A 72,089-nucleotide genomic window follows, 5' to 3' on the forward strand; every position below is an offset into this window, starting at 1 on the left:
TTTCAAGCATTTCTTTAAAAAAAAAAACATTGCAGAATAGAAAATTTGACTTTCAAATATAAGACTCAAGAAAAAAAGTCTAAAAAGGTAAAAATAAAAGAGAAATATAAAAGACTTGGTCACATTAAACTGTTTACTTTTCTATATTAGATGATACAGTACTTCTAAGAAGTTTACCACTATTAGAACAGCTAGAAGGATTCTACTTAAAAAAGAAGGCATAGGATAGAGTTGATTTTGTTGGAATGATGTAAGAAAATGAAAAATTAAGAAAGAGGACTGCCCTGGGAGAAGAGGGGAGGGAGAGCAAGAATGGGGAAAATTATCTCACATGAAAAGGGTAAAGAATAAAGAGTAAATTTGGCAGAGTCAGAGACCCACTTGAGCACTCCCAAATACATCTTAGTAAAGAAGTCACAAAAAAGGACACCTTCAAGAATCATAATAAGTAAAATGATGAAAAAAGTGCCCAAAAATCCACTGAAGAAAAGAACAACACAAAAATTAGAATTATCCAAATGGAACAGGAAGTACAAAACCTTAATGAAGTAAATATTTCTTTAAAAATAAGAATTGGGCAATTACAAACTAATGACTCACTCCATGACACATCAAGAAATAGTTAACTGATTAGAATAATGAAAAATCAAAGGAAATGAGAAATATTTCATTGGAAAAACAACTGACCTAGAAACCATATCAAAGAGGGATGATTAAAAATCACTTTACTACCTGAATGACATGATGAACAAAAGAACCTACATATCATATTTTTAAAAATCAAACAAAATTGCCCTGATATCCTAGAGCCATAGGATAAAATAGAAATGGAAAGAATCTGCTGACTATGTTCTGAAAGACTTCCCAAAATGAAAACTCTCAAGAATATCGTAGCAAATTGACAGAACTCCCAGATGGAGAAAATAATGCAAGCAACTAGAAAAAAACTTCATATATTGAAGTAAGGATGACACAGGATTTAGCTGATTCTACATTAAAGAATCAGAGTTCTTGGAATATGATATCATAGAGCTCAAAGGAATTAGAATTCTCACCAAGAATACCAAACAGTATAATTTTACAGAGGAAAAATAGATGGTTAATGAAATAGATAACTTTAACAAATTTGCAGGATATTGTAAAAACATAAATTATCTTTATTTCTATATATTGCCAAGACAGTCCAGTAGAAAGAGATAGAAAGATAAATTTCACTTAAAATAACTGGAGAAAACATAAAATACTTGCACGTCTACCCACTAAGACAAACCTAGGTATTATATGAACACAATTACAACACTTTTATTTTTTTTTAATTTTTATTTATGTTCTTTTAGTGAGGCAATTGGGGTTAAGTGACTTGCCCAGGGTCACACAGCTAGTAAGTGTTAAGTGTCTGAGGCCGGATTTGAACTCAGGTACTCCTGACTCCAGGGCCAGTCCTCTATCCACTGCGCCACCTAGCTGCCCCAACAGTTTTATTCTTAAATGATTTAGGGGCAGCTAAGTGGTGCAATGGATAAAGCACCACCCCCTCGTTTCAGTAGGACTTGAGTTCAAATCTGGCCTCAGACACTGGGTACTTATTAGCTGTGTGACCATTGGCAAGTCACTTAACCCCCATTGCCCTGCCAAAAAAAATTAATAATGATAATAAATGATATTTAAAGATTTAGAGCAATAGTTCTTTTCAGCTGTAAAATGCTACATGCCTATGATTCTAAATAATGTCCTCAATCTTAGTCACAAGATATTCTCTGTTAGCATTGATATGTATTACAAGGTATGACCATTCAACATTTATTGAATACTTACTATCATGGGCAATTCTGCTAGACATGGTCACAGTGTGTATGTGTGTGAGTCGATGAGTATGGGGCCATTTGAATATTAATTTCTTACTGCCTCTGGAAGGTTACAAACTAATTTGGTATACAGTCAAGATTTAATTATTTAATTCCCTTTTATTCATTCAAAATTTTTTGAGCCCTACTTTGTATAAAGTGCAATGTCCAAAACAATGTGATAAAGATCAAGTACAGAGAATAGAGAAATCATTTCTCCCTGTATGATCTGTGGAGGCTTCATAAGAGAGCTCATATTGAAAGATAAATAAATACACTTAGAAGACAATCTATTTGCCTGCATGGGTTGTAGGGAATTGAGGTGGTGGGTCATGTATGTACTATAGAGCTCTAGAGAAAAGATCCAAGAATTTGATAGATTTGTAGAAGGATATGGGCAAGAGTTCCCAAGGATGGACAGGTAGAGATGAATAATGATCTTCTTCTTTGGTCTGAAAATCATTATCAGTAAAACCACAAATTCATTTAAGCATGTAAGTTGGCTAAATAAAGATCTGGACTACAACATTAGTAGTCTGGCTCTGAGAAAATCTACCTTGAATTCAAGATTTGACTTCAGGTGCATTTGTTCTTTTTTAAAAGTTGATTGAGAACCATTGTAGTCTTGAGACATGGGTGGTAGTCTTTCCAATTTTTTGAAGACCCTTTTTATGATCTTTTAATTTTCCAGGTCTAGGAAAAAATCAAACTTCAATAATAATATAAGCATTTTATGATGCTGCTTAAAATGTTAAAGTATATGGGTAATTTATGTCCTATAAAAGTAAAATAGTTTCAATTGAGAATTACATTTGTTCATTGAGTTATGAAACTATATTCTTGCCATCTCTGCTCATCCCAGTTATGTCAGAGTTAGCACCAAAAATGTCAAATGTGGGAAACCTAGAACTTTTTTTTTCTTCAAAGAATTTGATCCTGCTTGTGCAGTCTTGAAAAGTATTCTGTAATTTTTTAGAACAAAGTATAGTTCCATCATTACTCCTACCATGGCAAAAAGGAAAATTGCATAATACTTAAAGAAAAAAATCATTTAAAATTTATTCCAGCAACACTTATCTTTTTTCAACATAGGGGGAATCCTTCTGCAGGCATTCCTCTACCCCCAGGAGGCAGTCCTTTGCCTTAGCTGAAATTATTGGGTCTCTTTACATTGTGTTTGAGCTATAGTTCTCATAAAGGAATAGTATCATTTTCTCATTCCAGGCAATTTTAAGGTAGGCTGTTTAACTGAGCTATGACAATTTTTTCCATCCTTCTTATTTTCTTGAGAATGGAAGAAAAAAAAACAATCATATTACCTCTTGATTTAATGATGTCATACCATCAAATAAAGTATTCTGGAGAAAATAGATCTTTATTAATCCCATTTATATCTAAACACATCTAGATCCATTCTCTTTGTGCTTTATGAACATCCACCATTACTATAGTCATCACAAAAGTTATCATATTTAAAAATATAACATTTATAAAATATAAGACACAGTATGTTATTTTTACAATGCTTATTGACCTGAGGAAATATTGCTTAGACAACAATTTGATTGGAGTTTGATCGACTGCAGAAAGGTGTATTAATTGAATGTTAGTAGAACTTTTTAATGAATCAATTCAAATAATGCATATTTAAGAGAACATATCTTCTCAGGCAGTGTAGTGTGTTGGAAAGAACTTTGATGTAGGAATTGGGAAATTTGGCTTCCTAGGTCCTAGATCATGACCAGTGTTCTTTGAAGCATTGACAAGTCACATTATTGCTTTCAGCCTCAGTTGTATGCATAAAATATTGTTGTTGAACTACATAGCTGGTAAAATTCCTAAAGAACAAAACTAAGTATGCCACATCCTAGCTCAAAAATATTCTGTGATCCCCTGTCACTCTAAGAAAACATATATACTCATGTTTTAGCATTTAAAACTCTTTACATTCTGGTGTTAGCCAGATTATTTGAGCCCTCTTCATGTATACCATTATCTTGTCAAACAATCCTACTTGTTATCCCCTGACTTCATTTCTCTCTTTTCCATTGGTATAGGATTTTCACCATGTCTAGAAGTTATTCATTCTCCACCCCCACTTTTTGCATCTTTAGATTCTTCAGTGTTAGGGTCATCTCCTACAAAAATAATTTACTGTTCTCCATAGTTATTATTGTTCTTTACATCCTCAGAATAAAATTCATTTATCTATTTTATATATACTTCTCTAGATTTGACATTTGTTCCAGAAGAAAAAGAACTATTACCTCCTCTGGCCCCTGCCTTTGGAATGTGAGCATATATTTTTTGCTCCTCTTACCACAAAATTCCTATTTATGAGTCAATACCCTTGAAAATTCCTACAGAGAGCTTTCTCTGTATATGCATGGGGGAAAGAAGGTAAAAAATGAAGCAAATGAACAAATATGACCTAACAATGCAGTCTTGACCCAGACAGCAAATATGACACTGACCCCTTTTGTCTAAAGACAAAATGTTATTTGGGAAATTTATTTTTAATGAATCTAAAACATGCAATTCCATTTAACATAGCCACTAGTTTGACCTGGTGTGCAGAACTTGGTCATTTTTGCAGCACTGCATAACAATGCAAAGTATTTTCTCTGTTGAAACAACACTCCTTCCTCCACTCCTTCACTGGCCTTTTCAAAAATAAGGTAACACACAGCTCAAAAATAATATTAATTTGTCTTTTATGTCAAATGGGACCACTTTATATTAATTTTAAAAGTGAATAAATGAAGTCAAAGAACAGAGAACTCTGGACTAATACATCTGTCCTCATGGATGAAAAGAGTATAGGGATAGGGAAAGCAGCACTTCATTAGCTGTCTGAATGCTTAGCTGGGGAAAAATTCACCAACACTGGACACTTCCAAGACCCTGATCATTCATAGTTGGTGAATACACCAGACACCCAAATGGTTTCCAGGATACATCCCCTCGGTACTTAGCACCTCTTTGTCCAAACTTCTCTGTCTCCTTCTGCACACATATATACCTTCAACATGCAATTTAGGAATCATTTTCCTCTTTCTGAGCACTATTACTACTGGAATATCCAAGTCTCTTCCATGGAAGTAAGAAGATGATATTTTGTCTGTAAAACAACATCTCCCATAAACCTATGCAATCAAACCATGCACAATTCAGTTAGATGCCAGATAGGAGTTGAAGACCTAGAATGGGGCTTGGATCTAAATACCTGGGAATCATCTTCATAGAGATGATAATTGATCTCATGGGATTTGATGAGATCCTTAAGTGAGGTATTATAATGGGAGAAGAAAATAGAACTCCAAAACATAGCCTTTGGGGTCATCATGGAAAGTGTTTCTGACCTGTATGAAAATCTATCAAAAGAGAATGAAAAAGAGGTCATAGAGGTAGAAGAACTAGGAAAGAGCAGTGCCATGCATCCTAGAGAGGAAAACATATTTAAGAGGATGAGCTGATTTGCATTAAGGGGTGTTGAGAGCTCAAAAAGAATAATGATAGAGAAAAGGTCAATATCTTGGGTAATTATGAAATCACTGACACATGTGCAATGGGAAGTTTCAAGTAAATGATGGTGTCTTTCTGAAGAACTTTATCTGAGAAAGGGAGGTAAAAGATTGGATAACAGCTAATAGGAATGTACAGATCAAGTAACTTTTTTTTAATATGGAAGAGATATTGTTATGCTTCTGGGCAGCAGGGAAGAAGCCAGTAGATAGGTAGAAACTAAAGATGAGAAATAAATGGGGGATGATGGAAAGGCAATTAGCTAGAGGACTTGACAGATTTGGAGGTTTAAAAGTTTGTGCAGAGAAATTTTTCTTAATAAAGAAGACTCCCTTTTTTCTGAGATTGGAACAAAGGAGGAGATCATGAAGTCATGTTTGAGTGATGTGAAATGAGGAGAAATGGGGAAGGGTGAATTCTAGGTAAATGATCACTTCTTTTTTTGGTGAAGTATGAGGTGAGATCCTTAGCTAAAAAGGTAAAGTGGTGAGGTGTGATGGGAGACTAGAAAAAGGAACATAAAGGTTTACAAAATGTAATGGTACTAGATTGGATAGCAATTTGATTAGGAAGGTCTAAATGTGCTCATTTGAGATTAGTAAATATACAATTTGGGTATTTTCTCCATTTTAAAGTTGTATATGAGTAGGATTATATATCCCTCCATCTTTTTTGGGGGGTGATGGTGGTGTTATTTTATACCAACTGTTCATAACATATGTTCTCAATAAAACCCTTTTATAAAATCTATTAGAAGTCTGGCTTTTTAAAGTTAATTAGAAGCAAATTGCTGGGGGATGATGAGTGATCAACAGTTCAGGCCTTTTTAAAAATAATAAATATTTTTTGAGTTGCAAATTTTATCCCTCTCCCTTCCCTGAGGCAGTAAGCTATCAGATACAGGTTATGCATGTGCAAATATGCAAAACATTACCATATTAACCATTTTGTATAAGAAAATGTGAATAAAAGAAAACATGAAAGGAATAAAAAAATCACATGGTTCAGTCTGTCTTCAATGTCAGTTCTTTGGAGGTGGACAGTATGCTTTATCATTATTCCTTTGGATTTATCTTGGACAATTGTATTGCTGAAAATAGTTAAGTCATTCACAATAATTCATCCAACAATATTGCTGTCACTGTACACAATTTTCTCCTGCTTCTGCTCAATTCACTATATATCTATTCATACATGGCTTTCTAGGCCTTTCTAAAATCATCCTGCTTGTCATTTCTTATAGGACAATAATATTCCATCACAATCATATACCACAGCTTATTTAGCCATTCCCCAATTGATGGACATTCCTTTGATTTCCAATTCTTAGCCACCATAAGAACAATTGCTATAATTTTTTTTGGACAAATAGGTCTTTTTTCTCTTTTTTGGGATGTCTTTGGGATATAAACCTAGTAGTGTTATTACTGGATCAAAGGGTATGCAGAGTTCTATAGCCCCTTGGGTATAGTTCCAAATTGTTCTCCAGAATGATTGGATCTGTTCACAACTCCACCAACAGTGGATTAACATTCCAGTTTTCCCACTTTCCCTCCAATATCCCACATTTTCATTTTTTGTTATATCTGCCATTCTGATACATGTAAAGTGAGTTATTTTAATTTTCATTTCTCTGATCAATACTGATCTAGAACATTTTTTTCATATGACTATAGATAGCTTTGATTTTGTTGTATAAAACAGACTGTTCAAATCATTTGACCATTTGTGAAATAGGGAATGACTTTTTATAAATTTGACTCAGTTCTCTATGTATTTGAGAAATGAGACCTTTATCATAGATAATTGTTTTAAAACATCTTTCCCAGTTTTCTGCTTCCCTTATAATCTTGGTTGCATTACTTTTGTTTGTAGCATCACCCTTCTGATAACAGAGGGAATAAACTTCCTAGGACTCTGAAAATAGCTTTATTCTGAAGAACTAGAATGATAGTGTGAATAATTTTTTGGGGAAAATAGCCTAAAAAGAATACTGCAACAGTATCATAGATTTGGAGTTGCAAGTAATATAAAGGGTATCTAGTTCTAAACACCTCCTGGTTTTTTGCTTTTTGTTTTTGTTTTGTTTTGTTTTGTTTTTAAACAAGGGATTCAGCTTTATTCACTGTCAATATTAGAGAAGTGGGGCCCAACATAGAAAAAAGTCCAGTGGGGGGAAAAATCGCACTTGAAAAAAGGACAAATGCAAGGAAGAAAGGGATGCCTCAGGCCCAAGAGGCAAAAGTTCCTCTGATTGGTCAAGATAGAGAGTCTCAGAGGAGTGCAGTAGGTTGTAGAGAAATTTGGCTCTACTGAGGAAGAGGACCCCGAAGTGGACCTCGAGGGGGTACTGGGGGACAGGGGGAGGGCCAAGGTTGGGAAGGGGTCCTCTTTGGTAGCCATAGGGTGGAGGTCGAGAGGGCCCGCTGTATGTGTATGGGGGGGCATTAACGGAAGAGGTCCTCGCATACCATGGGGAGGCATGGGGCCTGGGTGACCCATGGGAGATCAAAAAGGGGGTCCTCAGGGTGACATTCCGATAGGAGGGAGGCCAGGATGAGGCATTCCTGGTGGTGGTCTCGGAGGAGGCTGTTCCCCTGAACTTGGGGGCCCCGCATGGGGATGTCCCAAGTCACGGGGACCATGGTGGTCGAGCTGCATCTGAGACATACTGGGATGAGGCATTCCACCTGGTGGGAATGGATGGGGATGTGAGTGTCCGTGTCCTGGATGTCCAGCCCCAGGGGTTCCTGCTGATGGAGGGCCATGGGCTCCAGCCCCAGGAGGCATAGGTGTGGGAGGCATGGCTGGGGGTATTGCTGGAGGAAGGGCTCCAGGAGGTGGCACAGGAGGTGGGAATGAGCCTGGTGGGGCATACCTGGTGGAGAAAGCCCAGATCCCAAGGAAGACACAACAGGATTAGGGTCAGAGTGTGGGGGTGGTGCATCAGCAAACAGCTGATGGGGCCAATCTGCCTGACACAAGGGGTTCTGTGCTGGCAGAAGTCGCTCAGCTGCAGAGCCATGGCGTTCACCTGTCAAGTCCTTCTTGAAGGCATAAGATACTGTGATAGGTCGATTACACAGGTACTGCCCATTCATGACTTCAATTGCTGCATTGGAGGCATCAAATGAAGCAAAATTAATAAAGGAATAGCCCTTGGAGTTGCTTGTGTCAGGGTCCCACATGATCTTGGTAGTCTGCAAAATAAGCCCAAAGGCACCGAAGGTATCATACAGCAACTTCTCATCACCATCTCAGGATCTAGATTCCCTATGAAAATGTTGGCCCCCACATCTAGGTTCTTGTTGTGATCTGATGCTTTTTTCACTCCTATTGGCTTCCTTTACAGTTTGATCATGTTCATGATCTTAATGGCATAGTCAGCATACTCTTCACTCAGGAATTCCACAAATCCATAGCCTTGCTGCTGCCCCGTGACTCTGTCCTTGGGCATGTTTGTGTTGACCATGGGTCTGAGCTGAAGGAAGAGCTTCCATAGCAGCAGCTCGCTGACCTTCTTGTCCAGGGCCCCCACATACTCAGTGGCATCCTGATTCCGTTCGGAGATGGGCCCAGCCGCCATACTGAATTTGCTCCCACCGTCTCCAAGCAGTGGCTCCGCACCCAGAACAACACCTCCTTTTTAATGAGGAAAGTAAAAAGCAGAGAAAACAAACGATTTGAACAAAAGTTTATATACTTTTCCACAAAAGATAATAACTGTGGGAGGTTTAATTTGAGCCCAAGTCTATCAAAGGCAGTCTTATTTCTCATATGCATTCCTCTTCCTCAGTATTTCTCTCAAGAATAATACTGACATAGGCAGCTAGGTGGTGCAGTGAATAAAGCACTGGCCTTTTATTCAGGAGGACCTGAGTTCAAATCCAGTCTCAGACACTTGACACTTAACTAGCTGTGTAACCCTTGGCAAGTCATTTTACCCTCATTGCCCTGCAAACAAAACAAACAAACAAACAAAACTATCTATTCCCATATGAAAAAATGCTCTAAATCACTATTTTTTTTTTTTTGGTTTTTTAGTGAGGCAATTGGGGTTAAGTGACTTGCCCAGGGTCACACAGCTAGTAAGTGTTAAGCGTCTGAGGCCAGATTTGAACTCAGGTACTCCTGACTCCAGGGCCGGTGCTCTATCCACTGCGCCACCTAGCTGCCCCTCTAAATCACTATTGATTAGAGAGATGCAAATTAAAACAACTCTGAGGTACCACCTGACACCTATCAGATTGGCTAATATGACAAAAAAGGAAAATAATAAATGTTGGAGAAGCTGTGTAAAAATTGGAACACTACTGCATTGTTGGTGGAGCTGTGATCTGATCCAGCCATTCTGGAAAACAATCTGGAATTTATGCCCAAAGAGATTATAAATCTGTGCATACCCTTTGACCCAGCAATACCACTGTTGGGTCTTTTTCCCAAAGATCATGGAAAAGGGATGTGATGTTTAAAATCTTAATTGTGGTCACCAAAAATTAAAAGGTTTCAGTACCAGTCTTTGGACATTAAACATTTATTAGAGCATACAGATATTTACAAAGAGTTCAGAAGGTTATGAAAAAGAAGTCCTACCTAGCCTAGAGTTCCAGCCTGTTTGGGTTCTTCCTGAAGTCCTCCTCCACGAGTCTGCTTTAATCAGGAACACCCTTTTCTCAGCTGTTTTAATCAGCAATCCTCTTCAAGCTGTTTGTGGAAGCTTTTTTATACATCTGGAACAGAGGCGATCCTTACACCCTGCTTCAAGGTGATTGGTTGGCGTCATCCAAATCCATTGTCTTTGAAGGTGTTCTCAAGTTGAGTTCATAGTCTAGTTTCTGAGAATTATACCTTCTTAAGGGATAGCCAGGTGTGATCACAATCCAATTAACTTGATACAATCCAATTAACTTGAAGTAGGCTTAATCAGCAGTCAATCACTCTCACTTGATTCAATCAGTCTTGATTAATCTCCAGGTGGGTCTTTGAGTATCTGCTAAAATCCCATTATTTCATCACAGGGAAAAGGACCCACTTGTTCAAAAATATTTATAGTTGCTCTTTTTGTGGTGGTAAGGAATTGGAAATTGAAGGGTTGCCCATCAATTGGGGAAGGGCTGAACAAGTTGTGGTATATGAATGCAATGGAATTCTATTGTGCTGTAAGAAACGATGAGCAGGCAGATTTCAAAGAAACCTGGAAGTAATTGCAGGAACTGATGATGATTGAGATGAGCAGAATCAGGAGAACATTGTACACAGTATCATCAACATTATGTGTTGATCATCTGTGAAAGACTACATTCGTCTACAAGAAAGTTCCAAAGGACTCATGATGGTGTTAAGGGCTAAAATTCTAGCTAAACTGTCTAAACTATTTAATGAGTGGTCGCCAATAAATTATAAGCTTTAGCAAGAGTTAGGCTTTTAAGCATTTATTAAGGAGAATAAGAATTTGGTAAAGAAAAAGAAAGGCCTAGATTCCTATCTATTAAAGGGAGAGCACATTTCTAGCTCCGCTCTCCGCCAGAGTCCAAAAGCAAGAGAGCCTCCGTCTCCTCCTTCCTCCTCCCACTAGTCCACGTCACTTCCTGATACCAAAGACTCCTGGTCTTGCCCTCAAAGACCTTCGCTTCATGGGCAGAACTCTTCTACAGTTAGTATCCAGCAGGTGGCGTTATTCCAATCGTTACAATGGAAAAGGCTCTCCAAATCCAGAAAAAAAAGAACCATGGAATATGGATGCTGATTGAACCATACTATTTCTTTTCATTTTGGTGCTGTTGTTTTTATTTGAGGTTTTAGCTTTTTGCTCTGATTCTTCTCTTATAACATGACTAATGCTGAAATATGTTTAATGTTATTATATATATATATGTATATGTATATATATATATATATATACATATACATATACATATCAGATTACCTGCTGTCTAGGGGAGGGGGGAGGGAGGGAAGGGAGGGAGAAAAATTTGAAATTAGAAATCTTATATAAACAAATGTTGAAAACTATCTCTACATGTAACTGGAAAATAATAAAAATTTTATTAAAAAAATTTAAAAAATAAAGAATAGTACTGACTTGAGTTGTCCTCAACACACACACACACACACACATACATACACACACACATACACACACACACACACACACACACACACACACACACACACACACAAAGATAGGGAGCCAGAACTTTAGTACAGCATTTCATGAAGCATTCAGACTTCTGGCCTAAATATTAAAAATAAAAAATTAAATTAAATTAAATAAAGAGCTCTGATAGTCTGAATCTTAGAACACATAAGCCCTCTATTTCCACTTCCAGTTTGGTTCACATGACTTCTACCACAAAAACTACTGAATGAATTATCTGGAACAGAGATATCTATAGAGAGCTGGGAATTGATCTTCCACTTAGACAGAGAGTCTCCAGTGCTGCTCTGCTACAAGTTGTGCGTATTCTAGCAATATACTGATGTCCCCATGTCCTTGCTGAAAATAAAACATACAAATATATATTTTAAAGAATAATGATGAAAAAAATAATAATGATTTTCTTTATGAAAACTTGGCTCCAACTTTTACAATTCCTCTTAAGTGATGGCTTTAGTCTAGTGAAGTAAGATGAGAAAACATGAATTCCATTTTCCATTTCATTTCCATTCCTCCTCTAAGGAGGCACTTAACCTTCTCACGGATTTGCTTTCAAAAACACCTAAGTAATATTAATCTCTTATGTAGTGTATTGAAATAACTAAGGGGGATAGGGCCAAGGGTGTTGGGTGGTTCTAAAACAAAGTTTTAAAACTGAGACATGTAGTTTCTTATCTTGGATTATCCAATAAAGACTATATGGGATTCTGGGGGGAAAAAAACAACAACCTACCATTCCTATGATTTCCCAAATAGGCAAGGTGTATTTTTTGAGTGAAATGCAAATGCATGAGTATGTTATCCTTAAATAATTAGCACAGAAGAAAAGCTTTTCTTTTTAGAGAGGATGATTTTGCTGTTCAAAATTCTGCTAGAACAGCAAGTTCTATGATGAATGGTAAATGTAGGCATTTGTCTTCAAGGACCTTTTTACATTCCTCCTTATTCAAGATCCCTTCACCTCACTTCAAGTCTTTCTTCATGTACATTTCCTAAAGCGCATTACTCCAAACTAATTTTTGTTTAGTTTTGGTTTTTGGTGTGCAGTGAGGCTTAAGTGACTTGCCCAGGGTCACACAGCTAGTAAATGTCAAGTGTTTGAGGCCTCATTTGAACTCAGGTTCTACTGAATCTAGGGCCAGTGCTTTATCCACTGTGCCACCTAGCTGTGCCCACTCCCAACTAATTTTTTTTTTTTAAGGCAATGGGGTTAAGTGGCTTGCCCAGGGTTACACATCTAGTAAGTGTCAAGTGTCTGAGGCTGGATTTGAGCTCAGGTACTCCTGAATCCAGGGCCGGTGCTTTAACCACTGTGCCATCTAGCTGCCCCCAAGTAATTTTTAAGAGGCCCTTATTTACTACTATGATTATAGGTGATCATAGCTTATGGTGATATCCTCCCAGAAATACTTATAGCTTGGTTATTAAGAGTTCCTCCGCCTCACCTAAGCAACAACAAAAAACAACAACAACCTCTAAACCTCATTTTCAGGCAATGCCTTTTGTAAAATGTTATTTATTTATTTATTTTGGTGATGGCTTCTCATGAGCATTTTTGTAAATTTTAGAAGGGTTAATAATCTGTATTGATGGAAGAACTCCAATGAAGCAATAGCTTGAAGGCTTGAAATAAATATTTTACCATATTGGATTGGTCCCCTTTTCCATCTTTTCATTATTTTTAGGCTTTATTTCCTAAAAATGTATAAATCTTTAATGAATTAAATCGATTTGAATATCTGATTTCTAAGTTAAGTCCCTGCAGCTAGCATGATGCTCCCTCCAAGTGTACCATACTTGCTCTCTTATACGAAATAGCTTCATATTGACATAGTTTTAGAGCTCAGAAAGAACTGAGATGCCATGTAGTCATCTACCCTCCATATTTTAAAGATGACCAATGTGCCACAGAGACATTAAGTGAATTGCCCAAGGTTTCATGCGTACTAAATAAAAGGAGGTCTTAAACCATGGTATTTCAACTCCAAACTGAGTGCTCTATCCTCTCTACTCTGATGCCTCTGTTAGATAAATATAATTTACCTCAAGTTCTGCAACAATAAATTTGAATTTCAAGGTCTCATATGTATTAAACACAAGTATTTTGTTGAATTGCATTTAATTTAATTAAATTGCATTCATTCTCAGTAATATTCTTCTTAATGAACTATATGATTCTTGAATTCTAATAGAAGTGAAGCTTGGTGGTTAGCAGGGCAAGTGAAGTTTATTTACAATTGCTGTAAAAATCTCTAGAGGATGAAGTCACAATCATCATAAACATGCCAGTAGTCATTTCCCTGACCCTTAAGAGATAAGCTAGTACATTAACCGACATTTTGATGACTTTGATATTTTTCAAAATGGGGAAGCTCAGGCTCTTTGGCTAAGAGCTATCATTAATAGCATAACCTTGGCCCTAATTTTAAGTAACTTTAGTTCGATCTCTTAATAGCAAGCAAGGTTTTTTTTTTCTTTTACAACTTTACAGCTGATTTAATGGGCTGTGATTTTGATTTTGAGTAGTTTCTAATTGGGAGAATTATTTTTATAGTTCGTGTTCATAGAACTTCCATACGCTACACTTTTCTACCCTGCTGTTTTCAATTCCATTTATATTTCACTCTCAGCTAGTTAGTTTATACTATGATACAATAATTCATATTTACATTTCTATTTTTTTTTTGTTTTGGGTAAAATTGTGATTTAAAGAGTTTCTTTCAAGATATTTCCTTCAATATGTAGTGTTTAGTTCAGATACAAGTCATCTCACATATATTTGCAATCAAGAATGTTAACAAATATTTATGTCATAGGAGGAGTGCTAAACATTATTTGTTGGTATTATTAAACCAGATTAAAAGTAATTTTCATTAATATCAATATCTTTCCCCTTTTGCAGTAGGAAGGCTATTGTAAGTGTAAAAGAGAGAAATGGCTGCTTCACTGGTACCTCAACGATACTAATATATTCCTTTGTGCCTTGATTTTCAGAATGAAGAAATTTTAGGTCTCAATTACTATTGGACACAGATTGGGGAAAAGATTGGATATGCTGATTAAGAATCTCAGCTGGGGGGGGGGGGGGGAAGGTGGAGCCAAGATGGCGGAGAGGAAGCAGCAAGCTGCCTGAGCTCTCCTTCTGTTCCCTCAAAACGAACATTAAATCAAGCCTCTGGACGTATTCTGAAACTACAGAACCTGCAAAGAGACAGAGAGACACAGTCCTCCAACCAGAGATAATTTAGAAGACTTCAGGAAAAGGTCGGTCTGACTCGGGCAAAAGGGAGGCCCAGCGCAGGGCAGCAAGCCAGCGCCGAGGGGGTCGGGGCAAGTCAGCAGGTGCTGTGGGACATAGCCGAACAACTGAGGCTCCCGGAACCTGGTTCAAAAATCTGGTGGCCAAGAAGGACAGTGGAAAAACTTACCTGCACCGGCCGAGAGGGCCACAAACGGCGGGATCAGACGCCGGGGTCTGGCGCCTGGCTGGCCGAGCACAATCATACAGGAAGTGCAGGGCTGGGCATCTCCACACACCATAAAGGCCTCAGAGTAAAAGCCCAGTCACACAGCACCTATACACCTGCACAAGAAGCCCAAAACAGGGACCCTGGTGCCCCCAGAGCAGACCTCAACTTAAAGAATAAATAAATAAGCTGCAATAATGAGTAAGAAGCAAAAAAGAGCCCTCTCCATTGAGAGCTTCTGTATCAATAGGGAAGAAGCCAACACAAACTCAGATGAGGACAATAGCCTCAAATTGTCTACATCTGAAGCCTCACAAGGGAAGGTGAATTGGTCGCAAGAACAAAAAGCCTTCCTGGAAGAGCTCAAAAAGATTTTAAAAATCAATTGCAAGAGGTAGAAGAAAAAATGGGGAGAGAAATGAAAGCAAAACAAAAAAACTATGAAAAAAGAATCAGCAGCTTGGAAAAGGAAGCTGAAGAAAACAAAGCCTTAAAAAATTCATTTGGCCAAATGGAAAAAAAGCTGCATAATCTCACTGAAGAAAACAATACCTTAAAAAATTCACTTAGCCAAATGGAAAAAAAGGTGCATAATCTCACTGAAGAAAACAATACCTTAAAAAATTCACTTAGCCAAATGGAAAAAAAAGGTGCATAATCTCACTGAAGAAAACAATGCCTTAAAAATTAAAGTGGGACAGTTGGAAGATAAGGAATCCATGAGACACCAAGAATCAGTCAAGCAGAATAAAAAAAATGAAAAAATAGAAGAAAATGTGAAATACCTCATTGGAAAGACAACTGATCTGGAAAACAGATCAAGGAGAGACAATTTGAGAAGCATTGGACTGCCTGAAAGCCATGACCAGAAAAAGAATCTAGATACCATATTCCAGGAAATTATTAAGGAGAACTGCCCTGATATCATAGAATCAGAGGATAAAATCATCATTGAAAGAATCCATCGATCACCTCCTGAAAGAGACCCCAAAAGGAAAACTCCAAGGAATATTGTAGCCAAATTCCAGAATTATCAGGTAAAGGAGAAAATACTCCAAGCAGCCAGAAAGAAGCAATTTAAATATCATGGAGCCACAGTCAGGATTGCTCAGGACCTGGCAGCTTCAACATTAAAGGACCGCAAGGCTTGGAATATGATATTCCGGAAGGCAAAGGAGATTGGATTGCAGCCAAGAATCTATTACCCAGCAAAAATGTGCATTTTCTTTCAGGGGAAAAGATGGACATTTAATGACATTGGCGACTTTCAATCTTTCCTGGTGAAAAGACCAGAACTGAATAGAAAATTTGATCTCAACATACAAGACTCAAGAGAAGTTTAAAAAGGGAAACAGAGGGGGAAAAAAAAAAGTTACCCTATTAGGTTAAACTGTTTATATCCCTACACAGGAAGATAATACTCATAACTCTTAAGAATTGTAAATGTATTTGGGCAGAGAGAAGGACTTTATATAGAGGGTATAAATATAAATTGTCTTTGATGTGATGATACAAAAGAATTAAGGGGATAAAAAGGGAGTCTATGGGGAGGAGAGGAAAGGGGAGGTGGAATGGGATGAATTATATCATATGAAGAGGTGGAAAAAACCTATTACAATAGAGGGAAAGAAAGGAGGGGGGAACATGGTTTCAACCCTATTCTCATTAGATTTGACTCAAAGAGGGAATAACATATACGTTCATTGGGATAAAGAAACTTAACTCATTCTTTAGGGAAACAAAAGGGGAAGGGAAAGGGGGGGACTGATAGAAGGGAGGACAAAAGCAAGGGAGAAAAGGGTAAAGAAAAGAGAGGGGGGTGATAAAAAGGGAGGGCAGATTGGGGGAGGCAGGGGTAAGAAGTAAAACGTCGGTGAGGAGGAATAGGGTGAAAGAAGGGGGGAAAAGTACAAAGGGGGTAAATAGAATGGAGGGGAATAGACAGTCAGTAATAATAACTGTGAATGTGAATGGCATGAACTCTGCTATAAAACAGAAGCGAATTGCAGAGTGGATTAAAAACCAGAACCCTACAATATGCTGTTTACAAGAAACACATTTGAAGCAGAGAGATACACACAGAGTAAAGGTAAAAGGCTGGAGCAGAATATATTATGCCTCAGCTAAAGTAAAAAAGGCAGGGGTAGCAATCCTTATCTCAGACAAAGTGCAGGCAAAAATAGATCTCATTAAAAGAGATAAGGAAGGAAATTACATCTTACTTAAAGGTACTATAGATAATGAAGTAATATCAATATTGAATATGTATGCGCCAAGTGGTATAGCATCCAAGTTCTTAGAGGAGAAGTTAAATGAGTTACAAGAGGAATTAGATAGTAATACTATACTAGTGGGGGATCTGAATCTCCCCCTCTCAGAATTAGATAAATCTAGCCAAAAAATAAATAAGAAAGAAGTGAAAGAGGTGAATAGATTACTAGAAAAGTTAGACATGATAGATGTCTGGAGAAAATTGAATGGGGATAGAAAGGAATATACCTTTTTCTCAGCAGTACATGGCACATTTTCAAAAATTGACCATGTATTAGGGCACAAAAACATCATAGTCAAATGTAGAAAGGCAGAAATAGTAAATGCATCCTTCTCAGATCATGATGCAATAAAAATTACATGTAAGAAAGAGCCAGGGAAAAGTAGAATGAAAATCAATTGGAAACTAAATAATTTCATTCTAAAGAATGAATGGGCCAAACAAGAAATCATAGAAACCATCAATAACTTTATCCAAGAGAATGACAATAATGAGACAACATACCAAAATCTATGGGATGCAGCCAAAGCAGTGCTTAGGGGAAAATTTATAGCTCTAAATGCTTACATGAATAAGAAAGAGAAAGAGGAGATTAATGAATTGGGCATGCAACTTAAAAAGCTAGAAAAAGAACAAATTAGAAATCCCCAATTAGACACTAAATTAGAGATCCTGAAAATTAAAGGAGAAATCAATAAGATTGAAAGCAAAAAAACTATAGAATTAATCAATAAAACTAAGAGCTGGTTTTAAAAAAACCAATAAAATAGATAAAATATTGGTTAATTTGATTAAAAAAAAGAAAGAAGAAAACCAAATTACCAGTATCAAAAATGAAAAGGGTGATGTTACCACCAATGAAGTGGAAATTAAAGCAATAATTAGGAAATATTTTGCCCAACTGTATGCCAATAAATTTGACAATCTAAATGAAATGGATGAATATTTACAAAAATACAAACTGCCCAGGTTAACTGAAGAGGAAATAAAATCCTTAAATAAACCCATATTAGAAAAAGAAATTGAACAAGCTATTAGTGAACTCCCTAAGAAAAAATCCCCAGGGCCAGATGGGTTTACGGGTGAATTTTACCAAACATTTAAAGAACAATTAATTCCAATATTATACAAATTATTTGGAAAAATAGGGGAAGAAGGAGTTCTACCAAATTCGTTTTATGACACAAATATGGTGGTGATACCAAAACCAGGCAAAGCAAAAACAGAGAAAGAAAATTATAGACCAATTTCCCTAATGAATATTGATGCTAAAATCTTAAATAAGATATAAGCAAGGAGATTACAGCAAGCGATCACCAGGATAATACACTATGACCAGGTGGGATTTATACCAGGAATGCAGGGCTGGTTCAACATTAGGAAAACTATTAACATAATCAACCACATCAATAAGAATACCAACCAAAATCATATGATTATCTCAATAGATGCAGAGAAAGCTTTTGACAAAGTACAGCACCCATTCCTAATAAAAACACTAGAGAGTTTAGGAATAGGGGGAGCTTTCCTTAGAATAATAAACAGTATCTACCTAAAGCCATCAGCAAGTATTATATGCAATGGGGAAAAATTAGAGGCCTTCCCAATAAGATCAGGGGTGAAACAGGGATGTCCATTATCACCCCTATTATTTAATATTGTTCTAGAAATGTTAGAGAAAGGAATTAAAGGAATTAGAATAGGCAAGGAGGAAACAAAACTATCACTCTTTGCAGATGATATGATGGTATACTTAAGGAATCCTCGAGAATCAAGTCAAAAATTACTTGAAACAATTAACAACTTTAGCAAAGTAGCAGGATATAAAATAAATCCACATAAATCATCAGCATTTCTATACATGACCAACAAAATCCAGCAGCAAGAGATAGAAAGAGAAATTCCATTTAAAGTAACGGTAGGTAATATAAAATACTTGGGAGTCTACTTGCCAAGACAAACCCAGGAACTCTATGAACACAACTACCAAACACTCTTCACACAAATCAAATCAGATCTAAATAATTGGAAAGATATCAATTGCTCATGGATAGGCAGAGCTAATATAGTAAAAATGACAATACTGCCTAAATTAATTTACTTATTCAGTGCCATACCAATCAGGCTACCTAAAAATTATTTTATACAGCTAGAAAAAATAATAACAAAATTCAACTGGAAAAACAAAAAATCAAGAATATCCAGGGAAATAATGAAAAAAAATTCACAGGAAGGTGGGTTAGCGGTACCAAACCTGGAGCTTTACTATAAAGCGGCAGTCATCAAAACTATCTGGTACTGGCTAAAAAATAGAGTGGTAGATCAATGGAACAGGCTAGGCTCAGGAAATGCAGTAGTAAATGACACTAGTAATGTAGTGTTTGATAAACCCAAAGACTCCAGCTTCTGGGATAGGAACTCAGTATTTGACAAAAACTGCTGGGAAAACTGGAAGATAGTATGGCAGAAATTAGGCTTAGACCAACATCTTACACCTTATACTAAAATAAGGTCAAAATGGATACATGATTTAGACATAAGAGGTGATACCATAGGTAAATTAGGAGAGAAAGGAATAGTGTACCTATCAGATCTTTGGAAAGGAGAACAGTTTCTGACCAAACATGAGATAGAGTATATTATAAAATGCAAAGTGGATGATTTTGATTATATTAAATTAAAACATTTTTGTACAAACAGAAGCAATGCATCCAAAATTGGAAGGGAGGCAGAAAGCTGGGAAACAATTTTTGAGGCCAGTGCTTCTGATAAAGGCCTCATCTCTAAAATATATAGGGAATTAAATCAAATTTATAAGAATCCAAGTCATTCCCCAATTGAGAAATGGTCAAAGGATATGAACAGGCAGTTTTCTTATGAAGAAACCAAAGCTATCTATTCCCATATGAAAAAATGCTCTAAATCTCTAATGATTAGAGAGATGCAAATTAAAACAACTCTGAGGTACCACCTGACACCTATCAGATTGGCTAAAATGACAAAAAAGGAAGATAATAAATGTTGGAGAAGCTGTGGGAAAATTGGAACACTAATGCATTGTTGGTGGAGCTGTGAGCTAATCCAACCATTCTGGAGAGCAATTTGGAATTATGGCCAAAGGGCGATAAAGCTGTGCATACCCTTTGACCCAGCAATCCCACTTTTAGGTCTTTTGCCCAAAGAAATCATGGAAGGGGGAAAGGGACCCACATGTACAAAAATATTTATAGCTGCTCTTTACGTGGTAGCAAGGAATTGCAAGTTGAGGGGGTGCCCATCAATTGGGGAATGGCTGGACAAGTTGTGGTATATGAATACAATGGAATACTATTGTGCTGTAAGAAATGATGAGCAGGAAGAGTTCAGAGAAACCTGGAGGGTCTTACGTGAGCTGATGATGAGTGAGATGAGCAGAACCAGAAGAACATTGTACACAGTATCATCAACATTGAGTGTTGACCTACTGTGATAGACTATATTCTTCTCACCAATGCAATGGTACAGAAGAGTTCCAGGGAACTCATGATAGAAGAGGATCTCCAAATCCAAGAAAAAAAAAAAAGAAAGAAAGAACTGTGGAGTATAGAAGCTGATTGAACCATATTATTTCTTTTGTTTTGGGTGCTGTTGTTTTTTTTTCTATTTTGAGGTTTTGCATCACTGCTCTGATTCTTTCTCTTGTAACAGGATTAATGCAGAAATAGGATTAATGTTATTATGTGTATATATATGTGTGTGTATATATATATATATATGTATATGTATAGAGATATATAGATATAACCTATATCAGATTACCTGCTGTCTAGGGGAAGGGGGAGGGAGGGGAGGGAGGGAGAAAAATCTGAAATTGTAAAGCATGTATAAACAAAAGTTGAGAACTATCTTTACATGTAACGGAAAAAATAAAATATCTCATAAAAAAAAAAGAATCTCAGCTCTCAGTTTTGATGCTACTGCTTACTGTCTCTGTATTCTTCATTATTTAACCTCTCTAGGCCTTAATTACTTGATCTGCAAATGAGAGAACTGGATGGAATTTAGTTCTCTATGATCATAAATACCATAGATGAATTAGTAGAATTGCAGGGTTGTAATTTTTCCCCTAACTTTATTTCCCAACTTCTCTGTTCTCTGCATTACCAACACCTTCCCAATTTACATAGCACTAAGAAAAATAGAAATAAAAATAGTCAGTGAATTCAGAGCAAATTGACAAAGAAATTATCCAGCATGGTGCTATGCTGCAATCTCCACTCTTACCTGTAACTCAGAAATTATTCAAATTGCCTACAAATATTTGAATTCTATAAATTATCCCTAATCAAGATCAAACAAGTTATCTTGTCCAGAGATAAGGGGACAAAATGTCAAATAATTTTAACAGCGTTCAATAGACTAGGTTCTTGTTACAACTAGGTACTGATTAACTCAAATAGCCAATCTCTTGAAGTAGTGGCATGAATTATAATTTGCACTATCAGAGGTTGTAAATATAACAGCAGTCTGCTGGTAACTATTTAGCCAGCTTTCCAGAAAAAAAATGAAATATATGCATAACACACTTTTAAGATTAATCTCAATAACAAGCAAAAGTCCATAGAGAAACCTGAGGATTATCTGGAGGGGAGAGTTTGGGACATTTACAAAATTAGTCAGAGGCGAGGCTCAATAATGTCTGGTCAGTATCTGGTAAATCATGGGGTGGGAATGGGGACAAGGTCAGATTCAGTAAGTTGAGTTTGACACAGTCTAAACATATATTAAAGATATAACTAATTTTATATACTCCGACAGAAAATCAAGAAATTCCTCTGCTTTTTCTAGTGATGTTCTGCCTTCTACCTCACTAGGAACAATACAATTTTAAATATTCATAGTGCTATGCTTTCTCCCTATTTCCCTACATGGTCACAAAAAACATTTATCCTTTAGGGGGGAAAACAAAACAAAACATTCGAAGTCACTAAAAAGTCAATGTCCACTGCAAGGAGAGATTAACTTTATGATCTCTCTAAGCCTCATTGACCCTCTATTTCAGCCTGTCTTCCTTTATTTGTCCTATGTTACCCTTCTGCACAAGTGGATCTCTCAGTAGCCTTCTATTGCTCTATGGCAGACACACTGGTGATTGATATCTATGGAGATGGCTCCTATCAAGCACTGGCCCAGTTCAACTCCTCTTTGAATCCATAAGTATCACGTTTACTTTGCCTCAGTGCTGTAGTTATTTCTTCTTCCACTACAATTCTTTACTTTCTGCCATCTTTCCCAGGAAAGTGTTGATTTCCTTACAATGATATAAGCGACCTTTGAACTATTTGACACCTTTTTAGTTCTTTTCATCATCATAGACTACCTTTCTTTACACAGAAAAAGGCAGCATTGGACAGTTGTAAAGAGCACTTTATGTGCTCTTCACAAGGAAATCTTCTTGATAGAGTAATGAAACCTGATTCCATGTCCTCTGCTTTGACTCAAAATTAGACAGTCACTATACTCTACTGTCCTACACCCCCTACTCTCCCACATATATCAGTATCTTCCATTGATTCTTTATAGAGCTGGAAAACAAAAACAAACAACCATAACCAAAAAAAGCCATAATGTTCACTTCACTTTTTCTTTTTCTAATTGCCTTCCTATATCCCATGATTCTTTTCATCTTCCTATTACTCCTTAGCCTACCTTGAGATTCTGGTCAAATCAAGAAAATCACCAGAAGGAATCTCAAGAAAGTATAGCACAGGACAAAGGGACAATGCCCTTTGGATGACGGGGGAAGATATTAAATAAGAAATTGTGTCTTTATTTTCTTGCTAGAATACTTTCCTCTTGTCATGTGTCCTTACACAAAAAGCTTTTATAATCTTCTCTCTAAAATTCTTTACCTACTCATAATCCAAAAACCATTTAATGGGTTATTAGCCAAAAAATAAGTCTTTAAATTCCTAGATGACATATCACAGTAAAGATATTTGCACTGCTATTTTTTTTCTTTTGTATTCTCTTTTCCTATAGAAGAACTTCTATTCCCACTGGTTGATGTGTTCTAGTATTTAGAAACTTTTTAAAATTTTATTTCTAATCATCACACATGTAGTCCCAATGAAATTGGTATATGTTTTCATTCATTCTAGAATTTGAACTGAAAATGGATGAGGAAAATTAATTTTAATGCTGTATCATTTGATTATTATCATTAATCTGTAACATTTCCTTTTCTGTCAAAACCTCAGTCTCTTAGCCTATTCAAAAGAGACCTCTCCCACTCTAGCAGAGGAATGCAATTGCTCCCAGCCCCCAAGGCATCTGCTTGGGGAGAAAAGCCTTGCTTTGTTTATTCCATGAATAGAAGTCAGCTAGAGCTAAGGCCTGCTACCTAGTTTGCTTACTAATCAAGATTTTGGGGTGACCTGGTCTCTACAGGGTGGCACCAATGCCGCTAAAAACCTGATTGAAATGGCTTATGCTGAGAACAGTTGTCTCTCACCACTGATCAGCCAGCATTCTTTGAGAGAGAGAGAGAGAGAGAGAGAGAGAGAGAGAGGGCATGGTTAGCCACACCTGAAGACAATCTATTCACCAATCAGGCTTGCCTTTGGATTGCCAGGGAAGGTCCCAATGAAGTACTGTCACAAGGGAGAAACCTAGATTTAAAGGCTACTGTGACCTTCCCTCCAGGTCTTTTGTCACTAAGAGAGCAAAGACCTCGATTTATTGTTTATCACTAGTCTATTTAATAAATTGATAAATCATACCAGAAACTCTTTCTCTTGGAATTGTATCCAGCACATGGAGATTATAACTTAGGTAGGATAATTAGCCACTTCTTAAGAAAGAAAAAAAGAGGCAGCTAGGTGCCCCAGTGGAATTAGAATAGGCAAAGATGAAACGAAACTTTCACTTTTTATAGATGATATGATGGTATACTTAGAGAATCCTAAAGAATCAACTAAAAAACTGCTTGAAACAATTAACAACTTTAGCAAAGTTGGAGGATATAAAATAAAACCACATAAATCATCAGCATTTCTATACATGACCAACAAAGTTCAGCAGCAAGAGATAAAAAGAGAAATTCCACTTAAAGCAATAGTAGTCAATATAAAATATTTGGGAGTCGACCTGCCAAGACAAACCCAGGAACACTATGAAGACAATTACCAAACACTTTTCACACAAATCAAATCATATCTAAATAATTGGAAAAGTATCAATTGCTCATGGATAGGCCAAGCTAATATAATAAAAATGACAATTCTAACTAAATTAATTTATGTATTCAGTGCCATACCAATCAGACTGCTGAAAAATCATTTTATAGAGTTAGAAAAAATAATAACAAAATTCATCTGGAAAAACAAAAAGTAAAAAATATCAAGAGAACTAATGGGAAAAAAAAAAGCACAGGAAGGTGGGCTAGCCATACCAAATTTGAAGCTATATTATAAAGTGGCAGTCATGAAAACTATTTGGTACTGGCTAAAAAATAGAATGGTGGTTTAATGGAATAGGTTAGGCACAGGAGACACAGTAGTAAATGACTATAGTAATCTACTGTTTGATAAACCTAAACACTCCAACTTCTGGGATAGGAACTCAGTATTTGACAAAAACTGCTGGGAAAATTGGAAGACAGTATGGCAGAAACTAGGCTTAGACTAACATCTTACACCTTATACAAAATAAGGTAAAAATGGGTTTAAGATTTAGTCATAAACAGTGATACCATAGATAAATTAGGAGAGGAAGGAATCATTTACTTCTCAGATCTATGGAGAGGAAAACCATTTATGTACAAAAATGAGATAGAGAATATTATGAAATGCAAGATGGAAGACCTTGATTACATTAAATTAAAGAGTTTTTGCACAAACAGAATAAATGCAGCCAAAATTAGAAGGGAGGCAGAAAGCTGGAAAACAATGTTTTACAGCCAGAATTTCTGATAAAGACCTCATTTCTAAAATATATCAAGAACTAAATCAAATTTATAAGAATTTAAGTCATTCCCCAATTGAGAAATGGTCAAAGGATATAAACAGGAAGTTTTCTGATGAAGAAATCAAATCTTTCTATTGCCATAAGAAAAAGTGCTCTAAATCACTATGGATCAGAGAAATGCAAATTAAAACAACTCTGAGGTACCAACCTGACACCTATCAGATTGGCTAATATGACAAAAAGGGAAAATAATAAATGTTGGAGAAGCTGTGGAAAAATTGGAACGCTACTGCATTGTTGGTGGAGCTGTGAACTGATCCAACCATTCTAGAGAGCAATGTGGAACTATGCCCAAAGGGCTATGTGACTGTTCATACTCTTTGACCTAGTGGTACCACTGCTAGGTCTGTATCTCAAAGACACCATAAAAAAGGGAAAAGGACCCACATGTATGAAAATATTTATAGCAGCTCTCTTGTTGTGGCAAAAAATTGTAAATGGTGGGAATGTCTATCAATAGGGTAAAGGCTAAACAAGTTGTGGTATATGAATGTAATGGAATACTATTGTGATGTAAGAAATGATGAGCAGTAGGAGCTCAGAGAAACCTTCAAGGACTTATATGAAATGATGCTGAGAGGAGCAGAACCAGGAGAACATTGTACACAGTAACAGCAAAATTGTATGATGAACAATGGTGATAGACTTGAATCTTCTCAGCAGTGCAACAATATAAAACAGTTTCAATGAACTCATGACAGAAATTGTTCTCAATATCCAGAAAAAAAATTGTGGATTATGAATGCAAATTGAACCATACTACTACTTTTGAACTATGTTGTTTTTTCTTCTTTTTTGAGGTTTTTCCCTTGTGCTCGGATTCTTCTTTCACAAGATGAGTAATGTAGAAATATGTTTAATGTGATTGTACATATATAACTTATATCAGACTGTTTTCCATCTTGGGGAGGAGGGAGGGAAGGGATAGTAGGAGAAAAATTTGGAACTAAAATTTCTATGAAAACAATGGTTAAAAACTATCCTTATATGTAACTGGAAAACAATAAAATACTTTAAAAAACAGAAAAAGATATCTATATAGTACTTTTGTTTATAAAGTATAAGAAAGATAGCATTGATTTTATTTTGATGACCAGTTTTATAAAAATAATAAAAATATTGTAAATATTTAATATAGAAGGTCCTTAAAAATATTCCTTTCTAACTTTCATGCTATTATGTCAATGCAAGATCCTATATTTAATTCTGTTTTTGTGGGTGTGGAACCAAGGAAATCACTAGCCAATTGAGAAGAAGATAATTCTGGAACTTTGTTGGCCTTTATTTTCATAGTATTATATTATTGTTGTTAGGGCTAGAAGGAACCTTAAAAAACATTTATTCTTATCTAATTTTATAAATGAAGAAACTGAGGCCTACAGAGGCAAAGTGATTTGTCTAAACCTATAATCCAGCAAGTGGCAGTACCAAAATTAAAGCCTAAATATTCTTGACCCCTCCTCCTACACACTTTCCATTTCATCATTAAGTAATTTGAATTATAAAAGAAAATCAAAATTCTACAATGTACTTATATAGTATATTCTTGTAAACATGTGTGTATTTACCTTTCCAAGATTTCTCTATACACATGTATGAGTTGCTCTAGACTCGTTATGGTAGATCACAACATTATATGCATTTGTCTATGGACATATAGAGGAAAATATAGCTTTTTTTCCCCTTTTTTATAGGAAGGGCTTTTTGCTAATGTAAGAATAAAGATAGAATGTTTTCAATCTTAATGACTCAGATATTCACAATTTGTACAGAGTAGAGAGGAGAACAAATAACTATAACCTGCTAAGGCTGTTAGGTGGAGGAATGGATACCAGTGGAAGCACTGGGGCAGAGCTAAAAATATCTGAATTCAAACAGCTTCAGGCATTTGCTACCTGTGTGATCTTGGACAAGTAACTTAACTTCTACTTACTTCAGTTTTCCCAGCTGTAAAATGAAGATAATAACAACACCTCCCTTGTAGAGTTGTTGTGAGGATCAAATGAGATATTTGTATAACATAATTTTAATTTGATAGTATATCCTGGCTTTATAGTAAATAGGTACTATATAAATGTGCATTCCCTTCTTTTCCCTCCAGGTGTAAGAGAGGATAAAGTAGTGGACTTGGAGGTAACAAGTCCTGAGCTGGAATCCTGCCTCAGCCACTTATTAGTTATGTGAACTTATGTATGTCACTTAACCTCTTTCAGTCTCAGTATATTCATTTATAAAATAGATGGGGGAATAGCAGCTTTGCAAACAAAGCGTTCTCTATATGCCAGCTATTATTACTTTCATCACCACCATCATCACCACCACCATCAGTCATCATCACCACAAATCACCACCCCCACCACCAGTTTTCATTACTATTTTTTTTTTTAGTGAGGCAATTGGGGTTAAGTGACTTGCCCAGGGTCACACAGCTAGTAAGTGTTAAGTGTCTGAGGCCGAATTTGAACTCAGGTACTCCTGACTCCAGGGCCGGTGCTCTATCCACTGCGCTACCTAGCTGCCCCTCATTACTATTTTTTTAAAGCATGATCTTTTCTCATTTCACTAGTCTTGTCCACTTAGTAGTAGGCAGGTTACATTCTTTGTCAGTAGATGGAATTCTCACACTGGGAGCTCTCTGAAACTTAAATCTCTCAAAATTTTTTGAGTACTCTGAAAAACACATTCAAAGGATGCAAAATAGGTATTGCCTTCTAGAAAGGCAGAGTATCAGAGATTGTTCTGATTTATTTTGTCTATAGATCTGTAGAATGATTACTTAGAAGTAGTCTATAGAGAAGAAAAACAAACAACCACCCTGTGTTCCCTACTATAGTTATATAAAGGAGTGAAGGTCAGGCATTGATATATTCAGCACCTTGGCACACAGAAAAGTAGTAATGGCAGAAGTAGCAACATGTCCCCTCTGATCTGAGCCCTTGGAAAATAAAGCGAGATGAGAAAGATACAATCATCAGCAATTTTTCAAGTCACATTAGTCTGTCTCCACCTCCTGCCAATGTAAATGGCAAAGGCCTAGGAACGTATTATTTTCTTTTCTTTTTAAAAGACTTGATTGTTATCCAAAAACAAAAGTTCAGGAACATGTGAATAGAATAAAAACCCAGAAAACCCAGATCTGCTGATTCAATCAGAAATAAACCAGCTTTCAGTCTGTTACAGTTAGCTTACAGAGTTCTTAGAGTATAGGATGCTCTTGTGATTTTTCAACTCACCCCACCAGAAGGGCAAAATCCAAAAATTCAATTTACCCACAGAGGCCAAATGAGGGCAATTTTTATTTATTTCTCATATACTCTTGGAAGGACAGCAGTATTTTAACACAGGATTGCTAAATTGTAATCCCGAGAATGGATTTATGATTCTACATATCTCTCAGCTTTGACATAAACACCTCCTCCTCCTCCAGCCAAATTGCTCTCCTCATTGTCCCTTGAAAATAAACTGAATGTAGCTTTCCATTTTCAACCCTGATTATGTGCTAATATGGTTTCTCCCATTTGGGCATCCTCACTATAATATTCTACATATGTCTATATATAATTCTATATATGTCCTTTAAGGCCTAGGTTCAGATAGAAAATCCTCATGATATGCTCTGTGGTTGCTTCCATGGTGCTCCTCCCTTCTCTGAACTGCTAGAGCATCTGTAATATGAAGTATTCCTTGATTACTAATTGCTCAATTCCCTGTACTGCTAGGCTACCCCTGGGTTTTTCTGGGTTGAGGTCTGCATGTCCCCACCCCAATACCTTTATAGAGGTAGAATTTCATGAAAATGAATATCAAAGGTTTCTGTAAAATGTGGGAGGAAGAGGAGTCCAAGAGTGTATGTATAGCCAAAAGACTTCATTGTGACTATGGCAAAAGGAGAAAAGAAATGTTCCTATATCAGTGGTAAATCTTGACTCTATGAAATATAATTATTTTTAAACCAAAGATGAGAGAACTATTTCCTTCCCTGCAGGTATTTAGCTAAAGTCACCTGTATCATTATGATGTGGAATTCTAATTACCTATTGCTTAAGAGATGACTCTGATTGTTAGTTGTATATATATATACACACACATATATATATATATATATACTGATATACATAGAAATTGATGTATATGTATATATCTATTCACACACATAGTATATATTACATATATATAAACATACATGCATGCCCATCATTGATCTACATATAGTCACATACACACATGCATGTATACATACATTATATATAGGCACATGTGCATATATGAATATTTGCATATATATGTATGTGTGTATGTGTGGTATATGTGTACTTGATGATATATTCATTCCACCTATGCATATTGTTAATCTTTAGTCCTAGAGGAAGTGTAATTTAGTAAATAGAGTTGGCCTTGATGTCAGAAGGCCCTGGGTTCAAGCTATGCCTCAGATATGAACTGGATATGTGCTTCCGTGCAAGTTAATTATCCTTTTTAATGCCAAACACATAACACTAAGATAGTGGACCTATAAGAACTATAATTTCACTACAATAGCTCAATTAGATCTTCAGCTTCTCACTTTTAGTCTTTCAGAGTTCTATGGAGCATTGTGAGGTAGACAGGGAACCCCTGTAGTAAGAAATCTAGCAAACATTAAAGGTTAAATTTGAACCTGAGTTTGTTTTTTTTTCTCTGATTCCAAAGTTGTCCATCTATTAGCCATTGATTCATGCTATAATTATGTATACATGCACTCACATACACATACACATACACAACACATGACCTATGCCTAATACTTTTCTGCATTTTATGGAGACTTAAATCATTCCCACCATTGACTGCATGCCAAGTGCAAAGATGAACAAAGGCAAAGAAAATAAAGCAAGTGTTTTGACTTGTTCCACTACAAATTTATGTTACATAACTTGAGTGGGACTCTCAGTGCTTCTAAGCAATTTTTCTATATCTACCCCTCTCTCTTATCAACTCTCTATTCCACTCTCTACAGGAGCTCTTTTCAACCTTTTCATCCCTCCTCAAACCTACAATAGTTCTGATTTTCCCAACCGTCTCAGATGAAAACTTTGCTTCATATTCAACTGAAAATGAATTAGACCTTTTGTAAGAGCATCCTCATGTTTCTCCTTTCCTCTTCATCTCATGTCACTCAGGTGCTTTCTGCTACTATCGCCTTTTTAATTTTTTTTTTCAGTGCAATGAGAGTTAAGTGACTTTCCCAGGGTCACACAGCTAGTAAGTGTAAAGTGTCTAAGAACAGATTTGGACTCAGGTCCTCCTGAATCCAGGGCCAGTGCTTTACCCACTGTGCCACCTAGGTGCCTTAAATTATCTTAATTTGTTACATAAAGAAGTTACCATACGCAATGATAGGACAAACTCCTCTATCCATAAAAACAATTTCATTACATCCACTTTCTAGTAGATTGTCTCCTTCACACTAATCTTCATTTTATCACTTATCTTCAATCATTTTTTATTGCTGCTTCTCTACTGCCTACCTATATGCCCATGTCTTCTCTTACCCTCAGAAAACCCTTAGTTGCTCCTACCATCACTCTTATTAAACAAAATCTCTTCTGTCCTTTTTAGCTAAACTCCTTGAGAAGGCATTCTAAAATACATACCTCTGTATTCTTTCCTTTTACTCTCTTCTTGACTCTTTACAATCTGGCTTCCAATGACTTCATCATTCAACTGAAATTGCTTTCTCCAAAATGTCCAATTATTTAATTGCCAAATACAATGACCTTTTCTCAAGACCTTTTCCTAGACTTTGTTGAATCTTTATCTAGGTCACTCCCTCTGCACTCTCTCTAATAGCATATTTCCCACAGGGTTTTTTCCTCTTCACTTCTCTTGTTATACTACTTCACTTGCTGATCTCATCAGCTCCCATGGATTTAATTATTTCCATATGATGATTCTTCACTCTACTTATCCAACCACAGGCTTTTTGCTAAATCTAGTCTCACATCTCCAATTGCTTTTCAGACATCATGAAATTTAAGATGTACATGATACAACTTAAACTAATTATATCCCAAATCAAATTCATTATCATTTCTCCTAAACCCTCCTCCTTTTGACACTGCCCCATTACTCCTTTTTTTTTCTATTACTCTTGAAGACACCACCAAACTCCAAGTTCCATAGACTCAAAACCTAGGTGTTATTTTCAACTTATCAATATCTTGCAACTCTATTTTCACGTGCAATTTGTCAGAAAGACTGTTGATTTCACTTTTGTAGTATCTCTTTTATACAACCCCCTTTGTCCTCTAATACAGCTACCACCTGCGTAGGCCTTCATTATCTCATGTTAACCTGATGTTGTTTCTGCCTGCCTCCATTCTCTATCCACTAAAATATATTCTTTATTCAGCCACCAAGATCATTTTCCTAAAGAATAGGTTCTCGTAAAGAACATTTCAACCATCAACCTCTACTCAATAAACTCCAGTTACCTTCTATTACCATGAGGATATTTTTTTGATATACAGATTCTTGTTCAAAACCCTTCTTAAGTAATCATCCCCAACTTTTCCAGTATTCTCATGCCTTACACCCCCCCTACACACACACACACACACATTTGATCCAATGACATGTGATTCCTTACTGTTCCTGAACAAGACACTCCATCTCAGCTCTCAGCATTCCTTTGGCTGTCCCCCATGCCTGAAATTCTTTCCTTACTTAGCTCTCCCTCCTGGCATCTTTGACTTCTTTCAAGTTTCAACTAAAATCTCACCTTCTATTGGAAGCCTTTCCTAATCTGTTTTAATTCTAGTGCCTTCCCTTTGTTGATTTTTTCCTATTTATCCTGTGCCTTTCATTGTACTTATTTATTTGTATGTTGTCTCCCCAATTATATTGTGAACTCCTCAAGGGATGGGACTATATTTTTCCTTTCTTTGTATCTCCAGAACTTAGCACAGTATCTGACCCATAGTAGGTGCTTAATAAATGCTTATTGACTGAGTAGTTAATATGGTTTTGAAAGAGCCTCCTGCTTCAAAGTCCTGCTAGTAGATTCTAAACAAAATAACTAAGTGAAATAGAAATAATAGTGACTAATATTCTAGCATAAAGAAAAGAATACCATTCAATCAAGATCTCTTCTCAAGCTTGAAAGAATAGTTTTCCACCTCCATTAGCCCCTTGAAGTCACTTCCTTTCCAACCAATATGGTAACAACTTTACTTAGGGTTTGTTCCAAAAAAAAATTGTAAAGCACTATGGTGGATGCTTAAGGAAGATTTCAAAAGAAATGTTTCTTCTTTTAATGAGTGTATGACCTTATTGAGCAAGAAAGCATGCTCTTATGAGAAGCATACACAAATGCAGGAATATTTACAAATTAGTGTTGAAACAAGTATCCACATATGCCATAGTATGAATTGTTTATTCTAGAGTATATTGAATGAGGAATGGAAAGTTGAGTGCCTACAATCAGGGAAGAATAACCATACATCTTTTGAAAAGTGTTTGAAATGTGATTAAAAGTTGGGGGAAATGATCATTATTCTATCAGAGTCTATTATTCTTGCTGGCAACAATGAGAGTTTAGTAAGAAATCATTTTAACCACTTTAGCCTTGTAAAATGATAAGTTCTCATTTTCTGATAAACCACAGAAATAACACTAAAATCAAATTACAATCAACATGCTCTTTGTTTCAAATTGCATTTTGAAAAAAATCTTAGATATGCAATGTGTTTTGTGCCTGAATGAGCTCCAGAAAGAACATATCAGTCTGCTTGGAGAGGCTTACTTTCTAAAGATTAACACCATAAAGTACCTCCACAGCTCAAATTAAAATTATAACTAAGGCTAATGAAAATCTGCCTAAGAGAAAAAACAAAATAAACAACAACAACAAAAACCTTTTATGTACCAAAATATTTTAGTAACCCTTTTTAATATAGCAGAAAATTGGAAATTGAAGGAATCCCCATTTATTTGTGGAATTTATGAACAAGTTGTGATATAAGATAGTGATGAAATATTGTGTACATTTAAGCTTTTATTTTCTCTGTTTGGAATGTGCATTTAGTAGTGGTATTACTTTTGAGAATAGGTACAAATTATTCTCTAGAATGATTAGACCAGTTCATAACTTCACTAACTGTTCATTAGTGTCCCTATTTTCCCATATAACCTCAAGAATGTGTTCTTTCTGGTAGGTGTGAAGTGGTACTTCAGAGTTTTTTCAATTTGTATTTCTCCAATCAATAATGATTTAGAGCATTTTTTTTATATGACTATCGATAACATTGATTTCTTCTGAAAACTGTCCATTTCCTTTGACCATTAATCAAGTGGGGAATTGCTCTTTATCATTATATAAATTTGACTCAGTTGGTTTTTATTTGAAAAATGAAGCTTTTATTAGAGAAAATGGCTGTAAATATTTTTGATATAACTTCACTGTTCGTGGTGCTCTTTATCAAACTCTAGTTTCCCTGCTTATCTCCTTTAATTAGGTTTCTTTTTATTTTTGCTTTATCTGAGATCATTATTGTTCCCCCTGCCTTTTTTTTTTACTTCAGTTTAAGCATAATAGGTTCTACTCTAGCCCTTTATTTTAACTGTCAACATGTCTTTCTGTTTGAACTTTATTCTTGTAAACGGCCTATTGTTGGATTTTAGTTTCTAATCCAACATGATATCTGCTCCCATGTTATGGGTTTATTCCATTCACATTCAAAGTTATGATTATTGTGTGTCCCCTTAATACTCTTTTCTTTTGTTTATCCTTCTCTTTTTTTGTCCTGTCCCTCCTCAAAAGTCCATTTTTCTTCTAATCCCTGCCTCCTTTTATCTGCTCCCATCTTTCCTTATTGTATAACATAGATTTCTAGTCTCAACTGTGCGTATACATGCTTGTATGTATGTATTTATGTATGTTTGTGTATATCTATATTTATATCTATATCTATGTATCTATCTATCTATATCATATATAGATATAGATATATCTCCTCTTGGAACCATTTCCCCCCAGCATTGAAATAAGTTTAATTGAAGGCTATTCTAAGTGAAAACTTTCATATTGTGCTGCTTAATTTTAGTTTTGGACAAATTCCAATGATAACTAAAAAGACTAATTTTCCATTGATCTTTGCATTCTGTGTTTTTCCCATTAGGCCATACTGGTGGAATGAAAGCAAAACTGTCTAGCCAAATGATTTATAACAACTATTTCAAGAAAGAGGCATAAAGAAGCAGTAAGACCCAAGACTCCAAAAATTATTTGTTCTCCTGGTTACAGAATTGGGTTATATCAATCTGAATAGTTTGGCAACTTTTCTGCCTTAGTGGTAAAATAGGGCAGACAAGCTGCCAAACTATTCCAACTAACAAATCTATCCAACTAATTCTTCCCTTACTAGGGGACTTCTCCCTCCTGTACATGCACTTGGAGAGTCAGGTCTTTATAGTAACTTGATTCCACCAGAAATAATATGTTTGGGGGAAAATTGTCTTTATTCTGGGAAACTATTTAGACTCTCATCTTTGAGATGTCTGATATTTCTCCCGCCCCACTTTCTCTTTTTCCAAATAAATGTTCTCTGTGCATTAACCCCAACTGTCTATCAACCACAGAACCTCATCCTTTCTTCAATCACACACATACTGATTGAGACGAGCAAGCCTAGACTCTATAAAACAAGCAAAAGTTTCTCCACAATCATGATCCTATTTATCTCATCCACAATTTTCAGGCTCTATTCTCAAAGGAAATTTCTCCTTATTGATTTTGTTTATTTGTCAGGGAGAAAAGGCTATTTGGAATGACAGGCTCCCTTTCACATACTGATATTTCTTTCAATAGTTTTCCTGTTGATGCAAAGTGCTAAGATTATGTGATCAACTATGAATAAAAATAAAGATAAAAAAATTAAAACTAAAAAAGGAGGTTAATAATTAAACACATCTACAAACATAGTTAGGACATAACTCAGTTCAAATATTTATAAAATATATGTACTTTAAACAATATAATAAATTGTTTCATTGTCATGTGAAGTTGATCCTGTTCTTTCCCAGTTAGTAGTTGGACAGGAAGAATTCCTTAGATTAGAAACCTGAACAAAACGAGACAGTAATGCAGCCAGAGAAATTTCTCCACCACTTCCTCATCCCATTACCTAGTAGAAACAAGGGAGGAATTTGTATATCTATTTCTCTTCCTGATGAACTAAACTCATAACTCCAAATCCACCAGAATTTAAGGCCTTTAATTCTCATCAGGTAACAGAAATATTCCAAGAAGTCTCCTTCTTGATTGCAAGCCACAGACTGACTCCTACATAGGCAGAGTGGCTTAGGCTCTGATTAAACACTTGACCTGATCCCGGCTTTGAAGCCAGAGTAGAGAACCTTGTGGTACTAAGGAGGGGTGAGAAGCCCTTCAGTTCCAGGGCTGAATGATATTACTCAATAAAGTCACATGTTATGATGTGAGACTGTTAAGATAAGTTATTAGCTTTACCCACTTTTTCCAGGCACACAAACATACATGGAACCAGTTGTTCATTTAATTGAACTGCCTCATGGATAAGAGTGGTGGTCTTCATATAGCAAATACACATGTTAGTCATTTTCTTTCCTTCAGGAACCAGAAGAGGTTTTGGACACTGTACAGTAAAATGGTATATGTGAAGTTCAAAGTTAATTTTCTTCTTGCCATGAGAGCATACATGCTAAATGGGTATGACCTGGGAAACTGTTGCACCACAATGTGTTTTAAGAATTAAAACAGCAAGTAAGAGGTCAGCAAAGAGAAAAGGGAAAACACTTAATAAATCATACAGTTAAGATTCCCCAGAACAAGTAACTATGTTGCTTAGTGCAAGATGGTAAAAATAAGCCAGTTTCCCAAGCTCGATTTTTTAGCAGGCAAAACAGAGAGTGCTTTTCTCCTTATTTGAGAGCCACGTGTCCTGTTCCCACCCCTAGGAATTCATACGGAGGTTTTATTGGGAACTAATGGGGTTTTCCCAGCTTCTACAACAAGATCTAAGACAGCAAGACTGACCTGTCAATTGTGAATATGACTGCGAAGCTAACGTGAATTGTTTTCTTGAGTTGCCTTATATTCCAGACATACTGGACCCAGGTTAAAAAATGAGACCAGGAATGAGCCAATGATTAATTACCCTGAGCTGATATAACACTGATCCTTTATAACTCCCAACTCTAATGGAACTCTGTGTCCTTAATGTTGTCAGCTACAAGACAGGTGCCAGGCAGTCTGTACCAAACTGATAAACTGTGCAACCGTAACTTTTGATATAAACAAAGACATAGTCCAGAAGTTGCAGATGGGGCTACCCTTCTTGCCCCTTCTCTTCACATGTAGCCTCTCTTATTTGGGAAGGGAATGCCCCTTTCTCTTCCCATTTAACCTCCCACTTTTGCTATAGCCTAAAAATACCCAGGGCTTTTCCTGAATTGTTGGGCTTCTTTATACTTTCTATAAAGTGTACCTAACATGAATCTCCTCTGTTTTTTCTTGTAAGAAAGTATTATGCAACTCAAGTCTTTTTGAGTTGGGAATATAGATTGACATGACCAATGTGTCAGACTTCTTTTCATTCTGCCTCTTCTATATCTCATGAACATCATAGGGGTTTTCATATCTTGACAAGTTAGCTTGCTGTTGACAAATTTACAGAATGAGATGGCTATACAACCTGAGACTTCAACCAAGGTCAATTAGTTACATACTTTATGGAGGGAGGCAGGGAAGAAGATCCAAGGTGGAACAGAAAACCCAGTGGCTCACCTGAGTTCTCTCAAATTCCCATCCAAACAACTTTAAATACAGCCTCAAAAATTTTTGAAGAGGCACAACCCAAAAAAAAGAAAGGAAGAAAAAAATAAATCCAGCCCAAGGCAACTTAGAAATTTGTCAGGAAAGGTCTATCTCACTGGAGTTCTCAGGCTCTGCCAGCTCAGGCTGCACCCCACGGAAATCAGAAGTAAGTACTTCAGGTGACTGAATCAGTAGTAACAATGACTGCTTCATGGAGTTCGCAGCCCAAAGACAACAAGGAAATGTATCAGACAACTAGTCAGAAAGGGATTCCAGGAGGCCTTTTGCTGCTCAGAGCACAGGACTCTGTTGCATTGCCTATACTCAGATATAGGTTGGAATTCCAGGGTGCAGATGATCACTAGCACAGCAGAGGTTGTGGCCACAGGGAACTGGAGACATTTGCCACAGTTTCAGCAGAGAATAGAGTGCTTGTAGACACTCACATACCAGAGCACAGGCCAGGAAAGCAGTAAACCCACCTTTCCTTAGATTATATGATCTTGGAAGAATTAAAAGCTTACAGGCCCCTGAGAATAAGTATTGACAGCAGCTGCAAAATAAATATAAAGATTGGGAGAGTGCCCCCATCAAAGCTAGGACCAAAGCACAATTGTAATATAAAGTTAAAAGTCAAGAAATAGGCAGGAAATTAAGCAAACAATAACAACAAAAAAGATCCTGACCATAGAAAGTTACTATGGTGAAAGAAAATATAAAAACATAAACTTTTGAAGACAACAAAGTCAAAATTGCTCCATGCAAAGCCTCAAAGAAAATTGGGAATTGGTTTCAAGCTATGGAAGATCTCAAAATGATTTAAAAAATTAAATAAGAAAAGAAGAGGAAAAATGGGAAAAGAAATGAGAGTCATGCAAGAAAATCATAAAACAGTAAACAGCTTGGTAAAGGAGGGAAAAATACAGAAGAAAATAATACCTTAAGAAACAGCTGAAATGCTAAAAATCCAAAGAGAAGAATTCCTTTAAAGCAGAATTGGCAAAAGGGGGAAAAGATATTTAAAAATTCATTGAAGGAAAAAACTCTTTAAAAAGTACAATTGGCCAAATGGGAGAAAAGCTCAATGAAGTAAATAATTGCTTAATAGGTAGAATTGGACAAGTAGAAACTAATAGTTCCTTGAAGCATCAAGAAGCCATAAACAAAAATCAAAAGAATGAAAAAATATGAAAAAAGTGAAATATCTCATGGAACTACAACTGACCTGGAAAATAGATTGTGGAGAGATAATTTTAGAATTATTACACTATCTGAATGCGAAGACCAAAAATGCATCTAGATATCATCTTTGAAATAATTATCAAGGAAAACTGTCCTGATATTCTAGAATCATAAGATAAAGTAGAATTTGCAAGAATACAGAAATCACCAACTAAAAGAGATCCTTAAATGAAAATTCTTATGAATATTATTGGCAAATTCCAGAACTCTTACTTTAAAGAAAAAAAAAAAACATAGTGCAAGCAGCCAGAAAGAAAGGAATCAAATACCATGGAGCCACCGTCAGGCTAACAAAGATTTGCAACTTCTACTTTAAAGGATCAGAATTCTTGGAATTCTTGGATGTTTCAGAGGGAAAAGAAACTAGGACTACAACCAAGAATTACATAATGAGAAAAACTGATTACAATCCTTAAAGTGTGTGTGGGGGGGTGGATATGAAGTGAAATAAAGTATTTTTATGCATTTCTGATACCAAGACCAGGGCTGAATAGAAAAATTGCCTGTCAAAAACAAGATTATTCATGCACAGAGAAATAACAGAATCTGAATGTAGATCAAAGCATATTTTTTCCCTAATTTTTTTTGTCTTTTTTCTTTCACAACATGACTGATATGTAAATTAAAAAAGAAAGTAAAAAGGGTACTCAGCCTGTTGCCAACTTTCCTTTCACTAATACTGCACCCCTAAGGTGATCTTCAGGTTCTCCATAAAACACATACTTGATGCTGACAATTGGTATCAACTTGAGGAAGTTGGAAGCCAAGCCTCTAAACAGGCCAAACACCCCTTCTTTATGAATAATATATTTGAAGATGCTGAACATGTTCACTTCTGGGTTTCCCTGAACTGATGCCTGAGCCTGCATCAGAGTCCTCACAAGAGCCAGAAGATAACCGGACAACTGTCCCTAAGAATTGTATATTATGCCACAGGCTAAGAAAACAAATACATCAGGGTCTGCCCTGTTGATTTCATGAATTTGTAACTCGGTATTTTTTCTCATATCATAGAAATCCTAGTCTAGTTTTACATAAGGAAAAATTTCAAATATATTGGGGATATAACCTTTCTGGAAAACTGTCATTCCCTACTTGCAAAGGATCTTCTTTCCACCATCCAATCTGGTCACTTTTTCTTCCTCGATACTACCCTCTTCTTTAGGATTTCCAAAGGACTGATTTTATTCTGGGCAACAGCTCCTGCCAGTCTCAAATCAGCCTCTCCTGTATCCTCAATGTTTCTTTGTCACTATCAAGACACTTAATCTGGTCATGGTCCATAAATTTTATGGTTGATTCTGGGCATTTTTATGATTTAAATGTCACTGGTATTCCAGAGATATTTGGCCTCTAGGATTGTTTGTGTGAACCTTCCTACAATACAAATGTTGTTGTGGAAAGCATGCATCTGCATAAGCAGCTTCAGGTTGTCTGGGGTGGGGGTGAGGGATGAATTTCCTAATTACAGCCCTTGCTCCTCCTCCATCTCTGAGAGGTCTCCACTCTATACCTGTCTGCCCCTTTTACACTGTGAATTTATTAAGGACAGTTAGTTTCTCTCACTTCAAAGATCTTAGTATGCTTCCAATACAGAATGATCTCATGAACATTTTCAATTGCAGGTATAAGATAGTAGTGAATAGTTGCTGTCTGTAAAGTGGCTGAAATTCTAACTATACCTTCTAAAAATCTAATGAGTGGTCACCAATAAATTAGAAGCTTTAGCAAAAACTTAGACTTTTAAGCATTTATTCGGGAGCATAAGAATTTGATGAGGAGAGAGAAAGAGGCCCAGATGCCTTCATCTATCCATCTCAGGGAGCCAGTATTTCTGCTGTTCCCCTCATGAGCTCCTGGCAAAAAAAGCGAGCCTTGCCCCTTCTTCATCCCACAAGCTTGCTGTGAAAACCAGAAACATCCTGTTCACTCACACACAGCTCCAAGTTAATTGGCTGGTAGCTTTGATCGACAGTACCCATGAGCAAATGTCACTTCCTGATGCCAAGGAACTGACTTTCCAAGCCACATGGCTTGACCTCAGACACCTTCTTCTCATGGCAGAACTTTCCTACTGCATCTCTCCAGTAGGGCGTGTCACTCCAATTCTCACAGTAGTCTCTCAATTCATTCCAGTCAATTGTCATAGTTCCATTTTTATCCATGTAGATTGCAAGGCTCTAGAAATGACCCATTCATATACTTTTAAGGATTTTTTCAGACTGCTAATTCAGAAATGTTAACCCCACAGGGTTTGCATGATCTCTTGAGCATTAATTAATAGGCTCATCATTCTTTTCATGCAAGTTCCTCAAGGCAAGTCTCAATTTCTTCTCATGGTCTTGAAGATAATATGGAAATTCCTCAAAGTCTGGCCTCCCTTTGAGGTCTTTATCTCTAGCTTTCACTATTTCCAGAGCTTTCCCTCTATGGCATGTAAGTCTTATAATTACATAGACCACCTCCTGAGGCAGAGTGGGTGGTCAGGGCTCTCCACATAGCACTGCCACATTGGTCACCTGCCAGCAAATGAGTGGAGGGGATACAAGGGACTGGGTGGAAGACCATGCAGTAACACAACACTCATCATCTGCAGAGACAGAGTAGAAGTTACAGAGGAGGTAGATACCAGTTTATTGATGAAGTGGCAGGGATAACTTCCCAGTGCAGCTTCAGTGCTTGCACTCTTTGAACAACTGATAAGAATGAGGTGAAAGCATTCCCCACCCTCCTTTCCCATTTTCTCCTCTATTGTAAAAGCTCTTCTTTGCATGACTATTTTCATATGAGATAATTTTCCAAATTCTTCCTCTACCCTCTTCTCCCAGTGCATTCTTCTTTCTCACCAATTATTTTATTTTTTTTTGCAGGGCAATGGGGGTTAAGTGACTTGCCCAGGGTCACACAGCTAGTAAGTGTCAAGTGTCTGAGGCCAGATTTGAACTCAGGTACTCCTGAATACAGGGCCAGTGCTTTATCCGCTGGGCCACCTAGCTGCCCCTCACCAATTATTTTTAATGAGATCATTCCACAATAATTGATTCATACTCATACACTCTATTTATGTCCTTCCAACTGCCCTAAAAATGATAAAGTTCTTAAAAGTTAAATGTATCATCTTTCTATATAGGAATGTAAAGAGCTTAACTGTATTGAACACCTTATGATTGTTCTTTCACATTTACCTTTTTTATGGTTCTCTTGAGTTTTGTATTTGAAAGTTAAGTTTTCCATTCAGTTCTGTTCTTTTCATCAGGAATTTCTGAAAGCCTTCTATTTCTTTACACATTTTTTTTTTCCTCCTAGAGGATTGTACTTCATTTTCCTGGGTATATTATTCTTGGCTGTAATCCTAGATCATTTGCCTTAGAGAATGACATAGTCCAAGGCTTCCATTCCTTTAAAAGTATCTACTAAATTTTGTGTTATCCTGACTATGGCTCCACTTATTTGAATTGTTTCTTTAACACTTCTTGCAGTAGTATTTCCTTGACCTGGCAGCTCTGGAATTTGACTATAATATTTCTAAGAGTTTTCATTTTGGGATATATTTCAGGAAGTGATTGGTGGATTCATTCAATTTTAATTTTACCCTCAATTGAAGAGATCAGGGTAGATTTCCTTTATAATATCTTGAAATGTTATGTCTTTGCTCTCCCCCACACCATGGCTTTCACAAAGAGCAATTATTTTTAAATTATCCTTCATCAATCTATTTTCCAAATAAGTTTCTTTTCTATTGACATATGCCACGCTTTTTTCTTTTTTCATTTTTGACTTGTTTATGCTTCTTGATGTCTTTTGGAGTCATTGGATTTCACTTATTTTGAGGAATTATTTTCTTCACTGATTTTTTTGTACATCAGACTCTCTCACTGAATTTCACCAATTCTGTTTTTCCCCCTGGGCAATGAAGTTTAAGTGACTTGCCCAGGGCCACACAGCTAGTATGTGATAAGTGTCTGAGGCTGTATTTGAACTCAGGTCCCCTGAATCCAGGGCTAGTTCTTCATTCACTGTGCCACCTACCTGCTCCACAAATTCTGTTTTTTAAGATCTTAATTACTTCAGTAATTTTTGTGCCTGTTTTTACAAAGGTATTAATTTCTTTTCATAATTTTCTTGCATCACTTTAATTTCTTTTCCTAGTTTCTCATCTACCATTCTTAACTCTTTCACTTAACTCTTCCAGGAATTTTTGTTGAGCTTATATCAAATTATTATGTACCTCTTTTCCTCTTTTCTTTTGAGTCCAATTCTTGGTCTTCCCTGCCACTGTTGTGACTTTTTATGGTCAAATTCTTTTCATCATTGCTGTTGTTTATTAATATTTCCAACTTATTTCTTGACTTTTAAATGTATGTTATCGTTGGATTTCGCTCACCCAAGAATGGGGTTACACTCTGCCAAGTTTCAGACTTTTTTGTGCTGTTCTTTTCAGAGGTAGCTGTACTGGTAAACATGTTTTTGGTGCTCTAAAAATATTGTAATCCAAGCCAAGCTGTGATCACTGTTCCCCTGGTCTGTCCCAGGAAGGGCCCTGGTTGCCCTGCTATCAGCCACAAGTACTAGTGCTCCTCTCAGCTCTGAGACAGTGAACAGGCCCCATGTTTTCCTGTAGTAGCAAGTGCTAATGTTCCTCTTTTCCTTTGAACTGCCATTAAGTACCTTGCTCCCTTATAACTAACCATAAGTGCTCATCTTCTCTCTTAAACTGTAACCCCAAACTTCATGTGGTCAGTACAATTACCAAACAGCACCAAATCCTGAATCCATAGTCAATAAAGCTTTCTTTGTAATATCCTCTGATTAGTTGTCTGAAGTTCTTACTCTCTCTGCTGCTGCTGTTACTACTATTGTCATGGCCAATTCCAAGCCCACAACTCATGCTGTTCAGCATGCTTTCTAGGCTGCCGCCTACTCTGGTGTCACAGATATCTCCTGCCAATCTCATAACTTGTCATAGACTGGACAAGTATTTCTCCTTGACACTTTTTAGGCTCTGGTGTTTCAGAATTTTATTTGAGGCATGATTACAAAGTTCTTTGGAAGAGGATTTTAGGGACTTCAACTGGGTTTCTGCCTCTACTCCTCTATCTTGGCTTTTCCCCAAAGAAGACATCATCTCACCAAATAGTAGGAAAGACTACTTATAACAAGTACAGAATGTTAAATTCATTGAATCTAATTGAAAGTGGTTTATATCTGAATGGAAGCAGTGAAAAGCTTAAAATACAAGAACTGATTCAAAAGACCATCCATAGGACATATTTGTATAAACTCAGCCAACAATATAAAATCAAGGTAACAAAACATTATGCATGTAAGCAGAGTGATTCTCTCTGTCTCTCCATAAAATTTCAAGAAAAAGGTTTTAAAATATATCACTATATCAAATAATCATAATCTCCAAGTGAAACATTAACATTCTTATTGATGATGATTTTGATGGTGTGATAATGCTCATATGTTTATCAATGATGATGATTTTTATTAAACAAATTTCCTTTTCTATAGAGTGTAGACATACAAAATCATGTGGAATTAAAATATATTTTCCAGCATCCCTCTAGTCCTGTCTGCTTCTAGAGTGGTACTATGAATGCTTTGAGTAAATATAGAGGCACATCCTGCAGCTTTTATTCAAAGAAAGATATAGTTCTTTTTAATATGTTTATCCAATAGCATAGAATGTTCAATATATAAAAGTGATAATAGAATAGTGGTTTTTCCTAGTACTTTATTTATTTTTCTGAATTCTACTGAAATACATTAGAAGCATTAGGTAATAACAACAATAGGAAGACTGAGCATTTACTGTCTATGTTCATTGTTTGCCAGGTGATTTACATAATTTTGTATTATATGATCACAAATAGTGTCAGAACTGATACTTATACCCATCTTTTGACTCTAAGGCTGATTCTTACAGTTATTTTCACCATCATGTACTACATTTATATTTTATCACACATATTAATGTATTTTTTATGTGACCTTAGAACTGCAAATGTTAAAGGGAAAACATTGCTTCCTGATTTTCTATAGGATTAATGAATAGAGAGTACAATGGATACAATAGAAAAGTAAAACCTTGTACACTAAAGAAGATCAAGTTATGTAATTCCCTGAAATGCATTTTAATTTCATAGCCTTCTGGGAAGTTAAAAGTTTGGTGATTAATGTGCAAAACCTGGTCTGCTTAATTAATTTCACACTGTTCAGTTAGTCCACGTTTAAATTAGAAGCATTACAATTTACAGACTGTAATCTCATTTGCAATTAGCACTTAGAAATATTCTTAGTATGAGTGTTTTAGAAAATTGGAGATTCTGACTGATTTTCTTGATTTTACTAAGAAGCTCTTGACTATGAATCTCAGAACCCAACATGACTTCTCACTATATATTAACCAAGCTAGAACCCACTGGAATTCTCACAGTGAAAACTTCTGGAACAAGGGTGGGAAGTCTTCTTCCAAATCAATATTCAAAGAAATTATATGAATGATGATCGGGGCATTAGGATCTATCAGAAGTATGCATGTCCTAGAGCAGTCAACCAAAGAGGGCACCTTGGAGAGCATTTAAGTGACAGTAGCCCCTGTTTAAATACTGGTTTCCTAAAGAGTTCTGATATTGATAATAAGACCACAAGTGCATTTCTCCTTTGCTGGATCTGTATATGTATATTTAGTCTGTCTCCTGGGCTCCAGTCCCACATTGCTGTCTGCCCATCAAGCTGGATTAGCCTGTGCCAGTGTCTAACATGTTTCCTGATTGATACCAAAGTTCTTTGGAGGGACCTTAAGAGTGTCTTTGTACCACTTCTTCTGACCTCCATGTGAATACCTGCTCTGTGTGAGTTTTCTGTCAAATAGTCATTTAGACAAACATACATTTGTCATTTGAACAATGTGACCAGTCCATCAGAGTTGTGCTCTCTGCAGCAGGGTATGAGTCCTTGGAAGTTTAGTTCCATAAAGGACCTCAGTTTCCAGTACCTTATCTTGTCAAGTAATCTTTACAATCTTAAGACAGTTCACATGGAAGCAATTTCATTTCCTGGCATGGCATTGGTATATTGTCCAGGTTTCACAGGAATATATAACAATGAGGTCAGCACAACAACTCTGTAGACCTCTATTTTGATATGCTTCCTAATGGTTCTTCTCTCCCTTGCATTCTTTCATAGCCTTTCAAATGCCGAGCTAGCTCTGGCAAAATATATGTCTACCTCATCATTGTGTATATCCCTAAAAATATACTGCTGGGGGGCAGCTCAGTGGTGCAGTGAATAAAGCACTGGTCCTGGATTCAGGAGGACCTGAATTCAAATCCAGCTTCAGATATTTGACACAGGCTACCTATGTGACCCTGGACAAGTCACTTAACCCCAATTGCCTCACAAAACAGTATACTGCCAAGGTAAGTGAATTTATCCAAATTATTTTTTAAAATCTCCATTTGCTGTAACCAATGGTTCTACACTGAATAGTGTGGTGCTGACTGGTAGAGAATTTTCATTTTCCTGGTGTCAATTATTAAGCCAAAATTAGCACATGAAGCAGAGAATCTATCCATACTTTGCTCTATCTCAGTCTCAAAGGCTGTATTGAGTGCACAATCATCTGCAAAAAAAAGTTATGTATCCATTCTCCCTCCATTTTACCCTTGGATTGTTCGTTTTTCAGTTAAATACTTTATTGTCAGTGAATAAGTTGACCTTGATGCCATTTTCCTCCTCTTTTCAAGGCATCTGAATATTATGCTAAAATGCATGGGAACAAACACAGAACCCTGCTTCACTCCATTTGTGATTTGGAAAGTGAAAGAGAATGATCCATTATCTGGAAGCCAATACTGTTAAACTTCTCTAACCAACAAAATTTCACAAATGATCTTACACAAGCCCCCAAGAATGATAGTATCAAAAGCCTTGTTTAGATTGAAGAAACAATCTGTACAGACCTCCGCTCCTGACATTTCTCCTGAAGTTTTTGGGCAGCACATACCACATTACTAGGCCCTTCCTGAAGCCACACTAAATCTCAGTTAAATGATCTTGTTGCAGGTGAATAATCATCTGATTGAAGAGAGTTCTGTCAACTCTCTGAAACCATCCCTTTTATAACTGTTTACACCTGATAGTATTCCATTACATTTATATACTAGCTCTCAGGTAAATGACCTTCTTCCAGGTGAACAATCAGCTGATTGAGGAGGGTTCTGGCAACTCTCTGAAACTATCCATTTCATAAATGTTTACACTTGACAGTATTCCAATACATCCTCTTAGTTCCTAGTCTTTGCCACTACAAAATGAATGACATGCATACACATATCTGTATGTATATAGTCAAGTGTGTATATGTAAGAATATATATTCATATATACATACATATCTAAACCACATGTATATGTGTAGATGTAGATATTAATTTCTATCACACATGGTTTATTTTTTCTTCTCTCTTTCACCCTTATTGGAATATGGGTACATAGCTATGATGATGACTTTATTAGTGAGGTAGAATTCCAAATTGTTTTCCAAAATATTTTAACTAAAAATACAACTCAACTAACAACATATTAATGTGCTTGTTATATCACAACCTCTTCAACATTTGTCATATTTATTTTGTTATCCACAGTGGGGATATGTTATCATGCCTCAGATTTGCTTTAAATTTAATTTCTCTGTTGGTTAATAACCATGTATATACATTCTAAAAACCTCAATGTTTGGCATATACTCCAAGGAAGTAAGTACCTTTACCTTGTTCTTCCTCTTTTTTTTTTAAATCTAGAATACTGGAAGAAACTATCATCTTCTTCTGTTGCAGGCATAAAATGAGATAGTACTTGAAAGGAATAAAGGAAACTTTAAAATTTGATACAAATGATAGTTTTTTTGTTATCTTTTTTCTTTTAAAATCTTTGATAGAAAGATATCCTTCTAGGCTGATTCAGAAGATACTATTATTATTTTAGCTCTAAATGCTACAAAGTATTTTTATTCTTTTCCCATTAATCCATTTATTAGATTTATTTGAAAGTTTCATGTTTTCCATATTTTGCTCTCTATTTTAAAAAATTCATTTATGAATTTATATATCATGACATTTGGTGCATTTTTGTATAGTATTGACACTGGGTAATTTTCTGTTTTCCTTTGAATATAATACACTATCCTTATTTATATTTCTTGATATTAAGAATTTTTTATTTTTCTTTAATCTACTTTTTTCAGATTCACCTAATACATAGTAAATTTTATTCCAATCTCTCATTTTGGTTCTTTACATGTATTCTTTTACAGAAAAACTAAGGAGCTGTATAGATGCAAATATAAACCCTTTTTAATGAAATAATTATGTCACTAAAGGGTCATCTGAGCTTATGGCTGGGCCTTACCAATATAGTAAAAATGCTATTATTTCAGCAAATTAAAGATTAATGCCTACTTGGTAATACATAATAGAACTAGAAAAATAATAATTCATTTTGGGGGAACAAGAGAAAACAAGGAATGAAGAGAAGGATCATGTTTCAGTTATGGGAGATATGGAACTCACCATTGTCGAATTCCCTTTCAACGCAGAAAAACTTATGATTCTTTACAATGTATGTGTATGTGTATAGGTGTATGTATATATATATATATATATATATATATATATATATATATGTATGTATATGTGTGTGTGTATACATATTTATTTATTTATAGAACAGTTACCTACCAACATTATTAGAAGTTTCTCAATAGAGAGCTGATGAAATCCTAAATCAGGGTGGAGTTTGGAGACAGATTTAGACTACCAATGTTCATTACATTTTGGGGTACTCTATGATAATGATGCCCAATTCTAATGCTACTATTCTGCCAAAAGGATCATTGAGCTAAAGAAGTAAGTGTAACAGTGGCAAAATTAGAAGGAAATAGAGGAATTTTCCTCTCAGAACTGTTAAGGGCTAAAATTCTAGCTAAACTGTCTAAAATATCTAATGAGTGGTCGCCAATAAATTATAAGCTTTAGCAAGAGTTAGACTTTTAAGCATTTATTAAGGAGAATAAGAATTTGGTAAAGAGAGAGAAAAAGGCCTAGATTCCTATCTATTAAAGGGAGAGCACATTTCTAGCTCCCTTCTCCGCCAGAGTCCAGAGGAAAAGAGCGCGAGACTGAGCGCCAGTCTCTTCCTTCCTCCTCCCACTAGCCCGCGTCACTTCCTGACTCCTGGTCTTGCCCTCAAAGACCTTCCCTTCATGGGCAGAACTCCTCTACAGTAAGTATCCAGCAGGTGGCGTTATTCCAATCGTTACAGTCCCCCCTGTTGTTCCTCAAGAAACAAAATGTTTCCTTGACGGAACAGTAAAAACAATATGATAACTATTGCTAACTAATAATATGTGAACAACAATATAGAAAAGGAAGAGAGGAAAGTTTTGTCCAGAGGGGCGATTTTTTTTGTCCTCATGAACCCAGAGAATACATGTTACAGATGGTGTATATTATAACAGAAAGAGAAAAAAACCAACAAAAAGAACAAATCAAAACTATTCATTTAAAGTCTCTGAAAGTCTTTTCTCAGATGTCCTCTAGGTGTAGTCGTGGAATGGAAGTCTTTTCAGGGGTTGATGTGTGGATGCTGGTAATCAGCCAGGAAAATTTCCTACAAAATTGAGCTTAACACAACTTTAAAATAGCTTTGTCAATAATCAAATCAAACAATGAAAGTTCTCAAAAACATGTCTAAGGGAATTCAGAATCTTAGTTGTTATACATGAAACATATAATAAAACAAAAATTGAACCATTCTTTAAAATTATAATATTACTATAGTCCCCCCCTTATGGAGGGTAATTGAGAAGACAATTGCTGCGATATTAATTATTAAAAATAATTTTTTATCTTTGTTTCATCACTTTTTGCATCATCTGCCTAATTATCCTCATGCCATTATGAGAAATTAAAAAATCATATAATTGGTAACAGGTGTCAAGGCCAAATTCAACACTGTATTTATCATGACACCTGAGATAATTATGGGGGTTACCATAAAAGAACAGAGAAATGATGGGATATGAGCATTCCCACACTTGAGCAATATGTACTGCCCATACAGTATGCCAGGCTACTATACAGTTTTTGAAGGTATACTGCTTGTGCCATCATTCACAAAAGGGCTTAAAATAGGTGGATGGAATATATGTCCATGCCACCGAACATATTGGAAGAAACTGAGTCAGACTTAATCAGATGCATGGGATTGAGATGTCCATGGCATCAGGCATATAGGAGGGAGCATAGAAGCCAGGTGTAGAAGTGAGATGGGTGGGATGAATACTTCCAGCCATCTGTACAATATTGTGGGGAAAAAGAGAATAAAATATTAAACCAAGAGAATCCAACCTCAACATTTGTCAAAAGCCGTTCCCTCAGCCATACCTTGACTTCATGCATGTCTCCCCTCATGTGACAGTTCAGTGTCTGCTCTTGCATGTATTCCTCTTGTGATTGGATGGCATCTTGGCCAACTGGCATCTGATAACTCAGAATAACGGCAATTAATGTCTTAAATGATAAATTCCCATAATTTAAAATCTCATATGGATTTAAAAATTGAGGATAATAAATGATTGCAAAAAATGTGAATACATCTTGACTCAGAACACAATATATAATTATGCAACAATTTCAAATAATACCCCTTTTTTTTACTTAGTATACAATTACTTTTGTGAAAAATCAGAACATATTTGAATACAAGTTAAAGCACAACACAATCTCAAAGACAACTTTTACAAATGTTCCTCTTTCTTTTTTTTTTTTTTTTGGAATATGCTTATCAAAAATAATACTTCTAGAATCAATTTACACTTGCCATGGCAAACAATTTGCCAGGGAAATGCTTTAAAGAGTTTGATCAAATAATCAGTTGAGAAAAAATAACAAAAACAAACAACTCAGAATATGGGAGCACAATACTCCTAGAATTAACATTGTATAATAAAATCAAAACCATCTTGCAATGTTTCAAAATTAGATAGACAAATGAATAGAAGAAAATACACATGGAACAATAAAATACAGTGAAATTCAAACTAAGGAAATCTAAATGAATATGAACTTAATATCAATAAGAGTATTATAAAATATAAACTTGATCATATGACTATAAAAAGCTTTTACAAATATTCTCCTTGTTTTAGAAACTAAGTATAAGACACAATCTCAAAAGCATGAAAATCTCTATGAAAATAAACCCATACCATTAATTTCAAAATGTATATGTAATAGCATAGAAATCCTATGTAACCTCTGAACTGATACTATTAATAATCTGAGTGAATTTAGAACACTTTTGATTCCGATATCTAAAATCCCCAATACTCATATCAATACCTTGCTGCTTACTTCTACATTTCTGTAAAATATATACCCTTCCATGGCAAAAGAAGCGGAGTCTTGAACTATGTTGATGATTGTCATTCTTATTCGGCTTAAGTTTTTCTTCTTTAACCCCTCTATATTGTCTGTCAGCCTTTTCACCATACAAATGCTTTATAAGATTACTAATTAAAGACAAAAGCAGGTTAGCAAAATTATGAACAAAACAAGCATATCTGGAATTTAAAGGGTTTTCTAAAGTTGTCTCAGAAGCACAGCCAGGCTGGGGAAGGGGTGAGCCTGAAGCTGCAAATGCAGTTAGAGAAAGTTGAGCATGCGCATTAGATCTTTGGACTTCCCTTACCAGGGAAGCAATGGGCTTGGCCATGGGAGGAGTAGAGGGTGGGGTTTGGAGAGGAGGGGAGGGACCAGAGCAATTAGAATCAGACTTGATTTTGAACGCAGGCCTGGATTCCTCTTCCCCCACTTGGCCTCCAGGTGCTAGGGGATTAAAAGCTTCTAGAGGGTGGGTCATTGCCTCCAGGCATGCAAAATTAAAGCAACAATTAGTGTTAGAACTGGGAAAAGCTGCAGGAATCTCTTCAGGTTTCTCTGAAAAAGCATGGTTGGGAGAGGGAGAGATATTTCCTTGTGTGAGTAAGTTGCTGGCTCTTTTAACAAAAATAAAAAGAAAAATAGAAAATCCACAAAAACAAAGCATTAACATGATCTTATCTCCCATTTGTCTGGTTAAACAGACTAAAATCAAAAATAGGGTAATTAGGGAGTTTAAAAGGTCCATTCGAAAAATTTTAAAGGAAAACACAGCCAGTACGCCAGTACTTAGCAGTTAAAGGGAGAGGGAGGGGAAATTTCTTATCCAACCAGAAGATCAGAAGACTGAGGGTTAGCTTTCCTCTTCGTGGTCAGCCATCTGTTAAGGCTAAAATTCTAGCTAAACTGTCTAAAATATCTAATGAGTGGTCGCCAATAAATTATAAGCTTTAGCAAGAGTTAGACTTTTAAGCATTTATTAAGGAGAATAAGAATTTGGTAAAGAGAGAGAAAAAGGCCTAGATTCCTATCTATTAAAGGGAGAGCACATTTCTAGCTCCCTTCGCCGCCAGAGTCCAGAGGAAAGAGACCGAGACTGAGCGCCAGTCTCTTCCTTCCTCCTCCCACTAGCCCGCGTCACTTCCTGACTCCTGGTCTTGCCCTCAAAGACCTTCCCTTCATGGGCAGAACTCCTCTACAGTAAGTATCCAGCAGGTGGCGTTATTCCAATCGTTACAGAACCATAGGATGGTGATAATCCTTCCTTTTGAACAAACTCCCTTGTATTTCCTGAGGATTCCTTCCTTGATCACCTTTCTGTTACTTCATTTGAACTTAGAATGTTAATTTATATTTCTTCAGAAAGACATATATTTTAATAGGAATTTTGCAAAATCAAATCATATATACTGATACACACACATTGATATATTCAATTTTATTGAAACTATCACTTTTTGGTAACACAAAATACCTTTATTACCATAGTCCTTTGTGCAGTGTAGTATACATCTCATCTTCACTTTTCAGATAAGGAATATGAAACCTAGTTAGGCGAAATAAATTGGCTGAGGTCATACAGATAGTAAGGGTCAGACCCAGGATTTTTTAACTCTTCTCCTTTATCTATGAGTCTTATGCAGTGTCCATTTTACCACATGTTCTTCATCAAAGTATTTGATATTGACTGTTCTGAAATTACCTGGTGTGTATATGTGTGTATTTGGAGGAAGATGGTAGATCATTGCTTTACCAAATTTCCTCAAACTAGGAAGTCCCAGACATAGAATAGTCAATTATAGCTATCTTTTTAGACAGATGCTTTGGTAGAATTAGACTGTCTCCTCTCCCCCATCTTTCAAAGATTTTAGTCATTTTGTGGATTCTGTTTGACAACTCCTCCTCCTTCTTATCTTCCTCATCCTCCTTCGCTCTCACTCTCTCTCTCTTTTACAATATCTATATTGGCCTTGGTCTCTCTCTGGCTCCCTATTTTTCTGTGTCTATATCTGCCCTCTTGTTCTTTTTCTACCTCCATTGTTTTTACTAAAAAGTAATAATAAGTTTGACTTTCAGAATTTAAAGTGTTCAAAGTCACAAACTAGTATATCTAATCTGTACTTGAAAGGAAACCATCTTTACAGAATTTCTCCAAATAAATATTCATCCAAGCCATTTCTTGACTTAAAGAAAAAGGGAACCCCTTATTTCCAAATTTACTAATTTTCTAGTTTTGGAAAGTCCTAAAAGTTTTAGGATTTGTTTTCCAACTTAAACCAAGTATAAATAACTTTATGCAACTTCCATCCATCACTCCTAGTTCTATCCTTTGGGTTTCAAACAAAAAGAAAAGTATCAGTCCACTTCCATTTGACAGCCCTTGCAATATTTGGAGATACCTATCATCATTTCACTTACAAGATTATAATTACTCTTGTTTAGATTTGAAACTCTAAATAGATATATTGTGCATCAAAAAATAAAAAATAAATATTATGCAACTATTATGTTTCTTTTAAAATTCAGCTTCTAAAAATCATGTATTGAGCATGGCACAAAGTGAAAAAAGTGACTTCTCCAAAGGAAATGGGTTCACATGTAACAAGTACTGATTAAAAGGGTATAATAAATAAGTACAAAGGATTAGATATTTGATGATCAGATATATGTCCCTGAATCGTCATGAGGCAAAAAAACAAAAAGAAAAACAAAATATCCCGAAACAAGAAGCAGGATATAGATTTACAGATACAATATCGGTGTGGATATAGGAACAGACATTCTTCACTGAGTAGCTAAGAGACTAAGATCTCCCCTTAAGAGGCCAGATAATGCCTAGTTTGTGTTTATCGAAATACAAGAAGGCTATGAATCTATAATTTATGGGCAAATGGTCAGCTATCTATCCCTAAGTGAAAAAAGAAACAAAGTGAGTAGTCAAAATGATTTTGGAAGAATAGGAAGACTAATTTAGATTGAGAGATAGTTCTACATTCTCATTAGATGTGAAAGTACCCAGAGAGCCAGGGAAGAAAATGTTCTACAAAAAAGGCAATGTAATACATTGGAAAAATTATTTTTGATGCTTCTGGGAAAATATTTTGAAGATATAATTATTAATACTTCCTTGTATGTGCATGCAGTAATCAGTCATATTCAAACAAGAGTAAGAACTTAAAATTACTAGTCTAAAATGTCTTCATTTTCCACACTGAAAACAAATCCAATAGGAACATGTAAGTTTTGAATTAAGTATTTTTTTCTCATGATGAAAATGAGAATTACAATACAAAATTTTAAATGGAATGAATTCTATTACATAATAACAAACCATCACGAAACTATTTCATGACTAAGATGTGTTTCTATGATATAGACTATCCTGCAAATATAATCAATAAACACTTTAGGAAGTTCAGTTATATGAAACAAAGAAACAAGGCTTTAAGTGCAGAAAATTTCATGTAAGGATAATAAAAATATGATAAACATTTTGAAAATGAAATGTTTTTGTTTTCATTCCATCTATTGCTACATACAGTGGAGGGACAATTAGTTCAGTTGTACAATTTCGTGATGTGGCATATGGCATGTGAAGGAGCAGCACAGCGATGTGCATGGGTAAAATCAGAAGACAACAATGTTACAGAACAAGTCTTTAGGGAAATGGTTCGTTACCTGCTATCATCCTTACAATTACTTTTCAATCCTCCAGCTGTTATTAATCATCAACACCAGATATATGGATTGAGCTGAATTCTTTGGGCTTTATTTTTGTAAATCATCTTCTGAGGTGGGCTGGTAAGACTAGTCAATTATTGCTTTTGATTGCCTTTCATGAGTGTATCATAACTGTGTGCAATGACAATGCAGAGGTGTGGTAGCAGCTAGTACTTAGATGGCTTCTGTGAATAGTTAATCAAACCGTCTTGGATAAAAGGCAATGGAGTCTAAGTTTAAAGTAAGTTAGAGGGTAGAAGCAACATAGGTTAGGAAAATATAGGGCCAAGTCACTCATTGAGACAGACGAGCCAAAGAGTTTTAGGGAGGTTAAGCAGAAACATACTTAATAATATAGTGTTGCACTGAAAATAATTACTAAAGACACCTATTTTAGGTAAGCATATTAGGAATTTATCAATATTAAAACAGTAAAGGATTAACCATGGATGCAGTTAAAAATAAATAAAAAGCTTGCAAGTTTAAGAATATTAATCAGTAATGATGTCAAGGATTCCAAAAGGCAGTTCAATGGATTGAGTAAGAAATGTTGACCACTTAATCAATCAAGTATTTATGAAGGGCCTATTATCTATTAGGTACAGGAAATGAAAGTTTAATAACACTGAATTATTTATATAACTATGTATAATATCAAGTAAACCAAATCCAAATTATGGAATACTCATTATTTCCCTTGTCTTTTCAGAAAACATTATATAGGACATAGAAACATATTTTTCACAGGAAAAATAGAAAAGGAAGAGGGGAAACAAAGAGCCAAAATAACAGTAGTGTCTCCTGTAGTTTTCCCTGACACAAATTATTAATGATCATACCATCAGAAAACAATTATAAAAATGAAAAAAATATGTTCGGCATCATTTTTTCACTAGTTGCTTACTTTATTGCAAAACATAAGAGTTGATCAGAGGCAGGCAGGAGAGGAACTAGAGTAAGGATGGAATACCAAAGAAATCTTATTGTTGGGGGAAGGAAACTTGTTTTCCTTCAACCATGACATGGGCTTTGCTAGCAATTACTTCAAAAACACCTTTAGTTCAATGTACTATGCGTTTTTAAAATGTTGATCTATTGTTTTTAGAAAACATGAAATGGTCTAGATGCTTTTATAATACTATGGTTTGGAATGCTTAGGATAAAACATTGGGCATTAATTATTATAGGTCAAATTGGCAGGAGTTCTCCAAAGGAATGCTTCAATCAACCAATCTACAGTTATTTCTTAACTACTTAATAGGTATGAGGTTAAGTATTAGGTGACAGAGATACAATGAGAAAAAATAAAATAATATCTGCCTATAAGGAGCTACTTCTGGTAAACACTCCGTCTAGATCCAAGTACATACAAAATTTCTGCAAAATAAACATCAAGGGCTTTTTTTGGTTTTTGTTTTTGTTTTTGTGGGGGATAGGGGAGCTTAAAGTGGATGAACAATCTTCATTCTTTTAGGCAAGGTAGACAAATGCTTTTATATTGTTGTTGTTTGTATTTATTGAGTATTATAAAATCACTAGGTCAAAGAATATGAAGAAATTTGTGAATTGTTTTCCATAAGTTACAATAAGCATTCCCCACTCCTTCCACTCTATCCTCCAGAATTCAATTTTCATGAGCAACAAACTTATTATCCTAAAGAAAAATGCCTTTAGTTTTTAAACGCATAAATATATTAAAAAGAAAAACATATTTTATTAAAAAAACCTTTTATCATAGCATCTATTAGATATAAAATATAAATAAATATATGTATATATAATGTATGTACACATATATACATATATAATGTATTGCATATACACATACACATGCGTATACATATGTGTATATATATATATATAAATATGTGTGTGTGTGAGTGTGTGTATGCACACATGTAAAGGCATAGCATTATTTGGCTAAAGGGGATTTTTCAATTACTTCAGTGAAAAAGAGTTGTTTTTCTCTTTCTATCATATGATTCAGCTGGAGCTAAGGAATGCAGTTATGCATCTTGAAGTTAAGTAGACTTAAGCAAAAGTTGTAACATTTGTGACATCTTAATGTTATGGAACAGTATACAATATTTTTACTAATATTTGGTGGGGATCATAGCACAAAAGGAAGAAAAAACACAACCAAGCTACAGGTGAAAATGTTAGAAGCATTGTCTATATTTCCCAAGTAAGTGGTTGTATTTGGATAAATTCTTTCTGTTCTTTGCTGGCTATAGTGCTTTTCTTGATATTTGACTAAATTTGAAATATATTGAGAAGTCACCTATGCTGCCTCAAAAAAACTGAAAATGCAAGTAGTTATGGACTGAAATAAAGATGGAATAAAAATCAAGGGATTTCAAACCCTTAACTCTAAATTTCCATGGGTGATTAAGGTAAGGTGATTATTTTAGATCTTGTTGCTTTATATTTAGGGAAATTTTGTTTGTTTTGTTTAATTGTTTGTGAGTGTGTATGTGTATGTGTCCATGTATGCAGGTACGTGTGTTGAAAAGGGGGCTGAGAAAGGGAAGAAGAAGCAGAGAAGAAAAAGTGGAAGAAAACTGGAATGAAATGGCAATGCAGGAGAGGGGGAAGGAGGAATTAGGAAGAATGAGTTTGGATGGCATAATTGATGGCAAGAGATTAGTTTTGCAATTAAATTTCAACTCGAGTATAATTACTATGTAAAGCCTAAGGATAGAACATGGGGTTTGACTAAGATTGAGAAAATGTTGTTCCTCTCTACAGAACCCTGATTCTTGGGATATTGTTCAAAGTATTTTTAATAGTATTATATTTATACACCATACCACTCTTAAACTCCGAGTCTCATGGGCTCCATGATTTGTAGGACCCTCCTCATCATTAAAATAGTAAGTTAAAATAAAATATAATAAAAATAATTTTTAATGACTTCCATAACAAAGTAATTGATATATCACCTGTAAAGGATATACTCTATGGGGTATGGAACTATCTGAATGTACCTAAATTAATCCAGGCATTTGTTCTGGATAAGATGGTACAAATGTATTGTGAAAGTAGTTGGAAGAAGTTCTGATATGGTAATGTTTTGCATAATTGCACATGTATAACCTATATATGAATGAATGCTTACCACTTCAGGGAGGGGAACAGAGGGCAGGAAGGGGGAATAGAATTTAGAACTCAAAACCTTAAATAAAAATGTGATGCAGATAGATAGATAGATAGACAGACAGACAGACAGACAGACAGATAGATAGATAGATAGATAGACTGATAGATAGATGATATAGAGATAGCAATGTAGATGGAAAGGGAGATGGAGATGGAGATAATATAGACAGAGACAGACAGACACAGAGGTAGACAAAGAGATAGAGATAAAGAGAGATAGAAATAGAGGTAGAGATAAAGATAGAGATAGAGAGATAGATCTAGATCTAGATCTAGATATATAAATTTCTGTATGGAATCTATTGGAGGTAATTCAGACTAAGTGTAAAAGTTACCAATTTGTCTATTTGCTGAGTGTGAGCTTATAATAACCCCAGCTCCACAGTGGTAGGTCTCTACTCCCAGATCTATTAGAATGAAATATTTGGACTTATCTGAGACAGTTAAATTCACCCTGCCTCACCCCATCCCTAAGCAGCCCAAGAAACCACTGAAGCTCTAAGTGGGAGTGGAAAGTGATTGGGAGAAAGGATACCCTCAAGCCACCCTTTAAACTTTGACCAGGCTAGACTAGGCTTGGGCCCTGTGAATGTACCCTGACATGGTATCCAAGCACTGGGCAGAAACCCAGGGATTGGACTACAGCCTGGGTCAGGGAGCAGAATAAGCATTTATATCAGTGGACTTATGCCAGGCACTGAGTTACACAGTTTATAAATAACTTTTTTGATCCTTATAACAACCCTTTGATGTAGGTGTTTTGATTTTCCTCATTTTACAGATAGGGATAGCAAGGTAGATGATGGTTAAGTGACTTGCCCAGGGTCACACATATAGGCCAAGGCCAAATTTGAATATGTCTTCCTAACTTTAGACCGAGTGATCTATCCGTTGTGTCACCAAGTTGCTTCTAGGGTTTCATCAGCATGATGTTTTTCCTGCCATTTCCTATGACTCTATGCCATCTAGGGATTGACTAATTTGTCTGCAGTAATACCTTCAGTTCTAGGATTCTGAGGAGGTAGCCTTTCTAAAAAGGACTTTGAAAAGTCCTCTGAGTGTCAGAGTGAACACACACATACATACACACACAGAGAGACAAAATCAACATGGATCTTCTCCTTAATAGCAGGATAAAAAGGGTAAGTGACATCATTCTCCTGATACAAGTGCCTCTTTCTCTATCAATTCCAAACACTATGATGTGATGGTTTCAAGTATAAGGTGAGACATAATCATGATAATAACAGCAACAACTAGCATAGTCCTTGGAGGATTGTAAAACCTTTTACATGTGTTATCTCAAACTTAAGTCTTCCTCATTATAAGTCAGTTGACCAATCAATAAAGATTTATTAAACATTCTCTGTGTGTCAGTTACTGTGTTAAGCTCTGGGGATGTAAAAAGAGGCAAAAGACAGTCCTTGACCTCAAGTAGTTTACAATCTACTTACAATGCCACTGCTCCACTTGGCCTTAATATCTCAATTACTACTATTTTCAAAACATCTGAAATAGTAAATTTGAATTTGGAAACACATTTTGTCATTTACTATTGCTTTGGACAGGGAGGACTGGAAACATTGGGTACAATCTATGTAGTGGCATATTCCAGCTTGATGAGAAGAGCTATTACTTAGAGGCAGCTTGACTTAGAGTTAGTTTTGTGAACATGGCCAAATCATTTAAACTTTCAGTGCTGTCAGCCTACATTTTTCAAACTATTTTGACAGTGCGCCCTGATCAATTAAACTATTTTTATTTATTTATGCATAAAAGGCCTGCACCACTCTTCCATGTTATATTATGAAATATGTACAGAAAATAGAAATTAAAATTTTAAAAGATAAAATAAACATTTTAAGATATTTTATTCTATTAATGGTATAACAACCTTTTCCTGTCATTGAAGTATTAATATTTTAGTGAGATCATTGTGATTAAATATGCTTTATATTAATAAAAAAGACATGTTCTGGCAGATAGGAGAGACTAATATATAATTGTTAGAGTAATTCATTATAAAGTTATTTTTATTCATATCAGTTAGCCAAGCATGAGATTTTCAAAGGTAATTTATAGAAAGATACATGACAACAATCAATAATAGGTTTCAAGTGAATAAACATTTTTATATTATTCAGAATAATCACCTTTTAAGATGGTACCAGGGCCTGAGTTCATTGATATAGAGAACTACAAGTTGAGGATGCTCCCTCTACAAATGGAGGCCTGAATCTTCTCTGTGATCTATTGACTTAGTAAAGACTATATCCATCAGAGTCAGGACTTGACATCCAGGTCTCCAGGTTCGAGCTCTTTCCGGGCTCCTAAGCTAACTCAATTGAATTATGCCATATTGCCTCATATTTTTACTCCTTTTTATACGATTTCTGTGGTATAGCCATTTCATTTGTTTGTGTTTTTTTGTTTTTGTTTTTGTTTTTGATGAGGCAATTGGGGTTTAGTGTCTTGCCCAGGGTCACACAGCTAGTAAGTGTCAAGTTTGTCAGGTTGGATTTGAACTCAGTTCCTCCAGGTCCAGTGCTCTATCCACTGTGCCACCTAGCTTCCCCCTAGCCATTTCATTTGAAATTTCATATTTCTATTACTACATTTTATTAGCTTAACTTTTCTTACAATGTCATATTTTAACCAGACATGACTAAGAGCTGTTTTCCAAACTCTTTTTTAGCTCTCTTCTGCCTCTATGCATTTCTGTATTCTATCCTCCAGCCTGCAATGGGAATCCCTCTTCATCTCAAAACAAACAAAAGCAACTTTTCCCCAGGTTCAGATTAGGTGCTTCCTGTCATTAGATCTTAATACTTTTAAGTTCTTTTCCACCTATATTTTTCATGAACTCTTTGTATTTTTATCTTATACTCATGACCATAGGTCTTCCTGTATGAATATATTCATCACTGCACTATAAAATTCATGAAGATAGAAACTTTTTAACTAAACTTCCTATCTTTTTAAGAATCTTCACAAAATTCTAAATGTAACAGGCATTTCATATGTTTTATTAGCTTGGAGATATTTGGTCAACATTAAAATTTGAAGGATTCAGTTGTCTTTAGCCTTTCAGCTTTAGCTAAAGGTATCTCTTTCACAAAGCTCTCCTTTCCCAATTTTTTTATTACATCTGATTGATAATATTTTATTAGCCAAGAGCACCAATTTGTGAATATCATTTGACATAAGCAAAGGAAAAATAAGAGGGAATTTTTAATGTTATTCTAGAAACCAGTAGGAACTACAAATCTGGGAAAATCGATATTTATTAGCAGATTGCTTTCAAATGACTGATAAAAATAAATATTATAAGTTCAGGTACATTGGGCTTTATATTATATGTTTGTTCATTCCAATAAAGAGAATCTTTTCAAGATTGCTGTGAATCCCTCTCCCCCCCTTCCCCGACAAAAGAATACTATTTTTCATAAATTATAGTAGATTTATGAAATTTCTTCTCCTAAGAACTGGTAGAGGGGCAGCTAGGTTGTGCAGTGGATAAAGCACTGGCCCTGAAGTCAGGAGGACCTAAGTTCAAATCCGGCCTCAGACACTTAACACTTACTAGCTGTGTGACCCTGGACAAGTCACTTAAACCCAATTGCCTCACAAAAAAGAAAGAAAGAAAGAAATGTAACCTGATAAGAAGTAACCCTCTGGAAAAGAGCCTCTTCACACTTAGCAACACGATTTCCCTCATTATAGATATCTGGTTCATTTCCAGGACTATCCTTATAAAACTTTCTAACTTGTTAGAACCTGCAATAACTTGCTGTTAATAGCCCTTGAGAACCTAAGGCTATCTCTGAGCCACTGGGAAGTATTTGTGAAGGACTTTAATGGAGCCTCTTAATAAATGTTTATTAATAATAATGATGATGTCCACTCATGAAATATCCCTTGATGCCACTATGAGAATTCTGAGCTGAATAAACATGGCTTTGACCCATTACTGCAATTTGTAGGTTTTTAATGATAATCTGAAAATCAACCTAGAAGGTAGCTGTCAAGGAGGTTCTAAGTATGAATTAACAACGTACATAAGAGCCATTCAGTGTTCTTTGACAGCATTCATTTAACAGTAAATAAAGGGCATATTAACCAAATATTTCTTAAAAAATTAGTGCATATAGGGGGGTACAAGCTACAGTAACTCAGTACATAAGGAAACTTTTGTTACAAATGGTAAATGGGGAGTCAGTTGTCAAAAAATGTATTCTTCCAAATAAGCTTCCTGAAACACATTTAAATCTCCAAGGATAAATAAGTTTATAAACCTCACTCCTCCACACCCCCATCCCTTTTCAGCCTAATTTTACATTGTTCCATTTACCACCCCACACCTCCCTTCATGGCCAAACTGGACTTCTCTCTGCTCCTCACAGAAGACACTTCTTTTTCCATCTCCATGGTCAGTAGAGAAATCTTGTAACATAGAGGACAGGGCAATGAGCTTGGAATCAAGAACACATGATTTCAAATTCTTACTTAGACCCTTACTAGTTGTGCGACCATGGGAACTTAAACTCTATTTGCCTCAGGTTCTTTAGGTATACAGTGGGGATAATAATAGTAACAAACTTTTAGGGTTGTTGTAAGGATAAAATGAGATATCTGTAAAAAATCCTTACCACAGTGACTGACACAGTAGGTTCTTTTAAAATGCTTATTGTCTTAAACCTATACGGTTGCACTGGCTATCGTACATGCTTGAAATATAATTTCTGTTCACCTCTGCCTCACAAAATACTTCACCTCTTTTATTAAGCTCCTTGAGAATGAGTACCATTTTACTTTTTTTTGTCTTATATGCAGCACCTTATACATAGTAGGGACTTAATGAGTGCTGATTGATCAATTTTTGGTATATATATATATATATATTCCCTTCATAGTTACAAATTGCTAGTCTTCAAGAACTAGATAGATGGATTTTAAGTGGTATGTAGTAAAAAAAAAAATCATCCTTCTGAGGCCAATCTACTGATAAACCTTTCCCATCTAGGGTGTCAGACATTATGCATGTTACACTCCATGCTCAAAGCCTTTCTGCCTTGGCAAAACCTGAAACAGCTTCTGTTCAGACACCTTAGCCCTCAATTATGGAGAATTGCTTCTATGCCTTGAAATATTAGCAGCCAACCTCTAAAATAGATGTTTTTTTTTATTTCCATGGCAATTTTAAAGTGTTCTAAATGAAACCAATAAAATAGCATTTTTATGAGCTATCAAAATTTACCATAAATAATTTACAATGTAAAACAGCTTAACTTAATCATATTTCAAAATGTTAAGGGTTAGTTCTTTTAATAGAAGTGCCATTTAATACCTTTCTTTCTTTCTAAATAGAGTTTATGAGCTGTTTCATGGCATTGTCTGTTGTAGATAATGATAACGAAATTATTCCCCCTCAATCTTACCCACATCAAAGAGGCAGAATTTCAAAATAATTTTATTTTCCAAATAAAAAGAAGTAAGGACAAGCCATATTATGCTTTCTGATAAATTTTAGTAATTCATAGATTAATCTATGGGTATAATTTCCATTGTCCCTTACAAACCCACACAATTATAAGCACAAATGCTTCTTTTAGATTCTATTTAAAAACTAAATGTTTAGGGGCAGCTAGATGGCACAGTGGTTAAAGCACCAGCCCTGGATTCAGGAGTACCTGAGTTCAAATCCAGCCGCAGACACTTGACACTTACTAGCTGTGTGACCCTGGGCAAGTCATTTAACCCCCACTGCCTAAAAAAAAAAAAAACTTAAATTTTTTAAGTATAGCTGAGGGTAGTAATAACCAGGTGTCTCTTGATTTTCTTGAGGATCATACATATCTCTTTTTTAAAAATGAAAAATAGAATATGATTTTGAATAGATTGAGCTGTATTTTCATTTTTATCTAGTTTACATATATACATGTGTGTGTGTGTCTACTCACACAGCCACACACACATACATGGAAAAAAAGTAAAATAGAGCAAAAAAAGGGGGGTGTGGTCACATGGAGAAAGTCTGATAATTGATGGAAGTCTGTTTTCTATGCTAGTATCTTCATGATTTCACAAGAAATTTTAAAAGCCTCTCAATACATTGCATAGACTTTTTATGGTAATTACTTAGTCCAACAAAATTTCTAACTCTGGCCTTAGAAATGAGACTATTTTTGATAAGCTCTTTCCCTATGGTAACTTTTTCTAATTTCAATAATTGTTATATTGGAGTAGGAGAAGCAAACCAAAAACCAATGGTTAGCATGGACTCAATCTCCTCACCTGAAGCCTTTCCTGATATGCCTAATTGTTAACACTTTATTATCCCTCACCTGAAATTACTTAGTATATATTTCATATTCACTTAACATACCTAAGCCTCAGTTTCCTTAATCTGTGTAATTGGAAAAATAATATTTTTTACTTACTGCATCAAAGAATTATTATGAAGAAATTTCTATGTCAAACTTAAAAAGATAAACTAATGATAGCTTACTTTTTATAGCATTTCAGAGCTTACAAAAAACAAACAAACAAAAAAAAAAACACCAGACATTATAGAGGAAAAAGTAAGCGATTTCCATTTAGAAGCCAAGGACTTCCCTTCCTCACAGGTGAGCAGGGCAACAAAGTTACACAACAACCCACCAATTAGAAGGCTTTCTGAGGTTCAGAGTTGCTTGACATACTTCTGATCCTTTGTGAGTGAACGTGGCTGAATTTGCAGATGTTTGTAGCTATCAGAAACAAGATCAAGAGTTACCTTGAAAAAGGATAGGAACAGACAGTTTTCAGATGAAGAAAATCTAGAAGCTTCTAAAATCTTCTAATTTAAAGTGACCATTCATTAGATTTTAATCATAGCAATTAGATTTTAAACATCACAGAACGCAAAACTTTAAATAAACATGTTTATTATTTTTTAAAAGAGTGACCTTGAGAAGCAGCTATAAATTTAAGATTTTTCTCAGGACTTTATAAACATCCTGTCTAATAATGTCTACAGATATCCCCTCCTCCACTTAAACCCCCCCTCCCCCAAGGCATCTAGAAACTATAGAAACATTACCACTCCCCTTTGAGCAACTGAGCGCTCTCTCTCTCTCTCTCTCTCTCTCTCTCTCTCTCTCTCTCTCTCTCTCTCTCTCTCTCTCTCTCTCTCTTCCCTTGTAAGCTCTTCTTTTCCTTACAAGTTCTTTTTCCTCAGACAATCGACCTTTTCTAATCTGTGATTGCACACTTTTTCACCTTAGGGTTCCTCTTTTTTGAGGCTGAAGTATTTTCTAACACTTGTATAAGCTTTGCAAAGTTATTTTCCCTTTCTAGGCTATAGGTTCTTCATCTGAAAAGTTAGTCCATAAATCTCTCAGGGAGGGAGAGCCAAGATGGCAGGAAAAGGCAGGAATCTGTCTGAGCTCTACCAAAATTTCCTAAAAAGAACTTTAAATCAGACCTAAAACTAAATGTGGAGCATCAAAACATTTTTTTCAGCCCAAAATAATTTAGAAGGATGGTAGGAAAAGTCTGTCTCACTTAGGTAAAAAGGAAGCACAGTCTAATACAGGCAAGCCAGGGGGAAGTTCTAACACCAGCACAGAGCAACAACCAATGATCCAACTTCTTTGCTCAACAGGCCAGTAGCATTGCAGTTCAGGTGTGAGACTTCCAGACCTAACACCACAGGCTAATGGTCTGTCCTGGCAGGTCTGGAGGTCCTGTACAGCTAGCTAGACTAGACCTGCTAACCCTAGTGTAGCAGGCAAGATACCAGCCCCAGAGCCACATGGCAGAAAGCCAGTGCCAAAAAGGGAAAAAAATGATAATTTTATCTAAATTAATTTATGTATTCAATGTCATCAGACTTAAATTTTCAAATAAATATTTTAAAGAGCCAGGAAAAATGATAACCAAATGAATCTGCAAGAACAAAAAGGAAAGAATATCAAAGGAATTAATTTCAAAACACAAAAGAATATGACCTAGCTGTACCAGATCTCAAATTATATGATGAAGTAGTAATCATCAAAACTATCTGGTACTGGGTAAGAAATAGAATATTGGATCAATGGAATAGATTCAGTACACAAGACATAGTAGTAAATGAGCAGAGTAATCTAATAGTTGATAAACCCAAAGACTCCAAATTCTCGGGGAAGAACTCAGTATTTGACAAAAACTGCTATGAAAACTGTCTCAGTAATCTGGGTATATGATTGTAATGGAATGTTACTGTGCTGGAAGAAATGATAAGCAGGATGATTATATAATATACCAAAATAAGTTCAAAAAGAGTACATGATTTAGCCATAAATGGTGATACCATAAGCAAATTAAGAAAGCAAAGTATAGCTTATCTGTCATACCTATGGAGAAGGGAAAAATTTTTGAATAAATGAAATAGAGAGTAATGACATTTAATGTAGATAATTTTGATTACATTATATTACAAAGGTTTTGCACAAACAAAATGATGCAACCAAAATTATAAGGAAAGCAGAAATCTAGGAAACATTTTTAATACCAAATGTCTCTGGCTTGATTTCTCTAACTTATAGAGAGAGCATCAACTCAAATTTATAAGAATACAATTCACTTTCCAATTGATAACTGGTCAAAGAATAAGAACAGGTAGTTTTCAGAAGAAATCAAAGCTATTATAGTAATATGAAAATGCTCCAATTCATTATTGATTAAGGAAATTAAAATTAAAAGAGCTATGAGATACTGCCTCACACCTATCAGATTAGCTAATATGAGAAAAAAAGAAAATTATTAATGTCAAAGAGGATTTATGTGCATAAGAATGAAATGGAATGCTAGAGAGACTTACATGAAATGAGCAGAACCAGGGGAGCATTGTACATAGTACCATCCATGTTCTGTGAAGATAAATTATGAATGAATTAGCTCTTCTCAACAATGCAATGATCCAATACAATTCCAAAACACTCATGATGGAAAATGTTATCCACATCTATCTACATTCAGAGAAAGAACTGATGGAGTCTGAATGCATATTGAAGCATATTATTTTCACTTTTTGGTCTGTTTCTTCTTTCATAATATAACTAATATAAAATATGTTTGCCATTTTAAGGAGGGAGAGTGGGAGAGAGGAAAAAACATTTGAACACACTTTTTTCAATGAACATTAAAAATTGTCTTTGCATGTAATTGGAAAAATAAAATACAATTAACTTTATTCTAATAAAACTGACAGTCTAAATGAAAAAAAAATCTCAGATAAATTTATGGTATACCTCCATGTAAGGAAAGTGGCACAAGTATTGTTACTTCCATTTTTAAATGAGGACCCTGAGTTTCAGAGTTTAAATAACATGACCACAGTCATATTCCTAATAAATTCCTCAGAGTGTTCTTGAAGTCATATCCCCCACCTTCTTCTATTACACCAGATTGATTTCCCTAATACCTGATTGTAAGCTATTATTATTATTATTTTACAAATTATAAACAGGAGAAAACCAAGGCTCAGAGTTTTACTCCCTCACCATTCTTTGGATAATAAGAATTAATTCTTCTCTTAAGGATCCCACAACCTAGCAGAGGAGATAAGACAAACACATGATCAACCATAATATTAATTAGAATGGGATATGTGCAGCAGACAGATATAAAGAAATTTGGGGATCAAACAAGATAAAGGAGAAATTAGTCAACAAACTATCAAAGGAACAAAATTTGGAAAATACATAATTTTACCAGAAAATATCATCCATAATATTGTGACTATTGACATATAATTATTGAAATGCATAATGTTTATAAAGAATGAAATAATGCCTAAAAAAGATATACATACATGGGATGAATGTTTTATTGAGAAGCAATTCACCTTTAAGGTCTTCTTGGGCATAGACTTACAGTATTGTATGGTAAAAAAAGATGTCAGATGCTTAAAAGTGTATAAAGAATAATGTCTGTAGCAGGTGAAATCTGCTATTCTACTCATAAATTACATCTATTTTATTACTATTACAAATGATAATCATGTAATATGTTAAGTTAAAAATTACAACATCATTACACATCTCAATAAGCTTAAAAATGACTATTTCAGTTATTAGGAAATACCAGACAGGTGAAAATACAAACACACTTATAAAATTGACAAATATAATTAGATATCAAGGCAACTTTATTGATAGTAATGAAGTCAGAGAACTTTATTACAAATAAATGGTAAGAACTGTTTATGGAAGCATAAACAATATATGAGTTGATTAATTCTCTAATTTTCTCAACTGTGTTTAAAAGCCACAATTATACATAGAAATATATCTAAAATATAGGAGTATATTGACACATATTTTGACATACTATAAGCAAAGTCACACACCCTTGCAAATAATTCCCTATGATCACTCTCATAAAAAATGTAATTCATTAAAAGCCAAATCATTTCAATTCAATCCAACAAACATGTCAGCTGCTAACTATGTATGGGGTAATCTAACCCCAAGATAAAGAAGGTGAAAAATAATTCTCTCACTTTCATAACGTCTAAAAGGCAATTTAAACATTGACAAAGAATCTTATTGGAGGTACAAATATGATACCTCATAATTCATTTGTACATATAGAGGAGGGGTAAAATGTCCATCCTGTGAGATGTGAGGTAGAGAAGCCACTTTTTGCTGGGAATCAGGAAAATTTGGTGTTTAACACTAAGTATGACCTTGAAAGAAAGTTAAGATTTCAAGTGGTCATGGTATATGGAGAAAGAATTAGGATAAGAGGTGAGACAGAGAGAATTTTTTTTTTCCAAATCTAAGTGGATGGGGTGAGGAAAAGCACAGATGATTAATAGGGTACTATAAGGTTGGAAAAACAGTTTCATCTCATATTTCTGAGACATATAGCATATGTATGTATATAGGGCGAAAGAAAGCTAGACAGGGAAGATGAAGTCTAATTATAGACCACTTTGAACAACAGTACAAGGTGACTATGTTTTGGTATGTAATGAAAGAAGATGATGTGTACTGGCACTGCACTCCTATACTAATATGAGTGTGTGCATTCTTTACATATATTATTTATATGTAAATATATGCATATATACACACAAATTTTATACATACATAATTTTGTCATTTATATACAGAAGGGACCACAAAAATTGTGACTGGAGATCTGGTATTTGACTCGGGTATATTTGAGTTCAAATCCTGTCTGCAAAATATATTCTCAGTGTGCTTATGATGAAGTCACTTAAGCTGCCTATGTGTTGAGCAGTAATAAAGAAATGAGCAAAGAAAGAAGGAGAGAGAGAGAGTGAGAGAGAGAGAGAGAGAGAGAGAGAGAGAGAGGAAGGGAGATAGGAAGGAAAAGTAGGAGGGAGGGAGGGGAAGAGAAGGAAGAACATTTTAAAAAGAAAAAAATCTTCTAGACTATGAAAAGTTTTCAATCTGCTCTGGGAAAGAGAATTTTCTGACTTATCAGTGTTTAACAACTTATTATATTTGCAATATAGAATCTAATCCCTAAATATAGTTCAATGAAAACATCAATTTAATGCATTTTTTTTGGACTGGGAATTTTTTTAGAAGAAATGCTATAAAATGCAAAACAACCACTCAGGGAAAGAAAAAAAAGATCACAATGGAAAGAAATTTCAGATTATTTCTGAATTCAAGAAGAGAAAGTTTTCACTAGCTTGTTTGAATTTGGAAATCTATCTCTGTAGTGTCTAACAAAAGTAAAATGTCCAAGCAAATATCTGACATCTAATCCCAATCACACCCATTTTCCTCTGCATGTCATGTGAGAATTCCATTCACGTACCAAATATAAATTCATGCAATGTAAAACTGACACCTCCTTCTTAGGAAATTTCAAATCATCACTGAACAGAATTGCAGAGAAACATTATTGCAAGCTTGAGTGGCTTGGAATATGTTCATATATTTAGAGTACTTTCATTTTGCAATTGCACTTTTAAATGTGGGCATTTTTCCCCCAAAGAATTTACACATGGCATCTTTCTCATTTTAAAAGAGTGGAACACAAGGGTGCCAGCTCTGAGCAAATTTATAATACTGGGAAAATATTATAATCTATTTGACTCTAAATGGAGTAGGCCAAGACTATTTAATGTTCCTTGAAGAACTTCCAACTAAGTCATTTCATTTTTATATGTCATCTCAGGCTATTTAAAGACCCTGCAAGAAATTATTTTGTATTGGAGAAAGAAGATCTCAGCAAGCTGAAGCATTATAAAAGTAAATAACAAAAAGAGTCTCCTTAAAAGTACAGTCAGGGAGAATACAGAAATAAAAAGTGGATGTAAAAAATGTGACAGAGAAAAACCTCAAAACTTATGTCATGCCAAGGGGCATGGACTCCTACCTCAAAAATAGTGCTGTTATTACAACTCAAATCATTAAAAATAATCATTAAGGGGCAGCTAAGTGGCACAGTGGATAGAGCACCGGCCCTGGAGTCGGAAGGACCTGAGTTCAAATTTGGCCTCAGACACTTATCACTTACTAGCTGTGTGACCCTGGGCAAGTCACTTAACCCCAATTGCCTCACTAAAAAAAAAAAAAAATCATTAAGTAACTACTCTATATGACGCACTAGGCTAGGTACTGATAATCCAAATAGCCACCACCACTTGTACTATTGTTATCATTACTACTATTACTATTACTGTGTACCTCTTGGTACACAGATCTCCTCTAGTTCTCCTATTACTACTAATCAATCCTTATGATACAATGGTTCATGTGATGATGAAATTAAAAAGTCATAATCAACCTCACTAAAATAAAAATGATCTTTTTTGTCCTTTACTAAAGGTTTGGCTATATTATTGAAATTAAAAAAAAAACACATAGAGGACATTTATATACAATAACAATTTAGGGCAAGGGATAGGGAATTATGTAAAAAAGAATCTTAGGAATTCAAGTATCTTAATACCTCCTGAGAACATTATCATACTTTTATTTATTCATTCTGGAATTGAAAACAATATACAATTCCTTACAAAAATCAAACATGGTTTCTAAAATATGTCTCACTTTGGGGTAAGAGTTTAAACAAGTAGTGGTTTATGTTTGTTGGCTATTCTATGTAGGATCTGAGAGGGATGCTAGTGTTTTAAATTGTGGGATGTTAGATGTATTTCTACATTTTCTATATGACTATTTACACATTTGATTTTTATGATTGTTATTATAGTTCTTTCTGTAAGTATCTCAGATATTTCCCCTTGAGAAATGCTTAGTATCTTAAAGTTGATAATTATATCTCATTTGTCTATGCAGTTTCTCCAAATTCTAGTCAACACATTCCATATAGTCTGCATTTAATAAATTTGTGTTCAATGAATGAGTCTAAATCAAGCATTATTAGATTTTTTGTTGTTGTTGTTTCATGGAACCCTTTGGGATTCTGGTGTATCCTAGACACAGAGAATAGGGTAGTAGACTTAGAATCAGAAAGAACCGAGTTAAAATCCTGACTCAGACACTTACCAGGTGCATGACCCTAAGAAACTCACATCAACTCTGCCTACCTCAATTTTCCCATCTGTAAAAAGGGGACAGCAATAACACTTACATCCATCTGTTGTTAATTTTGTTTATCCATCATTCTAAAAGAGGACCATGATGTTGGGGGTAATGCCATGACTTGCAGTGAATTGAATTTGTAAGGATAAAATGAAATAACATTTGAAAAGTATTTTAAAAACCTTAAAGAGCTGTACTATTATCATCCTATAGACCTGTCTCAGGATATTTTACACACACACACACACACACTCATACACATACACATATAAACATTGTGTATATGTGCATTACTGTGCATGTATGTGTACGTGTGTATAATGTGCACAATATAAAGGACCACGTAATATGACAATCTAATATTTGATAAACCCAAAGATCCAAGTTCTGGGTCAAGACTCTCTATTCAACAATACCTGCTGAGAAATGTAAAGGCAATCTGTCAGAAAATAGGCATAAACCAACATCTCATGCTGGATACCAAGATAAACTGAAAATAGTTGCATTATTTAGCTATAGTGATATCATAAGAAAACTATTGGAGTATGGAAAATATGTCCTATCAGATCTATGGACAAGGGATGAGTTTATGACCATATAATAAAGTGGATCATGGGAGGCAAAATGGATAATTTTGATTATGTGAAATATTTTTAAAAAAGGGTTTGCATAAACAACACCAATATTTCCAAACATAGAAGGAAAGTAGGAAATTCGGGGACAGGGGAGATTTTATGGAAAAGTTATCTGAGAAAGTTTTCATTACTCAAATATATAGGGAACTGAACCAAATTTATAAAAAAAATTAAAGATCCATATCTCAATTGGAATGCTCAAAAAATGTTCTAAGCCATTAATACTT

At 35.4% G+C, this 72,089-nt stretch overlaps 2 pseudogenes; both read right to left on the reverse strand.

Annotated features, from left to right (window-relative positions):
• Positions 1–7,678: 7,678 nt before the first annotated feature.
• On the reverse strand, positions 7,679–8,955 carry LOC122737583 (annotated as a pseudogene).
• A 30,065-nt stretch (positions 8,956–39,020) lies between these two features.
• Positions 39,021–43,301, reverse strand: LOC122753681 (annotated as a pseudogene).
• Between the last annotated feature and the right edge of the window lie 28,788 nt (positions 43,302–72,089).

This window comes from Dromiciops gliroides, chromosome 1 (assembly GCF_019393635.1).
Source record: "Dromiciops gliroides isolate mDroGli1 chromosome 1, mDroGli1.pri, whole genome shotgun sequence".
In the NCBI taxonomy this organism is placed as follows: Eukaryota; Metazoa; Chordata; class Mammalia; order Microbiotheria; family Microbiotheriidae; genus Dromiciops; species Dromiciops gliroides.